The 70,929-nt window shown below is 33.5% G+C and overlaps 2 protein-coding genes across 4 annotated transcripts; one reads left to right on the plus strand and one right to left on the minus strand.

The window, feature by feature from the left end:
- Nucleotides 1–3,105: 3,105 nt before the first annotated feature.
- LOC107957630 (ferric reduction oxidase 8, mitochondrial) lies at nucleotides 3,106–6,276 on the minus strand. Of its 2 annotated transcripts, none has more exons than XM_016893176.2 (8): nucleotides 6,001–6,276; nucleotides 5,793–5,886; nucleotides 5,509–5,697; nucleotides 5,166–5,403; nucleotides 4,748–5,075; nucleotides 4,402–4,660; nucleotides 3,572–4,308; nucleotides 3,106–3,437 (listed from the first exon to the last, which is right to left on the minus strand). In XM_016893176.2, exons 1-8 carry the CDS (start codon nucleotides 6,155–6,157, stop codon nucleotides 3,256–3,258), a joined length of 2,184 nt encoding a protein of 727 aa, XP_016748665.2. In that variant the 5' UTR covers nucleotides 6,158–6,276; the 3' UTR covers nucleotides 3,106–3,255. The 2 variants fall into 2 exon arrangements, with proteins under 2 accessions (XP_016748665.2, XP_016748666.2); XM_016893177.2 differs by having other exon boundaries at nucleotides 5,509–5,694; nucleotides 6,001–6,275.
- Nucleotides 6,277–53,513: 47,237 nt separating this feature from the next.
- Nucleotides 53,514–55,788, plus strand: LOC107957628 (protein LATERAL ORGAN BOUNDARIES). Of its 2 annotated transcripts, none has more exons than XM_016893175.2 (2): nucleotides 53,514–53,804; nucleotides 54,797–55,788. In XM_016893175.2, exon 2 carries the CDS (start codon nucleotides 54,805–54,807, stop codon nucleotides 55,360–55,362), a length of 558 nt encoding a protein of 185 aa, XP_016748664.1. In that variant the 5' UTR covers nucleotides 53,514–53,804; nucleotides 54,797–54,804; the 3' UTR covers nucleotides 55,363–55,788. The 2 variants fall into 2 exon arrangements, with proteins under 2 accessions (XP_016748664.1, XP_016748663.1); XM_016893174.2 differs by having other exon boundaries at nucleotides 53,516–53,804; nucleotides 54,800–55,788.
- Nucleotides 55,789–70,929: the final 15,141 nt, after the last annotated feature.

The following is a 70,929-nucleotide window of genomic DNA, read 5'->3' on the forward strand; positions in this document are numbered from 1 at the left end:
AATGGACAAAAAAAAACAATCTCGATTAGTTGGGTGACCAAATTTAAAAATTGATAGTTGTGTGGCAAAAAAAGGAGACAATAGTTGGGTGACCAAATTAAATAAATTGATAGTTTAGTGATAAAAAATGAGCATTAATTGGATGATAGTTGACTCGAAAGTTTAGGCTTTTTTATAAAACTAACCTAAAAATAATAATTAATTACTTAAATGACTTATTTTTTTTAAAAAATACGAAAATAACTAAAATCTACAGATCCACCAACTTTTACTGTAGATTTTAGGTTATTTTTATATTTTTTCTAAAAAAAAGTCATTTAAGTAATTAATTATTTTTCAGAGGTAAGTTTTATAAAAAAGTCAAGATTGCTTTGCTAGCGTATTGGTTGTCTGGTTGTTTATCTGAAACGTGGCAGGCACCGGAATAGGTAACTTGATGTGCTCTGTGGCTATTTTACCAATCTAACTAAAAAAATTTGATATTTACCAAAATAACCCTAGTTCAAAAATATTTACCAAAATGGCCTGAAATAAACATCAAAGTTGGGTTATAGAAAATAGATGGCCGGCACCACTTTTTTTATATTAAAAAAATATTTTTTAGGGCTTTGGACACTAGATGGCCGGCACCATGTATTTTTTTCAAAAAAAAATTTTGGGTGTTGGCACACTGATGGCCGGCACCCCAGTATTTGATTAAAAAAATTTTTTTTGGGCAAAGTGGTGTTGGCTAACAAAGGGCCAAAATCACCCAACAAAAAAAATTGGAAATATTCCAACATAACCCCTCCTTGTTTTCCATCCTTTTTATTTCACAAGTTTGATTACATATTTTATATTTTAAAACAATGTTAAACTACTAATCATGTTTTATATTTGCAAAAAGGAAAACTCAAAAAAATAGATACAAATTATGAAAAGTCAAAAAAGTATATCAAAAGTTTAAAAAATTCGTTAAACTTTACAAAATTACAAAAGAATTGCAAATATATATATATATATAATTTCTAAAAAAACTTCTTAAAAATTTTAAAAAATCTAAAAAAATTATATTAAAATTCCGTCAACGTCTATCATCATCAGTCAACAGCTTGATCAACCCCAATTAATGATGGTCAATGCCAACTATATATTTTTAAAAATGTATACTTTTTTTAATTTTAAAAAATTAATTTTTATTACATAAACATGAAAATCATGTATAGCAGTGACCCGTGGTACATTTTAATAAGCGTAACATGTCAATTGATTTATAATGTTATTATATAAATTATAAAAATTGAATTCAACCGAATAATAAAACTATAATTTAAATATAAAAATGGTGAAAATTTTAAATAAAAAAATAGAAAAAGCCACAATCAGCATGAAGCCGTTAAAAATATGTTTATGGCGATTCCATATTTCCTTTCCCCCAGTAAATGTAACTAGGGGCAGGCGAGTCTGCACTAATTACATTCCCTACAACAGCTCACAAGTCGAGTCTGCATTAATTACATTCACTACAATAACTCATTTATATTAGAGAGGGTTGGATAAGTTTTTCTTGAATAATTTTATTATAGATTTTAATTATATTTTTTTTTAATATAATATTTAAAATTACTCATCACTTCTCCTTAACTCATATAAAAAAAAATATTTCAGTGCATTTGAACGTTACTTATCTTAACAATAATACTCATATTAATCTATAACTTAAAATCTTAATATCTATACTATTATCAAAATCCTTGCTTCCCTTCTTGAACCCTAACATTTTTATTAAATATCAAATACCCATTGAAAATAATATTTATCAGATAATTAGAAAAATAAAATAAAATTTGTTATAAGAAATCTATGTTTTTTTCCTACGACAAACATAATAGCAATAGCAGATAATTTGTAAGTAAAAGAGTTCAAATTCGATCCTAAACAACCCACTCTCCTCAGGAAAAAAAAGAAAAAAAGAAAAAAAACAGTAATAGTATTAGCAAATCTCTTTTATCCTCAAAAGACTCAAATGAAAAAGCCAAACAAATTATCTTTGCAGCGCACTCAAAGCTTCTTTAACATGTCAGTAATAGTATTAGCAATAAGTGTCATGTTAACTGATATCTGCTTTTCATCACTGAAAACATTTTTAGCTTCCATAGCATTTGATTCAACATGTAAATGCAAGTACCATATACTTAAAAGCTTTATACAAATAGATTGAAAATATGCATAAATGATACAACATATAACAAAATTTCGCACAATATTCTCGAAAATAAATCTCAAAAGAGTTGTGAAAAAGAATAAATGAACCATTTGTGCAAATAGTAAAGTGAGGATACAAAGCTGGTGCAGGGATTCCAATGAGCTCCTGAACCAACTCTGAGAATTTGATGGGTGTCTGCAGTCATAACAGTTGTGAGCGGATGCTTAGAAGCTCTAGATTTCTTCTTGGGTTACACCTATATTGTTCCTATAATTGTTGTTGACGGGTTTGTCTTTTCGCTTGAAATTGAGTTTTTGTTGGAAATTTTCTGGTTCTTAAGGGATCAACAACAAAGGAAAAATAGTGTTCCTCTTTGCTTCTTTTTGTTGTTGATGGCTTGACAACAACTGTTTGGTAGGTGACGATGTGAAAGCCATGAACCCATTAAGATCAATGCACTGGGCTAAGAAATTAGATTTTTGGACGCAAAGATGGAACACATGAGGTCAATTCTACTATTAGTTTTTGTATGTGTAAGTTGTGAATGAAATTCATTTACTCTATCAAAATTTAAAATTTTAGTATTGACCCAAGTATCAAATTTTATAAAAATATTACATTCAGATTAAAAGTCAAATTTGGGTAGTTCATTGTCGCTGTCACAAGCTATTTTTTGGGAAGGTATTGTTGTTATAAGTTACAATAATCTTGATAAAGGATGATCAAAATACGGTAAAGGGTTAGGCGATGAAGAGTGGCTTTGGTATTGTTGTAGCAATGAATTATAAATTTTAGGACACAAAATACAAGTTTATCATTGTATCAACTAACAATTTTATAATTTTAAAAAAGGAGTAAACTGTAAGTGTACCAGCTTTGAAGGCCTAAGGTCCCTGCTGCTACAAGTACTTCTCAATATATACTATCAGCTTCTTTTTTAATTTTATATTTCTAAAATCTCAAAATTCACATAAAGCTAATCAGGAGCTCTACTGAGTCAGACATTACAGACTAATTATTATAAATGTGGAGCTATTGCGACTCCATGACTGTAGTTTTTTACCCTGAAACTAAAGTGTAAAGGTGAGGGCATGGAAACTCAAGTATGGTTTCTTTTCCTTATTTCCAATATGAAAGCATCCAGATTTCTGCTGGCACAATGATGCCACTGCCTCTTTCATTGTTTCTGGTCCGGACACCAACACTCCAATATCAGATCCATTAGTTTCATTCAGGAATTTGGAGAATTCATCTGATGAGATTCCATCATTTCAATGTGTTAGAAAACTAATCACAACAATATCTGATACTAACATAAACACACTTAAGACCAGTGTAGGTTCTATAAGAATGAAGGGCATATTATATGTGTATGTATGAGAGTACCTTCCAAATTAGGCCTTCCTCCAAAATGGACTTCATGTTCCTCCTCTACCACACCTTTCGTCTCAATCGAACTTAGTTGCTGTACTTTTTCTTCCTTTGAGGAGACAAGTGGTACTTCTTCCTTCTTCAGCCGTCTCCATCTCAAAACAATAGCTACCAAGCTGGGGCAGGCTAATGATATGATGAATGAGGATATGATAAGTATGTCAGCAACCCAAGAGGGGCTGTTTTCTTTAGGAGCCTTCATTTTGGAAGAAACGGCCAGTTTTGAAGAGTGATGACCGCTAGTATTCTTTCCAGAGGGAACAAATATGTAGTTGAAACAGATAAGAAAAACCAGGAACGTAATGGAAGCAATTCCAGCCAATGCAGCAGTCCAATACAAGCTTTGTGGTCCATGTATTGAGTAAATTGGACCTTTTAAGCCGAAATGAACCCATTGCACTTGAGATGCCTCATTAAGCATTTCTCCTAGTGTTGCACCACACTGCTTTTCCTGGGTGACAAAAACTTTTAGTTTCAGATGACATTTGTTTGAGGGGTGGTTCTGCAGTAGGGAAGAAACTGATTTTAACAAGCCAATGTATTGTGATTTCTTGACAACGTATATCAACTGGATTCTGGATGGTAATCTATATCTGCTACTGCCATTCCCTTGAGTTGCAGCAATTTCATGCAGTATGCTAAGAAATGGTGTTATCCCAATTCCACCAGCAACCAAAAGTAGGTTGTCATATCTGCAAAGGATTTCAGATTTCAACAAAAATGTGTAGTACAGAATTAAGTTCTAGATATAATGAAATCTCATGCTATACGATTCTTTAGCACACCTCAAAAAGGTCAAAGATGAAGGACCATAGGGGCCTTCTATTGCAACAGGTACGGATTTCATCTTATCAGCATCAGAGTCTAGCTGAGCCCGTATATTGTCATATAAAGAAGTTGTCCACCGTCCATCACATTTAACTAAAACAGACATTGTATGATGATCAATGGTCGAACTAGAAGTTATGCTGAAGGAATGCCACTGAAATCTGGATATACTCGGTATCTTCATAAATATTATACTTGTTGGGGTATATTTCAAGCCTGAAATGAGTACAAAGACCACATCAAAGAAACTTTCTCAAAATGTTTTCACATGGTATATATTTCTATAAAAAAAGAAGAATTTACCTGTGTCTTTTGGCAGGATAAGTTCTACAACTTTACAGGGATATAATCTAGCTGAAAGAATATGAGTTTGTGGCCATGATTGTAGGATGCGAAGTAGTTTGTCAAGACAAAAGAGGAACACTCCAGCGAAGATCATATAGAAGTGTCGATCTCCGGCATGAAGCAAGAAAAATACTAGGAAGATTATGTACAAGTGGTGAATGTAATAGAAGATCTCAAATCTTTTCCTCCTGATCTGAGGAAGTGATGTGATCCACATAACCAAGCCCACAACCAGTGTTATCTCCCCGGCAAGGTATATCCGGCCTGTCCTCTGCCATTTTGTTATCTGTTAGTTGTTCAAACAAGTGTCACTGTAAGATTATGTAGGTGAAACTTAACAAGTAATACGATAAGATTCGCTCATATTCACTATGACCTCATCCTGAATGTAGTGGCTAACACCCCAGATGAACAAAGTGCTGGCACCATGAAAAGTAGCAAAGCATATCATAGCAGTCCCTAGCCATATATGGTATCTCACAGAAGCTTCAAACTGGATACCAAGTATGCGAAATACGGCCAGTTCCCTCAAGATAGGTAGAAGAAGAAAAGCCAAGCAGGCTTCTGCTAGCAAACCAAATCGAGTTGCCACTCTTAGAAACTTGAGTTGCCATCTAAATTCAAAAGAACACACTCACATATAAGTAACGATGATATTCTTTGATTCTCAGCATCTGTCATTATTTTTTGAATCTTAGTAAGAGATTTTAAGAACTCACAAGTCCAACTTCAAAGATTCCATAGGTGTCAACTTAGTAAAATCGTGAGATATGCGCGTATAAAAGGTCCATGCTAGAAAGAGGATAAAGAGAAATACTGAGAGAATCTCAACACCGGATAAAATGCCCACAAGATTACTTGTAACTAGTGGATTTGAGAAAGCAGCTGTTGAACTCCTTATTTGTCTACTGTCGCAAATTAAATAATTAAGAAGCGAAAGTTAAAGCAAGCAAATATGTATATATATCCACTTCACAAGATGAAAATGGCATAACTATATTACCTGTTTCTTTGCCCCCAAGATTGCAAATTCAAGTACACAAGTCCAATCATAGCCACAGCAATTACAGGAAACGTATACACCGTAAAGTCAAGACCTGTAATATATAATTGGCTGTTAATTCTAACTGGTACAATCATGTTAGAGAAGAGGCTTAAAAAAAAATATCTATATAGAAAAAATTGGGTTTCTGAATATCTCAAGTATTTACCATAGTAACCAAACACGGTATTTCGAGCACTGCTTTCAGCTGCTTTCCACTTTCTGGTCCATAAGTTGGTTGGTTTGAGCAGCCAGAGAGATAGCCAGGCAGTGGATATTAAGATCATCAAGACTTTGAGAAGGATAACAACGGCGGCTTTGCCCATCTCTAATTTGTTTCCAAAATGGTTGCAGGAAGGGATTGGTGAGTTGCAGTAAGTGTGAGAATGGATCAGATATAAAGAGGTTTGGAGAAAAGATTTGGCTCCACTTCCACTAGCAGTCGCACTATGTTAGGTGATAAAAAAGATTCTAGTTAGCCCCACTACCTGTAACTATAAGGAAAGAGTGCCCACCATTTACACTTACAAAGTCATTAAAGTCACTTCCTTTGTGGTTGGAAAAAAAAAGAGAGAGGATTCTTTTGCATATCCAAGGGGCTTGATATTCTAAGTCTCCATTATTCCTATGTTTGACACATATATTACCATGAGGAGATGCAACTAACATGGGAAAATCTTGTTGTATACATGTGACATATATAGTCCCAAACATGGATTTTTCGTTTTCAGATTATTGGTATTTATAGGTTTGAATTTTTTTGAAAGCCTACTAAAAAATAATTATTTATGTGTGATTTAAATTACATTTTGGTTATTGAACTTTAATGGTTAAATATTCAAATTGGACTTAATTTTTAGGGGTTGCTCACATAAAAGTCAAATCTTTCAAAATGGTCATATAAAAACTTAATCTTTATAAAATGCTCAAATAAAGGTAAAACATTTCAAAATGGTCAAATAAAGGCCAAATCTTTTTTTAAAGTGCTCAAATAAGGACAAAACTTTTTTAAAAATACTCAAGTAAGGGCTTTTCAAATGCTACATATTAAGTCTCAAATTATGTTTTTATTATTCTCTTTTTTTCAAGCAACATCTAACTCATCTATAGTGCATTTTATTCTAAAAATGATAACATTCACCTAATTTTTACTCAAATTGGGCTAGAGTAAGTGAAGAATTTTTATTTGAACATTTTTGTAAAGGTTAAACCCTTATATGACTAATTTTAAAAATTTGGCCCTAATATGAACAACCACTAAAAGGTTGGGCCTTAATTTAAATATTTAATTAACTTTAACTTGTTACATTTTGATTACTAATGTTATTGATTTGTAATATTTTAATCATTGTGTTGTTACTCGACATTAAAAATGTTATAAAAATCTCACATAGCACAAATTATGACATTAAATGCTAACAAGTAATCCATGTCTATACCATATAAATATAATTAAACAAGTTTTCTGACCTTTTATTTTATTTTTTTTGGTACTTTAATTCTTCTCTCGTCCCTTCTTACCTTGTTCCTAGTCCCTACCAAGCCTTCAACTCCAACTACCATCACCTCCAGCAGTAGCCTCTAGCTCTGGCCATCTTCATCTCATGCACACCGGCACTTACCTCTCAACCATTAACCATTTCAAACCACCATCTTCACCATTCCAGCTCCTCCAACCGAACCAGCAACCCCAAGTTTACACACGACACACTTTCTCCGATCTCACCCTCTGTCATAACTCAATTTTCCCAAGCCTCATAACATTCACTACTACTATCTAAAGGCATTATTGCTCTTTTTTATAATAAAAGTTTAAGTTATAATGGTCACGGTGATAGTGAATAGTGAGCAAAGTTCATTATTTTTCCAAAATAAAAGGGGAGAAAAAATCAAATTTAAGAAAGTGTTAAAGAAAAAACCTAACTACTTTTATATTTTAATTACCAAGTCAAATTCTACGAAACATTTTAAGAGTAAAGATAATTCAAGAACCTTATCATATTTCAGGATTATTTTCACTTTTACTTTGGTAAAATGGTACAATATAAAACATCTTATATGAAATATCTCTTGAAATGCAAAACAAGGATCGTTCTAAACAAGTGTTATTGTAACTTGTTTCGAATATGAATTGTTCTCTATAGCTAATATGTGGTATTTTTTTTTTGAAAAAATTTATTCTAAATAATGTTCTTAAAAAAATATAGTTATTCTAAATAGAAGTTATCCTTGAAACACAATAACTTCAAACAAGAGTTATTTCGAACAATAAATTTTCTCAATAGGAACTATTCTCAAATGACATCTATTCCAGAATGATAATTGTTCTAAACTATTGTAACATAATTATTCTCAAAAAGCGATTATTTTGAACAAAAATTATTCAGAAGAGATATTAAGCGCAACAATACTTTTACTTGTTCTGAGTTAGGTAGCACAGTTTCTTACTAAATATCTATATCTACCGAGCATAGATTTTTCATTTTCAGATTATTTTATGAATATCAGTTGTCTGGTTAATTGGCAGTTATTGGTTCAATTTTTGTTTTTTTGTTTTTGGTAATTAGTAAAATCAATGGGGGTTGTTGTAGGCACAGACAGTTTAAAGCTGGTATTTAGCTTAAAAAATGAATTAAAAACGTATTCAAAAAATTCTTAGAAATTAGTAAATCCCTAGGAGAAAGTAATATCGTTATGAATTTGTAATTTCTTAATTTGAATTTTGTAAAACTCTAAAGAGAAAATCACTTTCAATAATATTATGGATCGACCCTGCTTCCATGGTACGAGTTTCAAAAAATAAAGCTACAATCAAGCTGTAAAAATTGATGTGGAGTATGTTTTACTTTTTTAGAGAGCATATTATAATAGTTTTTTTTCCAATAGATTCATCAAATAAATTCAGATAAAAAAACATCATACGGGTATGTGTTTTTATTATTAAAAACTATTGAATCAAAACACATTCTTTAACCTTTTGTTTTCCCTTTCCAAATGATAAATCCCCACAAATTCAGTTCTTTTTCTTCTTCTTTTGTCTTTTTATTTTCACTCCTCCATTTCTTACCGTTTTCGCAAACTCTGAACTTTATTTCAATCCAAAACGACCACGATGGTGACCAGATTCCCCACCACGAAACTGGACACAAGATTTCATATTTAATAATTCCATGAAGTTTTGTTGCATTCCAAGGGTTTTGATTTTTGAAGTGCCTACTGTTGAGATGAAGAGTCAAAGCAAAATCTCTTTTTTTTTACTGTAGTCAACAGGTAATAAAATCATGTTTCGGGCGATACTCAACTTTTCGCAAATCCAGCGGAACCAGCCAATGTTGCTGGTATGGACCGAGAAATTTACCGATACGGAAAATACAACTTGAGGTTCCGATCGGAACATTTTTTGATATACTTGATGTGGGATTGAGTTTTTATTGATTTATAAGACTTTCATAATAATATAATAGAAAATTATAATTTAACTCTATAACTAACTGTTTTAAGTTATATTTTAAAAAAAAAATTGAAACCACAACCTCACTTCTGGAATTAAACATTTCCACTGTCATATAACTCACTTTCTACGTAAATGAATATTTTAATAATTTTCAATTAAATTTATATTTAATTAACTTATGACATTAATTTAACCATGAAATAACTAAAAAAAGGGTTATGACATTAGGTATATATGGTTGACCTCCTTTGATTAATCTCCTCCACTTGCTAACCCACAGCACACAAAGTTACAATCATTTGCAAGAACAAGTTTAACCATTTAGATAACGTACACGTGGTTGCTGTGACATCTCCCCACAAATGATGATTCTCACTACTAATTCCATTTGCTTCCTCCTCAAATCTTGTCATATTCTTCAAGCTTAAACATTTGCCATTCAAGTTTAGCTTTCCAATCCAACTGGACCCCTCCCCTTTGTTCATGCATAAACAGTAAGTGTAATACCTAATTAATGGCGTTAGTGATAATTACCTGTTCAAGTAAGGGCTTACAACCTACAAGGACATATACAACAAGTGTTGAGTACACATGCAATAACAAAGCTACAATGTTTGAACTGTTTTTGACAACAACAAAAAGGGCCCAAAATTGTAGCTTCTCATAGCCCATCCTTGCCTTGTTGATCACAAAAGAAAGAGGCCCAACAACATTGTATTTTGATTCTTCTAACGGAGAGGGCTGGCTATATACAAGATGACAATAAATAATTTAACTATTCCAAACTTCGGCTAAGCCAATACTTGCTTTGCTGAACTTGCAGCAATAAAGTCAGCTATTCAGATGCAGCAGGGCTGAATGACTGTATTATGATCATCCAACACGCTTCAATAGATGCTGATTGATTGCGTGGATCTTAGATTGAGAGAATCGATCAACTTTGTTTCTGTCAGAAAAGAGAGGAACCCATCTTTTCAGAGTCGTTAACTAACATATGGGTGTTAATAGGACTAATATGTTTTATGCTTGGTTTGTGACAAACTATGTTTTGCCTTTACTGTGATTTTCATCCTTCCAATCTAATCATGTATGTGCTTCTGATGTACAAGGTTTCAGTAAGGTCATAAGATTCAAGGATAAAGGATCTTTTGACCAACAACATTACAATTTTCATATTTTTTGACAGTCCAAAACATGATTAATTTTCTTGTTTTAGCTAGTAACCCCATATAATATAAGGTTCTGCAATCATGAAAGTTAGACAATGAAATTAATATGCATGCTTGCTTTGATAATTATCCACCAAGAAAAGGGTTTTTTTTCTTTTTTTTTTTCAAGATAGACATTAGTGCTGTTTAAGTAAAATTCCCACCACTAGCTACCATCATAGCGACATAGCCTTCACTAGCTTGCAATATAATTATATAAATTAACACTATCTAGAAGGAACCTTAATCTTAGGTAGTCTAAGAGCCCAAATTCATTGCCACTATACATGCCACCACTACATTGTTATCTCCACACCCTATAATTTGCGGATTGTTGCAGACATTGGACAGATTACTGGCATCAAATCCCAGTCATTTCACGACAGAAACGTTAATCCATGAAATTACATCTCACTATATCTCCCACAGTCAATGTACACAATATTTTGAGCTAACAAGTTGTTAACATTTTCAAAAAATGCAAAAAATATTTTCGAAAAAGAATTTGTGCATTTATCTTGTGAATGATATTGGGCGGGCCTACCCGACAACAGCTAGTTGATGAACCGAAAAAAAAAAAAACTAAATGTGAATTGCAGGAGTCATGTCAGAATTTATGACACGTGGTCCGTTGGAGGGTAAATACATAGGTCTAATTCACATGTAGCAAGGAATGCAAAGACATGTAATGCTGAGCCTAACAGTCGTACACACATTATTTACTAATGAAATGTGTATAGAATAGGAATAGGAATAGGCTTTGTCCAACATGCTTAGTCTGGCATTTGATAGTAGGTTTTGGGTGGGAGGGTTCTTGGGTCTTTTTATCATATCTACTGAAAAAGATTCATCTATTGTGAGTTTAATATGAAAAACCTAAGCTAAAGAGGTGCTAGAGTAGACTGAAACTGATAATAGATGAACTTTGTCGTGCTTTTTAATATCAAAATTTCCTTTTTATCAACTGTGTGATCTGTCAATTCACATAAAAGAATTAATTGTCATTGTATTGACCAGTTAGAGAAGAGGATACTGATAAAGACTAGCGGGTCTAATACAGTGGAATTCATGCCTAAATTTCATTCAATATGCTTTGACCTACCTTATTAGAGCTACAAACCGAGTTTAATGTAATTAGCATAATTAAAATTATTAATGCAGCAGCCTTTTTTGTTTAGGCCAACATAATGCAATACAGGTACAAATTAGCATAGTTTCCTTTACATTTTTATTTTACTCATTTAATTAACTAATTCGCCTTTTCTTTTAATTGAATAATTTAAACTTTAAAGCGTGCAGGTTGCCAAATTTTAATTAATTTCATATAAGTAATATTATAGAAACTGAAACTCTGTTTAGAACTCTTGAATGGAGTTTTATTGAAGCATATGTTGAGCTATTCTTTAGGTAGATGTTGTAGCTATGGGTTCATTTTTGTTTGGGGAAAGAGGCTTTGTAATTCTTTTGGTGTTTTGTTTTTATTTTGTAGCCATATATTTGAAATTAAGAAATTATACCTTGAATTAGCCCAAAAAAACATACTGTACCAAACTGGTTGGTATAAGTTGGTATTCATTGGACGAAACACAGAAATTTTGACTAAAGCAAAGGGTGTGAATGTTTTATAAAAATTAGCTTACAAAAAAAATTATTTGGTATAAATTTAGTCAATAAAAAATAATTTACTCGTTAATGAAAAATAAGAGTGTGTTTGGTTTCAGAAAACATTCTCTTTTATTTTCAAAAAAATAATTTTCATTTTCTATTTTTTAAAAATTAAAAAACATGTTTAATAAATGAAGATAGAATTTTTTTTAATAATGAAAATAGTGAAAATGCCTTTAATATGTAACTTTCAAAAAAAAAAGGAATGAAAAAATAATTAAATTAAAGTATAATTTATTTAAAATGTATTATTATAGTTAAATAAAATGCAACTAAATAAAAAAAGGTTTAAAGACTATAAAAATAAAAAGTTGCTTCTAAAAAGATTCAAACCAAGGTAAATTTAATGCATAAATTGAAATTTAAAAAATTCCATATTTTTAATTTTTTCCAAAACATTTTTATTAAAAATAGTGAAAACATATTTTTTTATTCTTTAATTTTCACATATTTTTATTTTCATTTTCTGAAATTTATTTTCAAAATTCTTAATCAAACATGGCTTTCTTCACTATTTTTCATTTTCCTGATGAAAACGATCATTATTTTCTAAAACCAAATGCACCGTTGGTCTTTTGTTTTCTGCAAATTCCTTTTATCTTTTGAAAACTGAAGTTATTTCTGTTACGAGTAATTTGAATTTTATATTAATATTAAATTTAATCAAAACAAATATTATTATATTAAAAATAAAGTTTTAATTTTATTTCTTAAAAATACTTTAAAATATTAAAATATTCACCTCAATAAATTTTTTATATTTGCATACCTATTTATATTTAATAAAATAATAAATTTTAATATAATTAATTATTTCAATAAAATTATTATTTTAATAATAAATTTTAACAGTAATAATAATATTAAAATTTTAATAATATTTTTAATATTTTATAATAATATTTAAATAATAAATATATATTATAATTTATAAATATTTAGTAATAAATGGTTTATAGTTAAAAATATTAATATTTTAATAATATAAATATGAACTTAAACAAAAACTCATATATATAATATTATTAAAATATTAATATTTCACTATTCACTTTTATATATATAACTTCAAATTAAAATTTAATTATGCATCAATTATTATTAAATCTTATAAAATAAATTTCAACTATTAAAATGAAACACTTATGTGATATTTTGTGGAAAAACATATGTTCCTTGTTTGAAAACAGTTTTAAAAAAAATCAAATAATAAAAAAAACTGTACATAAAATCATTTAAACATTGAAAAATATATACTTTTTTAAAACATCAATCTGTTTTTCTAAAATTACTTTAACAGAAGAAATACAACCAAAATATAGCCCAAATTTAAACTGCGTAGTAGTAATTTTAGTTCAAAGCATTACATTTCGAGCTGCTGATACAACGAGTTGGCCCTAAGTAGAATCTAATCTCTAGTAGTGCACTGCTGAATGAGTGACTATGTTGAAGATTCAAGAAGTAGTTTTCTCTTTGAAAGCTATGGTTTGAAGTGAAGAATTCTTGATCCAACGTGTGAGTTTGTTGTTGTTGTTTTTTTTTTTAACATGAGTTTTCTATTTTCTTGTTATTTTTTTGAATTATTTATGTTGATACAATGTACAATAAGGAGGAGAACAAAGAGGAAGATGAAGTGGTGCTGACGACGCCAGTTCACTTTAAGAGGTGAAGAGCCGAAAAAGACAAGAGGACAAGGAAAAAGCTGAGAGGGAGACTAAAGAGGATAAGTGCTCTAGGATTGCTTGAGGGCTCCAAAAAGTCCACTTCTCATTATTTGGGAGGGCATTCATAAGAGAGGTCCTCTTGTCTACTAGTGTGACGTGGTAGGCCGTTGTAGAGAAGTTGTTGTCAGGGAGTATGTGAAGGACGTGCATAGTGGAGACTATTTTGTTATAGTTGTACGAACTTGTATTCTCAAGTGGGGTCCAAAGACATTTAGGGGAGTGTCCACACCTGAAAAGTGATTATACATAACAAGTGGGTCTTATTCTCTTAAAGACTTTCAATCGCTAACAACTTCATGCAAAACCTTGTACTTAAAGTTTTACTATTCATATAATTCTTATAGTCTTATTCTTTCAGAACTTAACATGCAGAGTTGAAATACTTACCCAGGAATGGAATAACCACTTATTAGACCCAGAATCACAGTTTCCCAGCTTAATGAGGAAGACATACATTCAAACTTAAGGAGAAAGAAGAGGAGAAAAAGAACCTCTTTCAAAACCTATCACTCATACATATGACCCCACCTGCTTAGTGGATCTTAACAAGTGTCACACGTTTCAAAATTTGCCTTCTTAATGGTCTACAGTTTCCGAGAGAAACATAAATAAGTACCCTACCTTCATAATTATCTGGCTAAGCTGTCTAGTTGATTTCTAGCCAGCTTACTCATAATTTAACTAGTATAGTACTCTAGACAAACAAGGCGTATAATACCTATGGTGATAACTCAATCTATACTTGCTCATTATCACTTAACACAAATATCTCTTTAACATAGCAGAATATCATGAAGTAAAATCCTTACATGCTTATGTGGCGGTTACTATACGCCTATATGTATACAGCACAATAAGCCATTAGGCGGATTACACTTCGCCAAACAAACTATTCTACTACTATACGCCAAAACCTTAAACCTACTAGACCTGGGGTGCTACACTTCACTTTGAGTCTTTACCTACCCATTAAAAGTAATGCGTTAAGCTTGTGAAATCTTAGTAAGTACAACAAGATTTAACCTTACCTATTCTCAAAATAAGTACAAATAATGTAAATTAATATTATGTGACATAAGTTTAGAATTTAATAACATTAGAACTTCTTATTATATCTTATTCAATATAACTTAATCCATTATCATTTCCTTCACTTGCACATAACTTGTCATATTGATCATTGCTTTATTTTATCTTTTAATATTTAACAGATGCCCAATGCAGGCTTAACATAACATGAAAGATATACATAAATAATATAGAGATGCATCGAAGTGCAAAATAGAACAGAGTAGGACCGAAGTGCAATATCATAATAAAATGGCGCCAAAGGGCTTTAGCATAACAGAGGCACCAAAAATGCATTAACAAAACAAAGAGCGTGTTGAATGTTTCCTAATGGTATGTCATATATATCCCACTAGTTCACATCTTGTCAACTCGGGCAAATATATCAAAATTAGCTTCACTTTTACATTTCAGAATAAAACTTATATACTTTTGAATTTCTTTCAATTTAGTCATTATAAAAATTCAATAAGCACTATAATACTTCCTTCAGACATAAAATATATAATGCACTATCTCATAATAATTCATTTCCCACATCAGAACAAAAATTTATCTTAATTCTAAATTTTTGCATATTGTGCAATTTAGTCCCTTTTCAATAATCATTATATTCTCACTTTGAAATTCACTTCACTTCAATATATCACTACACTTAAATATGTTATTTCAAAGTTTTAGTACACTTATTACTTTTGAATACTTTACAAATTAGTCATTAATCTCATGTGATTCAATAATCACTATGATGTCTTACCAATATCACTTTATATCAAACTTACTAGCACTTAACTCTTCATTTAAGTAATTTATCGTGTTATTTCATTTCACACATAAAATTTTGTACATTTTACAATCTAGTCCTTTTACTTTAATTTTCACTTCACTTAATCTATTTACTTCATTGCTAAAAGAAAACTCACATATCCACTTATTTCTAATTAATTTTATAATAAACTTAAACATTTTCACATATATAATTAAATCTTAATAATTTTAGTATAACAATTTAAACAAAAATCACACACTTTAATTGAGTAAGGTAAGGTCTTGATGTACTTACCTCTCTTTTGTTAGGAATTCACCATTTTTGCTTTAATTCTCTTCCTTCCTCACTTTAGTCACCACCTTCATCTTGTTTCCGATGCTTTTATTAATTTTTTTCTCTTTTTCTACTTCATAAACACATCAAATACATAATCAATACTCATAGTTATGTCTCTACTTCAATTAAACATGAATTTTATAAAAATACTTGAATTTCTTACATTGTCTTTTTAGTCTCTTCAGTTTCTTCTCAACTCTCTCCACTTCTACTTCCAATTTCTTTCTTCCAAGATGATAATCTAACTCTTAGGATTTCTACTTCACTTTTCCATTTTGGTCGATATGGAAATTCTTATGAATTTTTGGTAAAAATGGTGAAATTCATGGAAAAGAACTAATTTGTAAGGAAAGCAGGGTTTCTCTCCTCTCCCTTTCTTATTAACGTAGAAAGCATGGAAAAATGAAGAATTCATTTTATATTCACTTAAAATAAATAAAATATCTTAATAAAATATTATTAAAATAATTCCACCTAATCAAAATTTAACACCACACCCATAATTATCATGATATTTCATGATAATTACCCTATTTGGGTAATGACTATTTTAACTCGCAACATTCTCTACATTCCTCCCTTGAATAACCATTTTATTTGGTAAAATTGTAATTTAGTCTCTTATATTTCTATACTTATTTAATTTAATCTCTGCCTACTAATTTTGTGTTACAAGTACTTTAGGGTATTTGTAAATTAGCTCCTTCATTTTTTGAATTTACACTTTACCCTTCAAATTTTGAATATTCACACTTTGACCCCACCACTTTTCACTTCTTTACAATTTAATCAAAACCTCAGATTTATTTCTCTCAATACACAAGTCTTTTCAATTTCTTCTTGTATGCAATTCTCTTCTTTACTAACACCAACAATTCCTATTTAATTTCCTTCACAAAATTCTAACATGTATCATCTTGTATTAGCATTATTCCTGACTCAGGGGGTTTTGAGTATGTTACAAATCACATATACACAACCAATATAAAGGTTGTCTGTTGGTTTATTTGTGTATGAGTTTAAGAGTTTTAAGAGTTTTATTCAATTCACTTTTGGAACATTTTGAAGGTAGATTTATCTATCGTATTGTAGGCTTTATTGGAGAGTTATTTCACTTGTACGTCAGGTCAATTGAGGAGAGTAAGTGCAAAAAATTGTACACCATGAGACTACTTTTACCATACGTTTTTGGGTAGTTTAAAGCTTTAATCATTGACTGTACTATGATAATTTTTTAATAAATTTATTCTTTGATCTAGGCTCTGCAGAGGTAGGATTATTATCTGAATTGTTCTAGTCAAATAGTGTGCTCTTTCAACCATTAATACCTAGCTTCCCATATTACCTATGTAACACTTTTCCATCCATTCAAATAATCCCATCAAGTTTCATTTCTAAGGTTTTCATGAAAAACTTAGCCTTTACCCTATTATTATTCACACAAACATCTTGCACCATTTCCAAATCTACTTTATTCCCATCTCTAAATTTGGCATACCATCTTCCTTAGACTATGAATACTCCCTAACATTCCCCTTCCCTTTTCAATACAAACAGCACATTTAAGTCTCGCAATATTCACCCTAATCTTTTTATCAACCAAACAAGCCATGTTCATATTATGGGAAGCTACCATTGCTTCTATCCTTAACCTAAATCTCACAAAATTGAATCAAAGCCCATGGTTTCATTAATTTACAACAATATGTTTAAGCTAAAACAACATTGGCAATCTTTTATCACCTAAAAAACTTGTGGGGTGTGCCTTAAATTTATCGGACATGTTGTAGGCACTTTAGACGAGAATTGACGAGCAACCGAAGAAAGGCCAAAATAGGCCCGACGTCGAGACGAAGAGCACCGACTCGTTGGATGACATCGTGACGAGACGAATAGGATGTTGTGATGCCACGATGTGTTCTTTTATTTAACAATCGTGGTTTATACTTCAAGCATGACTTCTTCTCCTAATTAGACTTTGATTGTTCCAGGTATATTTTAATATGATTAGAACTCTAATCTTAGCCTATTTAAAGGGTCATTTATCCCTGTTTTGTTAAGCCAATCAAGATCTAGTCGTTGGCTTTTCTTTGAGGGTGACAAGATGTAGTCGTATATAAGTTTTGGTGAGAGTTTCGTAGTAATTATGGAGAGTATTTTATACTCATTTTGTGAGTGCCTTATGAGATTTATGGTTTTGTTTACCAATTTACTCTTTAGGATTTTAAGCTTTGTATTCAAGGTTTTGGGTAATGTACAGTGTAACATGTAGATGTCTAGACCAAGTTGGAGAGTTACATTACCCGTACTAAAATCCATACTATCATAGCACAGTCAAATTGAACCATTCGTCACGTAATATTCATTACAATTATAATTTAATTCATATAACCTTCATAAATTTGATAATGTCATAAAACATAGATCCCTAATAATAATGCTTAAAAGGAAAGATAAAATTTTGACCGAGCTTCTGTGACACTGACCTGATCAAGACTGCATACCAATTGAAATCTATTCAATAAATGGGTGAGTTGTGAACTCAGTGTGTAAAAGAAATGTAATTCAACAATGGTTGCTTAATAAGAAATTCCAGTTTAGATATTCGGTTTGACATAGAAGCATGTTCAACCCAGATTCAGAGCAGAGGTGTTACATGTATGTACATATATACAATTCCAGTTCAGATATGGTTCAGATCCAATTTAGATGCAATATTCCTATTTTCGTCTGCTACACAGCATTTTCTGCCATCCCAACACACCATTATGGACATTTAATGCCCATACATCCCTGCACACCTTTAGAGTGTTCAATGACACTTTCACAGAAACGCAGCTTACTAGATTAATATGCGACAAGTGCCAGAACCAGAGTAATACTCATTGTGGCATAGCCACAATTTCAGTACAAACTCCTCCCTCGTTACAGCCTCCCACCACATGCTAATGCAGATTACAAATACCTGTATCACATGTTCATTCATTCTAATACATTATACAATTAACTAAGATAATTCCAAAATAGAGTAGATACCACAGTGCACATATAATATTGTTACTTACGAATTAGTCCCAATGTATCAGACAGTTCTCATATAATCAATTTCGATTACTCTTATATTGAGAAAACCAATACCAAGATTAAGTAACATTTTCGACCTCAAAAGATAATTTTCGGCCCGTGTACCCTGGCCATGCGATTTTCAAGCATAAACAATGATTTATACGGCCTAGAAACACACATGTGTCCTTGCCCGTGTGATTCTTACGGCCTGGGTACACACCCATGTCCCTGCCCGTGTGGCTTTTATACCCCAACAGTAAGTTACACGGCTTGGGTACATGCCCGTGTGGTCTCAATCAACACACAGTGATTACACGACCCAGACACAGGCTCGTGTCTGTTGCCCGTGTGAACCCTGCACCAATATGGCCACACACGGCTTAGACACACGCTTGTGTGTCCGCTCGTGTGGCCCTAAATTGGAAAACAGTGAGTTACACGGTCGATCACATGGCCTGCCACACGCCCGTGTGGCATCGACAGCCACCATTTTCAGCGGCTGAAACTTGCAAAACTAAGGTTTTCGATACGCACCTGCTTTCGTTTTGATAAGGATACAATACAGAGACTACCCAGAACCTAATTAATCATTCCACGATCAATTACACTATCAATTTCAACATTTTGCAAAATCAACCTATCGCTAAAAACATGTTGAAAGATTCGACGCAATTCTATTCTTATTCACACACTCACCTCGTACGAAATAGGAGAAATCAAACTAATACAGCGGATTAACGTCTTCTACAATATCCTTGCCTAAACAAAGTAACCAATCGAGTCTTTAACAAAATGTCAATTAAACGAGCAAAGTCCTGTTTTGACAAAAAAAATGATAATAGAATGAAGATCACAAACGAAATGAAGTAGTAACGAAACTTACGTAAAATCGACCTCACAGGCAACAAGACTTCTAACTTTACCAAAAAAAATCAATTGCCAAAAGAGAAAAATACAAGAGGGAATAACGAAGAAACAAATAACTAAAATTCAATAATAAATAAAAAAATAAAAGAACAATAGAATGTTTTAAGTTAACCACCACCCATTTCGGCATTTGCAAAAAATATTTCCCAATGCATACGATGGAACTCAAACTCGGAACCAGACAGAATACAGACAGATGCTTAACCAGCGAACCAGTAGGCTAATTCTTGACACCGATTTACCCAAAATTGCACTTAACAACCTAATACATGGATAATGGTTGTTTTAAAATAACAAAACTTTTAGCAACGCAATTCGAACTTCAGACATTAAACACAAAAGTAGAGCGCAGAACCAAAGATACAAAAATTTAATTACTGCAGATTCTCACAATTAGACTCTTAAATATTTGGGGCATTACAACTCTCTCCTCCTAAAAGAAAATCGGTCTCAAAATTTTACCTAAGTCGAACAGATAGGGATATAGCCGTCGAATTGATTCTTCTAGTTCTCACATGGCTTCCTTAGTACTCTGGTTCCGTCAAAGGACTTTCACTAGAGGAATAGTTTTATTCCTTAGCACCCTAATATCCCGTTCCAAGATCTAGACAAGCTCCTCCTCAAAAGTTAAGTCCAATCGCAATTCAATCTTGTCGACAGTAACAACATGTGACGGATCTTGTAACACCCCTAATCCGTATCCGTCGACAAAATAGGGTTTCAAAGCATTACTAGAACTTTTAGAACATTTTATAAATAAATTATGTAAATTACTATTCATTTATCGAGATCATTCATAACGTCTCTTGATTGGGCCCTCGTGGCCCAATACGAGCATTAGAATCAAGTCGGTGCTTAATCGCGAACTTTAAGAATTTTTCGCGACTTATTAAAATTTTTCCAAGATGCAGGGCTCACATGCCCGTGTGGTCCGAGGGACACACCTATGTGACCCTGGGACACGCCCATGCTGGAGGCCGTGTTTGACCCCATGTAACTCTTTGACTTGCACACAAAGTCATGCCACATGTCCGTGTGGTTAATTAATTCAATTCGAAATTAGGTGCAGGTTTTACATGGCTGAGACACACGCCCGTGTCTCTGCCCGTGTGCTCAATTCTGAGCATTCTGTTTCTCAAAATTAAGGTGTAGGGAACACACGGCCTAACCACATGCCCATTTTACCAGGCCGTGTGTCACACATGGTCTAGACACACGCCCGTGTGTTTACCCATGTGGACAAAATGAAGCCCTTTCTAGCTTCATTTCTCACCCAAAATTTCACCCATAACCTACACTTGAAACACACATCCAATACCAACCAATCCAAGCATTCAACTTAAGTAAATTTCATCATTCACAAGGCATATCATTACAAGCGTACATGATCACAACCTTACCTTAGTTTAACTTAGGCATTCACAACAGTGATCACATACTTTTAACATATCACATATGTATATATATCATAATAATCTACTTAGTCATACCAAAATGAACCATCACTAGCCATTACAATGGCTAGGTTACAAAATAACATTTCAAGCCACTATTGGTCAAGTTGTTCTATACATGCCATTATACTAAAATGATTTTACTAAGTATGCCCAAAATGACTAGTTGATAGTGTGGCGGTACTCCAGTGATCTCTAACCATCGCGAGCTTCCGAGCACTATAAAACAGGGAAAAATAAAATGGAGTAAGCATTACATGCTTAGTAAGTTTGTATAACGGAAACTAAACTTACCAATCTCGTTTATTAAATCTAAGCATACAATAACAAGTTTTCCATCCATTTGGTTAAATTGCCTAAATACATGCATCCAATCAAACATGTTAATCATAAAGTTTACATATACATCAAGTAAGAATAGATGAGCTCATCATGCAACACTCTTTTAAAACATTATCATCTCATCTCAAAATCCTCATGCCATGTTAAGGGTTGTATGTCTGTTGAATCATTAAAATTTTGATGGATGCTTACGTAGTACACTCGAGGTGTACAATTTAATAATCCGTCAATTCTTATTCAATGGTACCTCTTAGGGCACTTAACTTAGGAACACACATTGAGTCACATATCGTATAGCAGGATTACCAGTCCAGGCTAAATCCTTTATATAACGTCGCACAAAAGAGCTCAATTAGGATTACCAGTCCAGGCTAAACCCTAATCATAACGTATATTCGAGAGGTATTATATCAATATTACCCGTTCAGGCAAAATCCTTTCTTTAAAAAGGTCAATGGGATTACTCGTCTGAGCTAAAACCCGTCTGCAACAGATGCAGGACCTCATTCGTTTCAGGAAAGCACATATATTTGTTGGAATTCAATATTCAATCAAGACTTAACCTTTTTTCATCATTTCAAGCATGTATTTAATTTTTCTCTATAGCAATCAAATAATTCACATCAAATGATAATCACATTTTATACAATCCTAATATTCAATTAAACATATTTACATGCCCGATTAAGTTACATGAACTTACCTCGGCACTTGTTCGCATTAGAAATCTACTAATCCGAAACATTTTCTTTTCCTCGATCTAACCTCGAATTAGAGTTTTCCGGTTCTATATAAATGAATTTAACCATAAATTTCAATATTTCATATTTAAATGGACTCAATTTACGTCTTAGGCAAAATTACCATTTTGCTCTTAACTTTTCCATAAATTTCAATTTCATCCCTAGGCTCGAAAAATGAAACTTATGCATATTACTCCCTATTACAAGCCTAACCAAAGCCCTATTACAAAATTTACAGCACATGTACTCATAAAAATTTAGAATTTTTCATCAAATTTTACAACTTTACATTTTAGTCCCTAAATCATATTTTCATCGAAAAATCACTTTGTAATAGCTGTTTATCTATCAATAATCTTTCATTTTCTACCATAAATTTCTAATGTCCAGCATATACACCCATGAATTAATCCCTCAAATAGAGAGATTAAGCTATCCTGGTTTCAAAAATATCAAAATTACTAAAAACTAGATAAAGAAACTTACCTAATTAGGCCTTAAAGTTTCTTTTCTCTCACCTCGGGATTCCATGTGTTTTTAGGTTGAAGATGATGATAATAAGATGATATATTTTCTTTTCATCTTTTAATTAATTAAGTATTTTGCTATTTTCAATTTAGTCCTTACCTTTTTCTATATTTTCATGGATAAGTCACCAAGAAAAATCTACATACTTTTCTTAATGGTCTAATTACCATATAAGGACTCTAGTTTTGATATCCATAGCTATTTGATCCTTATAGCTACTAGAATTCAATTTTTGCATTTTATGCGATTTAGTCCTTTTCGTAATTAAACACTTAATCGATAAAATTTTTGTATCAACATTTTCAAACGACATGCCTATTATAATACGAATCATATAATGAAATAAAAATAAACCTTATTTTCAAATCGAATTTGTGGTCCCGAAACCACTGTTCCGATTTCACTAAAAAATGGGCTGTTACAACTCTCCCCCCTTAAGGATTTTCGTCCTAAAAAATCTTATCAGTAAAAAGATTCAGGTATTGCTTCCTCACAGTATCCTCCAATTTCCAGGTGGCTTCTTCAATACCATGTCGTTGTCAAAGAACTTTTACTAAAGCTACCTTTTTTTTTGTTTTTTAACTCTTTTACTTCACGGGCTATGATTTTGATTGGTTCTTCACATTTGTCATATCAGGCTGAATCTCTACCTCTGTTAAAGAGATAACATGTAAAGGATCAGACCGATACCGCCGTAGCATAGACACATGAAAAACATTATGAATCCGATCAAGCTCTGGTGGTAAAGCTAGCCGATAAGCAACCGATCTAATTCTTTCTGTAATCTCATACGGTCCAATGAACCGTGGACTCAATTTTCCTTTACGTCCAAACCGGAGAACTTTCTTCCAAGGTGATACTTTCAAGAATACTTTGTCACCGACTTGAAATTTTATTTCTTTTCGTTTCCAATCAGTATAGGACTTTTGACAATCAGAGGCTACTTTCAAATTGTCTCGGATTACTTTCACTTTTCTTCGGTCTCTCGGACCAAGTCAATTCCATGTAACTTTTTCTCACTGAGTTCTGTCTAATACAATGGAGTTCTACATTTGCAACCATACAAGGCTTCATATGGTGCCATTTTGATACTAGACTGATAACTGTTATTATAAGCAAATTCAATCAAAGGCAAATACTTTTCCCAGTTACATTCAAACTCAAGTATACAACATCGAAGCATATCTTCCAATATCTATATTACCCTTTCAGACTGACCATCTATCTGGGGATGAAAAGGAGTACTAAAATGTAACGAGTACTCAAAGATTCTTGCAATTTGCTCCAGGATCGATATGTAAACTAAGGATCTCTATATGAAATTATGGAGATGGCCAGTCCATGCAATCTGGCAATCTCAAAAGCATATAATTCAGTCAATCTATCCAAGGAATAATCTATACGTATCGGAATAAAGTGTGCAGACTTTGTCCACCGATCAACAATGACCCAAATGTCATATTTCTTCCTTGGAGACAAGGGTAATCCTGTTCAAAGTCTATAGTAATTCTTTCCCAATTCCATTCTGGTATAGTAACTAGCATATCAAACACTTAGATACGAACTCAGAAATATCTCGTTTCATTTTCGGCCACCAGTACATCTTTTTCAAATCATTATACATTTTATTTCCACTGGTATGTACAGATATGTTACCATTGTGAGTTTCATTCAAAATCTTCTGTACCAATTCTAAACTTTTTGATGCACATACTTTGCCTCTGAATAACAAACAACCATCAGTCCCGATCTGAAATTCTGAGTCAGGAGTCAATTCACTTTGTACCCATTTTGTTTGCAACTCACTATCATTTTTCTGAGCATTAGAGATCTGTTGCAAAAACATTGGTCTATCTTTTAAATCAACTATGATTGAACCATCATCAGACAATGACAATCGGGTGTTTATTGCTTTACAAAGTATACAAATATTTTCTGCTCAAAGCATCTGCCACTACATTGGCTTTTCCCAGATGGTAGTCAATAACAAGATTATAATCTTTCAATAACTCAAGCCATCTGTGCTGTATCAAATTGAAATTTTTCTATGACATGAAGTATTTCAAACTTTTATGATCGGTGAATATGTGACATTTTTCACCAAATAAGTAATGCCGCCAAATTTTTAATGCAAACACAATGGTTGCTAATTCAAGATCGTGTGTCGAGTAGATCTTTTCATGTGGCTTTAGTTGCCGTGAAGCATAGGCTACTACCTTACCATCTTGCATCAAAACACAGCCTAAACCATTTAATAATGCATTACTGTAAACTATAAATTCCTTACCCGATTCAGGCTGGACTAACACAGGTGCTTTTGTCAATAAAGCTTTTAATTTATCAAAGCTCTGCTGACATTTATCAGTGCACTCAAACTTTACATCTTTCTGTAGTAAACGAGTCATTGGAGAAGCTAGCATTGAAAAACTTTTTACAAACCTTCAATAATAACCAGTTAGTCCTAAAAAAATTTGGACTTCAGACATATTCTTCGGTTGCTTCCAATTAACAATAGCTGGAATTTTATTCGGGTCTACTCTGACACCTTCAGCAGATACTATATACCCAAGAAAACTAACTTCCCTATCCAAAATTCACATTTACAGAATTTGACGTATAGTTGTTCCTCTAACAGAGTTTGCAACATTATTCTCAAATGCTCAGCATGTTCATTTTCATCTCGGGAATAAACCAAAATATCGTCTATAAATACCACCACAAATCTGTCTAAATATGGGCTGAAAATTCTGTTCATCAAATCCATAAACACTGCAGGTGCATTTTTCAAACCGAATGGCATCAAAAGAAACTCATAGTGTCCATACCTAGTTTTTAAGGCTGTCTTTGATTATCCGATCCTTTTACCTGTAGTTGATAGTAACCAGAACGGAGATCAATCTTCGAAAATATAGTGGCATATTTTAATTGGTCAAACAAGTCATCAATACGAGGCAATGGATACTTGTTCTTTACCATAACTTTGTTGAGCTGTCTGTAATTAATATACAGCCTCAACGTTCTATCCTTCTTTACAAATAGGACTGGAGCACCCCAATGTGAGAAACTAGGTCGAACAAAACCTCTGTCAATCAATTCTTGGAACTGTATCTTCAGCTCTTTCAATTCAATAGGAGCCATTCTATAAGGGGCTATAGATATAGGTGTTGTTCACATAACAAGATCTATAGAGAATTCCACTTCTCTAGCCGGTGGTAAACCAGGTAATTCTTCTAGGAATACATCAGAAAATTCACATAGAACCGGCACTGATTGAATCTTTGACTCAAACACTTTAGTATCCAGCACATACGAAAGATAAGCATCATACCCTTTTTTGACATATTTCTGTGCTGATATTGCTGAAATCACATTAGGTAATTCATCCAGTTTACTAGATTCAACATGAAGTAATTCACCATTCTCACATTTCAATTCAATATATTTCTGTTTACAGTGCACCATTGCATCATATTAAGTTAACCAATCTATCTCCAAGATCACATCGAATTCATCAAATGACAATAACATCAAGTCAGCCGAAAAGCAAGAACCTTTTACCATCAACGGACAGTTTTTACAGACTTTATCCACCATAACACACTTGCCTAGGGGGTCGAAACTTTAACCATAAATTCAGTGAATTTAACAGGTAAATTTTAACAGACATTAGGTTTGTGCATATGTAAGAATGTGTGGAACCAGGATTAATCAATGTAGTAATATCAGTATCAATTAAAGAAAATGTACCAGTAATGATGTCCAGCGCAGAGGCATATTCTCTAGCACGAATAGCATATGTCCTTGCAATTGCTCGTGCCTCAGATCTAACTGTTGTATCCTTGGTAGTACCTCGACTACCACCAATATTGTCGGGATGGCGGGGTGGTCTGCCCCTCGAGACAGGATTACTCGGCTTTGGAGCTGGTTCTATCTCCTTTTCAACTCCTTCTGGACAATCTCTGAGAAAATGCTCAAGTGAACCACATCCAAAACAAGCTCCACTTCTAGACTGACATTTCCCCATGATGAAATTTGTTACAATTTTTACATTTCAATTTTGGGTTACTAACACTACCCACATTGGTTACAGATGGAGATGGAGACTTCGGGGTAGAAGTTAAGAGCGCCGCTCTCTTCCAGAATATCCCGTAGGGGTGGTAACGCGATCATAATACTTCTTTAATTTCTTAGAAGTAAATTACTGTGACTTACTCATAGTTCTTTTTCTAGAAACCCGAGCCTCTCTTTCGACTTGTTTCTTTTCTTTTCTCAATTCCTCAGCTTTGTGTGCTCGATTAACTAACACTGTAGATTTCTTTATTTCGTGAATTCCAATCAATAATTTGAGATACTCATTTAAACCCTATTCAAATTGATTACATATCTCAATCTCGATTAGAACCCATTCTATGGCATACTTACTCAGGTGAACAAATTATCGTTCATATTCAGACACAGCCATATTTCCTTGTTTGAGCTCTAGAAATTCCTTCTTTTTCTGATCCATAAATCTCTGACCCATATACTTCTTCCTGAATTCAGCTTGGAAGAATTCCCATGTAACATTCTCTCTCGGTACTACTGAAGTTATGGTATTCCACCAATGATAAGATGTATCTTTCAGTAGAGATACTGCACATTTTAGACATTCGACAGGTGTACAGGATAATTCATCAAAAACCTGGATAGTATTTTCTAGCCAAAACTCAGCCCTTTCCGGATCATCATCTGCGGTAACTCTAAATTTTTCCACCCCATGTTTGCAGATGTTATCTATCAGAGGCTTACCAATTCTAATAGGTTCAGTACCCTGTGGCACCTCAGGAATTGGTTAGGGAGCAGGTGGGGGAGGTCGTTGTACAACAAGGTTTGTTATCAAATACTGGGTAAACCATTCATTTATCATTTGAAAGAAGGCTTGTTTCGTCTCCTCACTTCGGCCCTCAGACATAGGCCTTTCACTACCAGACGCAAACATAACTCTTTGAACTGAAGCTGAAGCATTGCTCTCATCTTCCTCGGATTCAACTCTAGCTCGATTGGATGACATTACTATATGAAAAAGACATTTAAAATGATCAGGAGTCATAAGACAATCACAATTTAAATAATGGCATGTATAGCTAAACTCGTGTTTGCTACGTCAAATCCGAGAATCGGCTAAACTGTAGCTCTAAGACCACTAAATGTAACACTCCTAACCCGTATCCATTGATAAAACAGGGTTTTAGAGCATTACCAGAACTTTCAGTACATTTTACAAATAACTTATGTAAATTACTATTCATTTACCAAGATCATTCATAACGTCCCTTAATTGGGCCCTCGAGGCCTAATACGAGTAGTAGAATTAAGTCGGGGCTTAATTGGGAACTTTAAGAATTTTTCGCGACTTTTCAAATTTTTCCAAGATGCAGGGCTCACATGCCCTTGTGGTCCAAGGGATAATCCCGTGTGACCCTAGGACACGCCAGTGCTGGAGACCGTGTTCGACCCCGTGTAACTCTCTGACTTGCATACACGGCCATGCCACATGCCTGTGTGCTAGGTCGTGCGATCAATTAATTTAATTCAAAATTAGGTGCAGGTTTCACACGGCTAAGACACATGCTCGTGTGGCACACACAGCTGAGACACACGCCCGTGTCTCTGCCCATATGCTCAATTCTAGGCATTCTATTTCGCTAAATTAAGGTGCAGGGGATACACGGCCTAACCACATACCCATGTTACCAGGCAGCGCATCACACACGGTTTAGACACACGCTTGTGTGTCTACCCGTGTTGACAAAATGAAGCCATTTCTAGCTTCATTTCTCACCCAAAATTTCACCCATGGCCTGCATTTGAAACACATATCCAATACCAACCAATCCAAGCATTCAAGTTAAGCAGATTTCATTATTCACAAGGCATATCACTACAAGCATACATGATCTCAATCTTACCTTAGTTTAACTTAGGCATTCATAACATTGATCACATACTCTTAACATAACACATTTGTGTATATATATATCATAATAATCTTCTTAGTCATACCAAAATGAACCATCACTAGCCATTCTAATGACTAGGTTACAAAATAACATTTCAAGCTACTATTGGTCAAGTTGTCCAATACATGCCATTATACCAAAATGATTTTACTAAGTATACCTAAAATGAGTAGTTGATAGTGTGGTGATGCTCCAGTAAAATAGGTGAGTTTCCGAACACTATAAAATAGGGGAAAATTAAAACGGAGTAAGCATTACATGCTTAGTAAGTTCATATAACGGAAACTAAATTTACCAATCCCGTTTATTAAATTTAAGCATACAATAACAAATTTTCCGTCCATTTGGTTAAATTGCCTAAACACATACATCCAATCAAACATGTTAGTCACAAAGTTTACATATACATCAAGTAAGAATAGATGAGCTCATCATGCAACACTCTTTCAAGGCATTATCATCTCATCTAAAAATCCTCATGCCATGTTAAGGGTTCTATGTCCGTTGAATCATTGAAATTTTGATGGATGCTCCGTAGTACACTCGAGGTGTACAATTCAATAATTCGTCAATTCTTATTCAAGGGTACCTCTTAGGGCATTTAACCCAGGATCACACTATCGACTCACATATCATATAACAGGATTACCAGTTCAGGCTAAATCCTTTATATATTGTCTGTTCAAAAGAGCTCAATTAGGATTACCAGTGCAGGCTAAACCCTAATCATAATGTATACTCGAAAGGTATTATATCAGGATTACCCGTCCGGGCTAAATCCTTTCTTTAACAAGGTCAATAGGACTACTCGTCTAAGCTAAATCCCATCCGCAATAGATGCAGGACCTCATTTGTTTAGGGAAAGTGCATATATTCATCGGAATTCAATATTCAATCGGGACTAAACCCTTTTTCATCATTTCAAGCATGTATTCAAATTTTCTCTATTGGAATCAAATAATTTACAGCAAATGATAATAACATTTCATACAATCACAATATTCAATTAAACATATTTACATGCTCGATTATGTTACACGAACTTACCTCGACACTTGTTCGCGTTAGAAATCTACTAATTCGAAACATTTTCTTTTCCTCGATCTAACCTCGAATTAGTGTTGTCTGGATCTATATAAATGAATTTAACCATCAATTTCACACATTTCATATTTAAATGAACTCAATTTATCAATTTACGTTCTTGGCAAAATTTCTATTTTGCCCCTAACTTTTCCATAAATTCTAATTTCGTCCCTAGGCTCGTATAATAAAACTTGTGCAAATTACTCCCTATTCCAAGCTTAACCAAAGCCCCATTACAAAATTTACAGCACATGTACTCATAAAAATTCAGAATTTTTCATCAAATTTTACAACTTTACATTTTAGTCCCTAATCATGTTTTCATCAAAAAATCACTTTGTAAAAGTTGTTTATCTATCAGTAATCTTTTATTTTCTACCATAAATTTCTAATTTTCAGTATATACATCCATGACCCATTTTTAATACCTTGATAACATTTCAAAGTAATCCCTCAAATAGAGAGATTAAGCTATCCCGATTTCAAAAAAATCAAAATTACTAAAAATGGGACAAGGGAACTTACCCAGTTAGGCCTTGAAAGTTTCTTTTCTCTCACCTAGGGTTTCTATGTGTTTTTAGGTTGAAAATGATGAAAATAAGATGATATATTTTCTTTTCATCTTTTAATTAATTAAGTATTTTACTATTTCCAATTTAGTCATTGCACTTTTTCTATATTTCTATGGATGAGTCACCAAGAAAAATCTACATACTTTTCTTAATGGTCTAATTACCATATAAGGACCTTTAGTTTTGATTTCCATAGCTATTTGAGTCTTATAGCTACTAGAATTCAACTTTTATATTTTATGCGATTTAGTCCTTCTTGTAATTAAACACTTAATCAATAAAATTTTTGTATCAACCTTTTCACACGACATGTCTATTATAATACGAACCATATAATGAAATAAAAATAAACCTTATTTTCGAATCGAATTTGTGGTCCCGAAATCACTGTTCCAATTTCACTGAAAAATGGGCTGTTACAAATCTGAACTATCCCTTCTCAGCATCGAGACATGAAATACATCATGAATTCATTCTAGTTCTGACGGTAACTTCAACTGATACACAATAGATCCAACCCGCTTCAAAATACGGTAATGTCCAATGAACCTCGGGCTTAGCCTACCCTTGTGCCCAAATTGGAGAACCTTTTTCCAAGGCAATACTTTCAGAAACACTTGGTCACCTACCGAAAACTCAATATCCTTTCTTTTCAAGTCCGCATAAGACTTCTATCTATCGGAGGTTGTTTTCAGACAATCATGAATCACTTTCACTGTGTTCTCAGTCTAAAAAACCAGTTTAGCACACAATACCCGATGTTCACTTAATTTAGTCTAACATAACGGAGTACAACACCTAGGACCCTATAAGTCCTCGTAGGGTGCCATCTGAATACTAGAATGGAAGTTGTTATTGTATACAAACTCAGCCAACGGTAGGTACTTCTCCCAACTACCCTCGAAGTCTATCACACAACCTCGGAGCATATCTTCTAAGATATGAATAACTCGTTCCGACTGTCCATTGGTCTAGGGGTGGTATGCCATGCTAAAATTAAGTTGGGTGCCTAAGGCCTCATAGAGTTTTTTCCAGAATCAAGATGTGAATCATGGATCCCTGTCAGAGATGATCGAGATCGGAATCTCGTGTAGTATCACAATTTCCGCAATATACAGTTTAGCTAACTTCTGTAAGGAGTAATCTATTCGGATAGGAATGAAGTAAGCCAATTTGGTCAAACAATCAACTATGACCCAAACTAAATCCTTTTTAGCACGAGTGGAGGGCAACCCCGTAACAAAATCAAGTATTACCCGCTCTTATTTCCATTGTGGGATCTTGACGGGCTGAAGTAGTCCGGTGACCAACTAATGTTCGGCCTTGACTTTTTGACACATCAAACAGTAAGACACAAAGGCGACTTATTATACCCCTAACCCATAACAGTCGCCAGAATAGGTTAAGAGGCTTTACCAAACTTATAACTTAGTTCAGAACAATCATTTATCAATTATCATCTCATTTTAGTAACTATCATTCATTCACATTCAATATGTACTTAAATCGAGCATACGAAGCTTAAAACATGCATTCGAGACTAAATCGGTAACATATTAAAATTTTGGAAACTTAGGAAAAATTTCAACATTTCAAATATCACACGCCCGTGTGAATAAGCCGTGTGCCTCACAAGGCTAGTAGACATGCCCGTATCTTAGACCGTGTGAAAACAAAACATACATACTGACTTGTGTCACACGGCTGAGGACACGCCCGTGTGCCATGGCCGTGGGAAAACTAGAGAGGCTACTGATTTGGGTCACACGGCCAACCACACGCCTATGTGTCAGCCTTTGTGTCACACATGGCCAGTAGACATGCCTGTGTGTTTAGGCCTTGCTAAACCTGTAGGTTATACTGACTTAATTCAAAAGGGTACCTCAGGGGACACACGGCCGTGCAGTATGACCATGTGTCGCACACGGTTGAGACACACGCCCATGTCTCTTCCCGTGTGGACAAAAATAGGCCATCTGTAAAGTTATTTTGCCACGTTATAAACACAAACATTCACAAGAATAAATGACCATATTTTTACAACTTAATAGGTAGCCAAGATAACCATTTCAATACACATTATTTGCCATATCAAAGCCTAATAATTACATACCCAAATACTTATTTAACATCATGCATAATCCATTCATTTAACAACTACATATCAAGTCTTCACTTGCATAATTTCATTCCATCATTACCTTACCAAAACATACTATAATTGAACACTTAATTCAACCAAAACATAGTACCAAAATAAGCCAAATCACATGGCTTAACTTATACACAAAAACATACCAAAATCATGATATCAATTAAAGTACCAATCGGAAATTGGATAGTGTGATGTGCAACTCTGGCTTGTCTGAAACGAGCGAGCTATGAGCCTCTATAATAAATAGAAAAAGAAATAGAGTAAGCTTTATAGCTTAGTAAGCCCGTATAAATTAGAATTAAACTTATCATTTATACATAGTCAAAACAATAATTAAAGTGCAACCAGTACAATTTACAAACATCTAATCACAAGTTATCATCACATGTTAGTCATTGTAAAAATACATAAAACCATCCTTTAATACAATGCTTTGCATCATTCCAAATTCATATATCATATATAACATTAACAACATTTATAAACTGTAATTCATCCGTGTAACATTATTTGTACCCATTGAACCTATTGGAAATTCAAAGGATACTCGGGTGAATAACATCAGTAATCCGTCAATTCATTATCATTTATGCTCTTTCGAGCCATATTGGTAAGCTCCTCTTGAGCTGATGAACAGTAAGCTCTATTAAGCTGAAACGGTAAGCTCTATCGAGCTGACCAGTAAGCTCTATCGAGCTGACCAGTAAGCTCATACGAGCTGAAACGATAAGGTCTAATGAACTGAAAACAGTAAGCTCATACGAGCTGAAACGGTAAGCTCCAATGAGTTGAAAACAATAATCTCATACGAGTTGAAATATCGGTAAGCTCATATGAGCTGTGGTGAGTTCGCAACAGATGTAGGAGCTCGACCAAAACGGTAACCCTAGTGACATGTCACTCTTATCCTATGAATTCATATAGTTCAAACGGGGCTCGGTAACCAATAAACTATATCAATAAGCATGTATAATTCAAGTATATCAATTACTAATCATAAACATTCATTTCAAATATTTACAATTATATAAGTTCAATTCTAATTATACGAACTTACCTTGTATCCTCAGATAAAACTATCGGCTATTCGTCCACTTTTCGTTTTCCCCGATCTAGTTCTGATATTTGCTTATCTTGATCTATATAATATCAAATTAACTCATTCAAACTTTCATTCAATTCAATTTAGCCTAAAACATTTATTTTGGCTAATTTACAATTTTACCCCTAGACTTTTGACTACTTTGCAATTTAGTTCTTAATACATAAAAATGCAAAATTGCACAATTAGTGATGCGATCGTTGAAAGCACCAAAAATATCCTATTCCCTGTAAAATAGTAAAAATAACAGTAAAGGGGAAGTAGGGTCGAATCCTCAGGGACCGGATTGTACGAATTCTCGTTTCTTGAAATCCTAGACAATTTCTTGGTCAAGAAAACCTGCGTTCCTGAAAAATAAAAAAATAAAATTAAGAATCTGGAAAAATAAAAACAGAATTTAAAGTGAATTGAAATTGCGAAATTAAATAAATTGCAGAAATTAAAATGAGGAAAAATAAATAGTTGGGAAAAGTGAAAGTTTCTTATGTGGCGAGATTCCAGCCTCCGGTTGTCTCGTTCCGCCTTGGGTTCAATCCTTGGCTTTTAAGTAATCCTTCTCGAGCAGGATAAACCAGTTATAGTGGAAAAGGAAGCCTACGACCACCAGCTCCAAAGATTTAGACTTAAGATTTGGCGGAACCTAACTCTAGCCAATAGTCGCTTTTGTGAGACTATCTTCTGCTAGATCACCACTTCCCAACGGCGAATACCACACTATTTTGTCTCTTGGATTGGCCAACCTCTGACGCAGAAAGCCAACGAATTGACTGTGCAATCTTCCCAAAACGTACAAAGTAGCCGTTCCTTACACAATTTGAAAAGATTACCTATTAAGGGACATGGATGGAAGCGTCAGCCCTGTAGTGCGAAGAAGCGATCAATACCCTGTTGAGAAGGCTAAGCGCGGATTCTAAGCCTCATGAACCTTTTTGGGGAATTTTGACAACCTTCGGCTAGATTGGTTTAGTGGCTCATGATTTTTGGGGAAGAAATAAATAAAATAGATATGGGATTTTTATTGAAGAAAATATGGGGAGAACAAAAAGACAGAGTTTTTGGGAGAGGGAGTGTTTACAGGAAAAAGAGATGTCAAATATGTGCCACTCCATCCCCTATTTATAGTACTAGAAAACCTAGTCTATTCCTAATGAAATTCTAAAAGATAAATACAAATAAATAAAGATAAATGAAAATAAATCCTAAAATTAAATCTAAATAAAAATCCTTAATAATTATCCTAATATAATTGAAATTAAAATAGAGTCTTGCGCTATAAAATCTCTTCTTTTGCATTTTAGTCATTGGGTCTTCCATGTTTGTATTTTTGGCACCACTTCTCTCTTGTTTTGCATGGTGGCCCATTATATCTTCAAATTCATACTTTTTGCCTTTAAATTTCCTCTCGCCTCCAATGAGTTGAAAACAATAATCTCATACGAGTTGAAATATCGGTAAGCTCATATGAGCTGTGGTGAGTTCGCAACAGATGTAGGAGCTCGACCAAAACGGTAACCCTAGTGACATGTCACTCTTATCCTATGAATTCATATAGTTCAAACGGGGCTCGGTAACCAATAAACTATATCAATAAGCATGTATAATTCAAGTATATCAATTACTAATCATAAACATTCATTTCAAATATTTACAATTATATAAGTTCAATTCTAATTATACGAACTTACCTTGTATCCTCAGATAAAACTATCGGCTATTCGTCCACTTTTCGTTTTCCCCGATCTAGTTCTGATATTTGCTTATCTTGATCTATATAATATCAAATTAACTCATTCAAACTTTCATTCAATTCAATTTAGCCTAAAACATTTATTTTGGCTAATTTACAATTTTACCCCTAGACTTTTGACTACTTTGCAATTTAGTTCTTAATACATAAAAATGCAAAATTGCACAATTAGTGATGCGATCGTTGAAAGCACCAAAAATATCCTATTCCCTGTAAAATAGTAAAAATAACAGTAAAGGGGAAGTAGGGTCGAATCCTCAGGGACCGGATTGTACGAATTCTCGTTTCTTGAAATCCTAGACAATTTCTTGGTCAAGAAAACCTGCGTTCCTGAAAAATAAAAAAATAAAATTAAGAATCTGGAAAAATAAAAACAGAATTTAAAGTGAATTGAAATTGCGAAATTAAATAAATTGCAGAAATTAAAATGAGGAAAAATAAATAGAGTTGGGAAAAGTGAAAGTTTCTTATGTGGCGAGATTCCAGCCTCCGGTTGTCTCGTTCCGCCTTGGGTTCAATCCTTGGCTTTTAAGTAACCCTTCTCGAGCAGGATAAACCAGTTATAGTGGAAAAGGAAGCCTACGACCACCAGCTCCAAAGATTTAGACTTAAGATTTGGCGGAACCTAACTCTAGCCAATAGTCGCTTTTGTGAGACTATCTTCTGCTAGATCACCACTTCCCAACGGCGAATACCACACTATTTTGTCTCTTGGATTGGCCAACCTCTGACGCAGAAAGCCAACGAATTGACTGTGCAATCTTCCCAAAACGTACAAAGTAGCCGTTCCTTACACAATTTGAAAAGATTACCTATTAAGGGACATGGATGGAAGCGTCAGCCCTGTAGTGCGAAGAAGCGATCAATACCCTGTTGAGAAGGCTAAGCGCGGATTCTAAGCCTCATGAACCTTTTTGGGGAATTTTGACAACCTTCGGCTAGATTGGTTTAGTGGCTCATGATTTTTGGGGAAGAAATAAATAAAATAGATATGGGATTTTTATTGAAGAAAATATGGGGAGAACAAAAAGACAGAGTTTTTGGGAGAGGGAGTGTTTACAGGAAAAAGAGATGTCAAATATGTGCCACTTCATCCCCTATTTATAGTACTAGAAAACCTAGCCTATTCCTAATGAAATTCTAAAAGATAAATACAAATAATAAAGATAAATGAAAATAAATCCTAAAATTAAATCTAAATAAAATCCTTAATAATTATCCTAATATAATTGAAATTAAAATAGAGTCTTGCGCTATAAAATCTCTTCTTTTGCATTTTAGTCATTGGGTCTTCCATGTTTGTATTTTTGGCACCACTTCTCTCTTGTTTTGCATGGTGGCCCATTATATCTTCAAATTCATACTTTTTGCCTTTAAATTTCCTCTCGCCTCCAATTTAGTCCCTAAAAGATAAAAGACCATAAAATAATCTAAATTAGTAGGATCATACTCAAAATAATCATGCAATTAGCACATAAAATATGACGTTTTAGGGTATTATCAAATCCCCCCTACTTAGCCCATGCTTGCCCTCAAGTATGGTTCGTGTCCACTGTGAAAATTAAATCCTGTTATGAAAGAAATACTATTCCAAAGTTTTATAAAAATTAGTCAAAAATGCATATGAAAAATAAAGAGAACCCTTAGCTTGCTTTAAGTAAAATTGAAAAAAAAAAGTATTTCAATTAACACACACAAAAATTAAGATCGACTTGGATTATTTCATGAAAATTAGGTAATTTACCAAACCTATCAAGACACCCTATTCGTTTCTACCTTTAGTCCTCACACTTTATTAATATGTCTTTTTTTTCTCTTTTTTAACAGAATTTTAATTTTATTTTATTTATTTTTATTTAGGAATATATTGAACCTTTTGACGCCAAGAGAGATGACAGCCAAGGACCCCACCCCGGTTACTCAACCCAACATACTCCTAATTTTTATTTTTTTTAAGAACATATCGAACCTTTTGACGCGAAGAGAGATGACAGCAAAGCACCTCAACCCTGTTACTCAGCCCAACACATTCTTAAAAATTAATTCTGGTTAGCGGAGTTTTACCTAACACGTCACACAACCTTTTGACGCGAAATAGGATGACAACCCAAGCACCCTACCTCGGTTACTCAGCTAGTCACGTCTTAAGCTGCACTCATAACCACAGAAACATTATTATTATTAAACGAAATTTTAATTTTGGAGAACTTAGGAAAAACAATCAAGTGTCACAAATAAGTTTCAGTAACCACCTTAATAGTCATGAACATATTTTAAGCATGCAATTGTATTAAGTGTCCTCTTAAATTTAGACTTAATCAAATTTACCAAAATCAAGATAATGTTAACTCCATTAATTATAATCTTTTAAACTAAAAGAAATAAAACAGTGGAGATAAAATCTATCAAGCAAAATCATAATTAACTCAGTAGATAAGAATCATGCATCTGGGTCAAACAGTGGGCAAGCCGTGGTCAAATTCTTAGGCATGAAAAGAAGCAGAATATTCTTTAAAAAAAATTATATGCCAGCAACAACCAAATCAGCATCTAAAACGACAGAAATAATGAGGAATGACTCCCCCTACTTAAAACACATAGTCCTCGATGTGAAATAAATAAATAAATAGGTAGAAGAAAAGTTTAGAATAACTCCCCATGTAGTTATTGTCGTTCGTGTATTATGGTAATGAGTTCTTCCTATTGTTGCTTCAGTTTACCTAGACAAAAGAAGAGAATTTTATTAATATCTGAAAATAATAAATAATAAAATAATAAGAAAAAATAAATAAAAATAAAATAAACTAAAATAAAATAAAAATAAAAATTGGGTCGCCTCCCAATAAGCGCTTGTTTAACGTCGCTAGCTTGACACCCCAACTAGTATTGGAGCTGTTCCAGCTGAATTCTTTCGTTCGTATGAGCTTGGAAATTCTCATTTTTTAACACGTCCACTGTATTTGGGTTTAATCGTCCTTGCGCCTCTTTCTTTGGTTTCGTATTTTCCTCCAAGGGGTTGATCCCTTTTAAGTCGACAATAGTCTCATCATTCTCTAAAAATGTGCATTTGAGATGTTCGGGAAGTGGTTTTAATTTCAGATCTGGTGCCTGCATAACAGAAGGTAGAAGTTTAGTATTCATGGGAGCCAATAATTTATTAACAGAATCAAAATCATCAAACATCATTTTAGATTTATCTCCATAAGATGACTCAAAAGTTTTTTCTACTGATGAGTCAATTATGTCGACACGGTTTACGTCCAAGACTTCACTTGGGTGACTAATAGTGCCATAAACGTTAAACTTCACGATCTCCCCGTCAAACTCCATCGTGAGGGTTTCGCTTCGTACATCAATCTTAGTATTTGCAGTACTAAGGAAAGGTCACCCCAACAAGATGTCTGAAGACCCAACAGCGTTATCCTCCTCCATTTTTATCAAATAGAAATCTGCAGGGAAGATAAGCCCATTGACTTTGACTAATACTTCCTCGAGGACTCCTTCGGGGTGCACAATAGACCTATCTGCCAACTGAATTATAACACCTGTTTTCGTTAAAAAACCCGCATTAAGTGATTCATAAATAGAATAAGGCATAACATTTATGGAGGCCTCTAAATCACACATGGCCTTTTTGATCCCCAAATGGCCTATTTTGCATGGTATAGCAAACATACCTCTATCTTTGCATTTTACCGGCATTTTCCGCTGTAGCACTGCGGATACATTCTCACCAACACTTACCTTTTCATTACCTGTTAGTTTTCGTTTATTGGTGCAAAGCTCTTTGAGGAACTTGGCGTACCGCGAAATCTGTCTGATGGCATCCAACAGTGATAGATTGATCTCGACTTTCCTGAATGTTTCGAGGATCTCTTTGTCTTTCTTACTTTTTCGACACTGGTTTAATCGTCCTGGGAATAGAGGTTGGATTTTCAGAAATGGGGGTTTTGCTCGGACCTGTTCGTCGTTTTCGGGTTTTTCTTTGGCGGTTTCTTAACCAAGATTTTTGCCAGGAATTGGTTCCAGTACCTTTCCACTTTGCAGCGTCATTGTATTTGCGTTTTGCCTCGGGTTTGGTTCTGTTTGTGATCACAGCTTCCCTTGAGAGTTCAATATCTCAATTGATATGGTCAACTCCCTTATGGATGCCTCAGTTTTCTGTTGGAAATCCTTCATCTCTATTTGGAAATTGAGAGTTTACTATTGAAAATTAAGGACAGTAGCTGCTAATTTATTGACCATGGTTTCTAGAGAATTACTTGAATCTTGTGGCTGTTGTGGAACCCAATTTCGGTATGGCTAGTTATATTGTGGATTAGCCCCATAACTCAAGTTAGGGTGGTCTCTCCATCTTGGGTTGTAGGTATTAGCGTGAGGGTCGTATCGCCTTTGTGGTGGGCTAGGGAAATTTCCTACAGCATCTAAATGAGCTATAGTATCATCATACAAACTGGGACATGCATCAGTTGTATCTTCAGGTGTGGCACATATTCCGCATACTCAGGCTGGTTTGGCTTTTTCTGCAACAAGAAAGCTCACAATATTAGTAAGTCTATTATCTTCTAAGGTTGAATTACTTAGTTGATGAACTCTGCTAAGGGGTTCAGGATTGGCTCAGAATTGCTGAGTATTTGCAGCCATTGTGGAGATCAAGTCTCTTGCTTGTTGGGTAGTCATGTTAACTAACGTTCCTCCACTAGTGGCATCTACCATATTCATCTCCATGGGTTTCAGGCCTTCATAAAAATATTAGAGAAGAGACTGTTCTGTTATACCGTGTTGTGGGCAGCTTGCACACAATTTCTTAAACCGCTCCCAATAGTCATAAAGAGACTCTGCTTCTTTTTGCCTTATTCCAACGATCTCCCTTCTTAACTCAGCTGGTCGTGATGCTGGAAGAAATCTGTTGAGAAATAAACGAGAAAGATCAGCCCAAGTTGTAATAGATCTAGGAGGTAAGTAAAATAACCATTCCCTAGCTGAATCTACTAGGGAAAAAAAGGAAAGCACGCAGTTTAAATTGATCCTCAGTTACCCCCTGAGGTTTCATACTAAGACAAACCATATGGAACTCTTTCAAATACTTGTGGGGATTTTCGTTTTGCAACCCACGAAAAGTTGGCAGTAGCTGGATTAAGCCTGACTTTAATTCAAAATCAGTATCCATAGTAGGACGCGATGCACAGTGGCAGTTGTTCTGCCTACGCTTCGACCAGTTGCCAAATTGTCTGAGCCATAGGTTGAGGTGCTAGATTAGGGTTTTCGTTAACCCTAACGTTAAGCACTTCTTCTAAGGAATCGACTTTTACTTTTTCACTTTCAAAAGTTTGAGTAGGTTTTTCGTTAACCCTAGACTCTGCTTCGTAGTCGATTCTGATTTCTGGCGGTGGATTACTTTGAGTCCCAACCATCGCTGACTGCTTTTTCTTTAGTTTTGTTTCCTTGCGATTAGCTTTCGCAGTCTTTTCAATCTCCGAATCAAACACAGGAGTTCCTGGAGCAGATCTGGTCATAAGAAACAAAAAACAAGATTAGTACGTTACTGGTCCCCGGCAACGGCGCCAAAATTTGATGCGGTCGTTGTAAGCACCAAAAATATCCTATTCCCTGTAAAATAGTAAAAATAACAGTAAAAGGGAAGTGGGGTCGAATCCTCAGGGACCAGATTGTACGAATTCTCGTTTATTGAAATCCTAGACAATTTCTTGGCCAAGAAAACCTACGTTCTTGAAAAATAAAAAAAATTAAGAATCTGGAAAAATCAAAACAGAATTTAAAGTTAATTGAAATTGCAAAATTAAATAAATTGCAGAAATTAAAATGAGGAAAAATAAATAGAGTTGGGAAAAGAGAAAGTTTCTTATGTGGTGAGATTCCAGCCTCCGGTTGTCTCGTTCCGCCTTGGGTTCAATCCTTGGCTTTTAAGTAACCCTTCTCGAGCAGGATAAGCCAGTTATAGTGGAAAAGGAAGCCTACGACCACCAGCTCCAAAGATTTAGACTTAAGATTTGGCGGAACCTGACTCTAGCCAATAATCGCTTTTATGGGACTATCTGCTAGATCACCACTTCCCAACGACGAATACCACACTGTTTTGTCTCTTGGATTCGCCAACCTCTGACACAGAAAGCCAACGAATCGACTGTGTAATTTTCCTAAAATGTACAAAGCGGCCATTCCTTGCACAAGTTGAAAAGATTACCTATTAAGGGACATGGACGAAAACGTCAGCCCTGTAGTGTGGAGGAGTGATGAATACCCTGTTGAGAAGGCTAAGCGTGGATTCTAAGCCTTATGAACCTTTTTGGGGAATTTTGACAACGTTCGGCTAGATTGGTTTAGTGGCTTATGATTTTTTGGGAAGAAATAAATAAAATAGATATGGGATTTTTATTGAAGAAAATATGGAGAGAACAAAAAGACAGAGTTTTTGGAAGAAAGAGTGTTTACAGGAAAAAGAGATGTCAAATATGTGTCACTCCATCCCCTATTTATAGTACTAGAAAACCTAGTCTATTTCTAATGAAATTCTAAAAGATAAAAAAAATAAAGATAAATAAAGATAAATGAAAATAAATCCTAAAATTAAATCTAAATAAAAATCCTTAATAAATATCCTAATATAATTGAAATTAAAATAGAGTCTTGCGCTATAAAATCACTTCTTTTGCATTTTAGTCCTTGGGTCTTCCATGTTTGCATTTTTGGCACTACTTCTCTCTTTCTTTGCATGTTGTCCCATTATATCTTCAAATTCACACTTTTTGCCTTTAAATTTCCTCTCGCCTCCAATTTAGTCCCTAAAAGATAAAAGACCACAAAATAATCTAAATTAGTAGGATCATACTCAAAATAACCATGCAATTAGCACATAAAATATGTCGTTCTAGAGTATTATCAATTAGGCTATAACCCATGATAGCTGAATTCCATAAGGATTCCTATCAGCCCATATCTTTCATTATTGCATACTTTTAACCATATAATTTTACATTTTCTTAATCAAATCCCTATTTGAATTTTTTGTCAAAAATCACATTACAAAACATGTAAAATTATCATCAAACTTCCATAATCTATCATTAAACATCAAAGAAATCAATTATTCAACAATGGCACTTTACAAAATCATGAACAGATTCAAAAATTAAGGTACGGGCTAGCTAGAATAAGCTGCAACGAGCTCAAAAACATAGAAATCATTAAAAACCGATTAAAAATCGTACCTTAATTGACAATTGAAGCTTGGCCAAACGAAAACCTAAGTTTTCTATTCTTTCTTCTCAATTTTCGGCAAGATAATGAATGAAATAACATGATTTTGGTTTTGTTTTATTATTATTATTAACTTAATACATAAATTACTATATTAACCTTATAATTATAGCTTATAAATCACGTAAATCATGGACATAAATGTCCACTAACCTTAATCTTGGTATAATAACATTATAAGGACCTTTAATTTACTAAACCATAGCTACTAGGCACATTAAATTAATAGCACACAAGTTTTACGCTGTAATATCCCGAATTAGGGCCTAATCGGAATAGTAGTTTCGTGACCACAAATTCGAGGTAAAAAAATTTATTTTATTATCATTTTAAGGTCTATAGCATGATTGCATGATTGTGTGAAAATTTCGTTTAGAAATTTTATAGATAGAGGGTCCAATTTGATATTTAGGACTAAATTGCAAAAGTTGTAAAATGTGTGTTCTAGTTCACAAAGGTATTAAGTACTTGTGAGTAATGAGTTTTTAAAGTGGAGGTGCTTGGATAGAATTAGACCATTATACTAGTTTGGACAAAAATACCTAAAGGAAGATAAAACACCATAGTTTTTAATTAAGGGCATTTTGGTCATTTAGTTATTAAAATGAATTAAAAACAAAATTAAAAGCCAATTTTTGTCCATCTTCTTCATTAGGCCGAAATTTTAAGGGTTCTCCATAGCTAGGGTTTGTTTCAAGCTTCCAAGCTCCATAGTAAGTGATTCCAAGCCCCGTTTTTAATGTTCTTTACGTTTTTGGAATCCTTGTAGCTTGAATTAATTTATGCTAGCAATAATTCAACCTAGGGCTCATATTTGGAAAAATACCCATAGGTGAAATTTGTGTATTTTGGTCTTTTATGATAGAATATGAGGTTTTAAATTATGTTAGACAACTTGTGCTACTCGGTTTTAAGTGAAAACGAGTAAAATGGCTTAATCGGTAAAAATACCTAATAGTCATAAGTACATGTTAGAGTGTGAATTTGATGTTGCCATAGAAGGGAAAAATGATCATCATATCATAAAACATAAGAAAATAGGATGAGGTTTAATTTACGAGCCTTGGGGTAAAAGTGCAAATATGTGAAAGTTTAGGGGCAAAATGGTAATTTTGCCAAAGTTCGTATTAGGGGCTGTTTTGATGAATGTATGTATTAAATAAAATTAATTTGGCATTATAGATCAAGAGAAACGAGATTCAAGTCGTGATCGAGGGAAAAACAAAGTTTATGAGGAATAGACTCGATTGCTAATATTTTGTATAGAGGTAAGTTCATGTGTAAATAAGGTAACATAATTTTTATTTTAAGTGATTTAATGTTATTTATATGACATGATACTTATTATCATGAAATATGATGTTTTGTAAATTATTATTTGGTGATATGCAAATTATGTGAACAACTTGATAAGTATGAGATGTTAGCAAGTATCGATTTCTATATTCCGAAGAAGGCGATAGAAATGTGTAATTGAAAAGAATCCTGTTTGAACCTTGGGAATAGATTAGGGTACAAGTGACATGTCACTAGGATGGTTGAGTTCCGAACTTGTTGAGTTGAGTCCGAGTTCGTGAGATGTAACTAGGCATCCGAGCTCGTTGAGTTGAGTCCGAGTTCACTTATGGATGCGAACGCCCAAGCTCATTGAGTTGAGTCCGAGTTCATTTATGGGCGGGTTACATAGTAGCTTGGCTACATAGATTCAAAAGCTATTGAGCTTGTTCAGTTATGAGTATAGCACTTACGTGCACACTATCCGCGTATTCGAAATTATATTCCTACGTGTTCAACGGGAGAATCCTAAGAGAATATTGAGGATGCTTAAAACGAAAGTGATTTAATGATGAATGTGTTGAAGAAGTGAAAATGGACAGGTATGAGTTTAATTCTTGGTTGAGAACTTGGTGAGACAAAATTGTGGTAAGATAGTAAGTTTTTTTATGTTATGAGTGTTTTAATGATGTTTATGTTGGATTGCATAATCATGTTACTTATTATTTACATGTGAACTTACTAAGCATTTATGCTTACTCCCTCCTTTTTCTTCATTGTATTTTTGACAAGCCGGCTTGAGAATCGGGATAGGTCGAAGGCTCGTTCACACTATCCAAAGACCTAAATTGGTAAAATGGCTTGTATATTTTGAGTGTGGCATGTATAGCAATATACTCACTTTGTATAAATGATCATATGATATGGTTATGGTTTGGTAAGAAAAGGGTTTGTAAATGATTAGCTATTGGAATGGCTAATCAAGTTTATATATGATAACATGTATGCTTTATGTCTTAACTAAACCATGAAAATCCTTGGAATGGTAAAATTGGCCATAAAACAAAGTCATACAGCAGTAGTGATGTGAATTTGAAAAATCACTAAAAATAGTAAAAATGAAATTAAATGATGAATAAGTTATTAAATTGAAGCTATGATGAGTCTATTTTCATATGGATGGAACAAAACAGGTAAATGAGTTATATTTTATGAGATATTTAAGTTTTGGTGGAACAGCATCATAGTGGTCTTTGAATCCCCTATTCTAAATTTAAAAATTCACCAAAAATTGTAAAAAAATAATTGGAAGTTTTACTTTATATGTACAGATTTCTTATTGAGTCTAGTTTTATGAGAAACAAACAGCATAATCATTGAAACTCTATACAGAGAGATATCTGATTCGTAATACACAGGGGTCAGAGTAGTCAAACCCTGAAATAGGGGAGACTTTAAATAATAAACTGTACTAATTGGCTCGACCAAAAATTCTAGAAAAAAATTAGTAGATAGATATATGAGTCTAGTTTAGGAAAAAATTCCGGATCTTAATTTTGAGTTTTGAAACTCGAGATATGAATTTTTAAGCGACTATGACGCAGTTGGCCAGCTTGTCTGGAAATTTTAAAAATAAATTATTTGAGCTTCTTAATTAATGAATTAAGTTCGTTAACACCTCATAATCGACTCTAGTGATGTTCTCAGGAACGGGGGCGTTACATACGCTTTACATGATTTCGTTATTTTTACCAAATTAAGCATTTAAACGGTGAAATTTCTTTACGAAATTAAGCATTTAAACGGTAAAATTTCTTTACGAAACTTTCACATAATTAAAGTATCTTGCTGTAGACCTTATTAAAATAATAAAATAAATATTTTGAATTTGGATTTGTGGTCCCAAAACCACTATTCTGATTTGACCTAAAAACGGGCTGTTACACGACTACCTCCCATTTCAGTCCGTGCCACCAATAAAGTTCCCGGAGATCCCGGTACATTCTATTCCCACTAGGGTGCATAGCATAAGGACTATGATGCACCTCTTGTAGGATCGAATGCCTTATTTCGTTATCATCGGGTACACAAATCTGACCTTTGAAGCATAAAACATTATCGCCATTCAAGGTAAAATCAGAATTCCCGTTTGAACCAACACATTGGAATCGTTGCACTAAAGATTCGTCGTTCTGTTTTTAGCTCAAATCTGCTCTATCCAAATTAGTTTAACCTGTAATTCTGCCAACAATCCTCAATTCTCCACTAGACTTAGACGAGCAAACATTACTCTCAAATTAGTCATTCCTCTACGGCTAAGGGTGTCAGCTACCACATTAGCCTTACCCATATTAGCTCTACAACTAAGGTTGTACATTTAGCTTATTTACTCTATATTGTGCTCTCGTTTGTTTACTCATTTAGTGAAAAGTCGAAGCCTTCTTTGCTTGTGATTTTTTTCCCTCTTTGAAGGTTTTTCACGTAAAATATTTGTGTTCGTTCTTCTCTACTTTTACTACTTTGTTGTTCATATAGGTCGATTCCTTAAAAACTGATATCAGAGTTACAATTTAGCTTCAATAGATCGACTCATTCAGTGAAACAACAATGGTTTTGGATATGAAGAAGTTTAACAGATCAAAAAATTCAATTTCTGGCAGTTTTGTATAATTACGGAAGTAGCTGATGTGGCCGAGAATGAGGATGATAAATCGTTGCTCTCCACATCCACATAATTCGGTTGAAGGTGGAGTCATGTAAGATGTCAAGCGTATGCCTGATTTAGAGAAGAATCTCATCTCCTTTTGGTCTTTAGGACTCGAATGGTTTGTAGAGTGTTTGAAGCAAGGTTGGTCGATAAGGTTACAATCAAGTGGAGAGAGTTGGTGTTTTCTCTTCTGTTCAGGTTTTACTAGCCCTTTTTGCATTATACAAAATTGATATGAAAACTAAAAGTCTTTTAGTTTCCAAGTTCGGGCATGATTTAGACTTGGTTAACATTCAACAAAATTTGAGCTACGCCCGTGATGGGACATGAAAAATGAGGTTTGATAAATACGATTCAAGGTGAAGATTTGTGGGTTGTGTATCGTATTTATTGGACACATTGTAGGCACCTTAGATGAGAATCAAAGAGCAACCGAAAAATGGCCAAAACAAGCCTGACATCGGGACGAGGAGAGTTGGCTCATGGGGATAATGTCATGACGAGGCGAATGGGACGTTGCGACGTCACGATGTGTTCTCCTATTTGGCAACTGCGTTTTGGACTTCAAGTAGGATTTCTTTTCCCAGTTAGACTCTGATTATTCTAGGGATATTTTGGTATGATTAGAATTCTAATATTAGCCTATTTAAAGAGACCATTGTATCCTTGTTTTGTTAAGCCAATCAAGATGTAGTCGCATATGAATTTTGGTAAAAGTTTCGTGGTAATTATGCAGAGTATTTTATACCTTTTTTGTGAGTGTCTCATGAGATTTAGGGTTTTATTTACCGATTTACTCTTGGGGGTTTTAAGCTTTGTATTCAGGGTTTTGGGTAATGTACAGGTTGTACATTTAAGCTATTTACTCCATATTGTACTCTCATTTGTTTATTCATTTAGTGAAAAGCCGAAGCCTTCTTTGCCCGTGGTTTTTTTTCCTCTTTGAAGGTTTTCTATGTAAAATATATGTGTTTGTTCTTCTCTACTTTTACTACTTTGTTGTTCATACGAGTCGATTCCCAACAAAAACTAATTCAAGGAGGCTTGATTCACATTATAGAAACAAATAATAAAATACTTCAAAGTAATTGACACACTCAAGATTAAGATGATACACTGCTACAGTTGGTACTTTTTTTTATGTTTTCTATATTTCTTATACAACAAAGTTTTGGTGTTTATTTGTGACACCCCTTACCCGTATTCAACGCCAGAATAGGACACAAGGCATTACCGAATTTACATTGCAAGCAAACATACAAATCAAGTCATAAATTTGCATCTAAATTTAAATCATTTGTATTCAATAATAAAGTCCCTAATACGAGCCTACGAGGCCCAAAACATGCTTTGAAAGTGGTTTGGGACTAAACCGACAACTTGCAAAATTTTTAGAAAACTTAAAATTTTTTTGCTATGAACAGGGGTCACACGCCCATGTGGTTTGGGACATACCTGTGTGGGTAGGCCGTGTGGTCATACATGCTCGTGTGCCTAACCAGTGTAACTCTCTATTTTGTAATGCATGAACAAATTGAGATTACACAACCAAGTCACACGCCCATGTGCTAGGCTGTGTGGTTAATTTAATTTTCATGAAATAGGTGCAGACTTCACATGGTCGGGACACACGCCTGTGCCTGAGGCAGTGTCCCTCACACGGCTAAGACACATGCCTGTGTCTCTGCCCGTGTGCTCAATTCTGAGCATTATGTTTATCAAAATTAAGGTGCAGAGGACACATGGCCAAAACACATGCCCATGGGGCAAACCGAGTGTCACACACACCTAGACACATGTCCTTGTGTCTACCCATGTGGACAAAATAAAGGCTATTTACCAAGCCATTTGTCACCCTCATTTACCTCTACTCACACACAAGCTCAATGGCACAAATCATGGTATACTTAGGCAACCAAAAACATCTATGATCAAGATTAGAACATATCATTTTATTATCACACATAACATACTTCCAACATTATATTCTGCCAAACCAAATCAAACCAAGCTTACCTCCACAAGTACCAACACAAATACTTTTATCATGCATGATTCTCCATAAATTTCTTAGCATACCAATTAGCCAATTTCAACCACTCAACAATTAAACCATTCAATCACATTAAATCATTCTCCAAGCATTTATAAACCACATCACACAAGAGATAATTGCACAGGCATGCATATATAAATATATATAAGCTTACAACCAATTCAACCAAAATGAGCCAAGTTACATGGCCAAATACCACATCAAGCCCTTAATAATTACAAGCCAATACATTTGGTCAAATCATATTGACACATATAATAAAATGACCAAGTCCCTATACATGCCATACTCTCAAAATGTTAAGATCATCAATACCAAAAATGACAGTTGATAATGTGATACGAACTCCGATGATCTCCAATCCGAGCTAGCTTGGTGACATTATAAAACATGGAAATTAAAATAGAGTAAACTATATAGCTTAGTAAGCTCGTATGAAAGAAATAAGCAAAACTTACCATACATCGACATGCAAGTAATATAATATAAGGCAATGTAGTTTTCCATAATCTCATAATCAAAAATCACTACCATCACAAACTTACCTTAAAATCGCCATATCACGAATTAATAATCATAAACTTTAAGTACATACCTGTACCATCTCGAGATAATTTCAAACACATTCTCATCCTTTTCATAGCCAATAAACCACTTGGAAAAATAAATTCAGATACTCGAGAAACCTTGCACACAAGGTGCCACATATGTAGCCATTGCTACCTCTATCTCATATCACATATATGTTTGCTCTTGAGCCAACAACGGGCCTACTCACACAAGCTGTCAGTTAAAACGTAACTACTCGGTGCTGCTCACTCAAGCTGTCAAGTAACCTCAACATATGCCGGTATACTTAGCCATCAGTAGGACGTAGAGGACCAACGCCCGAATCACATAACGTAAAACCCTAGTGACATGTCACTTGTATCCTATTCTATTCCTAAGGTTCGATTGGGATTTCTCACTTGTCAAATCGTCATCAAATGTGTCTGTAAGGTCAATTACATGATTCATGCATAAATTAAAGCATTTAAACACATTCAAAGTAAAGCTTATTTAACATACGAACTTACCTCGGTTACCAAAATAGCCAAAAGGACCTATTCGTCAAATACTTTATTTTTCCTTTGATCTACACCCGAACTTCATTTTTCTTGATCTATAATACCACATTTAACTTATTTAGTCATCGCATTATTCAATTTCAGACCAAAAACACATTAGGGAAAATTTTACATTTTTGCCCCTAACTTTTCAACATTTTACGATTTAGTCTTTAGGCTCGTAAAATGAATTTTATTCAATTTCATCACAATCCAAGCCTAGATAATTTTTATTTATACTCATAACAGCCCACATTTTTCATTTATTCACACTTTACTACACATTCTATAGACTTTTACAAATAAGTCCTTATTTAACGTTTTTATCGAAAGTCACTCTGCAAACGTTGTTTAACTAACAACGGACATGCATTTTCTACCGTCAAACATCAAAATACAAGCATATTCAACATAGGTAAAATTTTAGACATAAATTTTCTTTAAAATTAGTCTTTGAAATAGCTAAATCAAGTTACAACAATCTCAAAAATATAAAAATCATTAAAGACGGGAAAAGAACGGACTTACAATCGAACTTGAAAGTGGCCAAAACCCTAGCTATGTCTTCCTCTTCAAATTCGGCTATTAGGAACTAATTTGAGAAGATGGACACTTTTATTTTTACTTATTTTGTCTTTATTTACTAGATTACCAAAATGCCCTTCACTTAAACTTTGAAATTTTACCTACTCCATGTCCATTTTTTTCTATACTAGTATAATAGTCTAATTACCATTTAAGGACCTCTAATTTAGAATTTCATAACAATTTACTACCTTTAGCCTATAGAAATCAAATTTTGCACCTATTGCAATTTCTAGTCAAATTGAGTACTCAATCGATAAAATTTCTTAACAAAATTTTCACACATTTATTGTATCATGCTGTAGACCTTAAAGAAATAGTAAAATAAATGTTTCTACTTCGAATTCGTTGTCCCGAAACCACTGTTCCTATTTGACCCTAAAACAGGCTGTTACATTATTAGTGTTTTAACTGTTGCTATTATGTGTGAAGTCATATTTTACATTCATATTTTAGTATATGATCTAAGTTAAACTCTGTGTGTGGGGGGGAGATGTTTTTTAACTCTCTTGAAACCGCCATGCTATATAAGTGGTACTAAATTAAGAATCTACATAGTGGATTTCTTGGTTAAATGAAATAAAATATATTAGTGATAGTAGAGAAAGTTGATGGATGCCGAACGAAGTTGAAACAAGTAGTATGTTTTGAGATAATAATTCGAGGTATGGACTAAATTATAAAAAGTAAAAGTGAAAATATAGAAAATATGGAAAACTTGAAGGACTAAACTGGTAATTATACCAAGTGAGATGGCTCAAATTTAAATATTAAAAACTATTAGGGCAAAATGGTCATGTTGCAAGTGAGATATTATGTGAAATTACCAAAATTCCCTTAGATATTAATTTACTTGTGGTAAAAATCTGAAAATATTTGTGGTGGAAGGTCAGAAAGTCTAGTTTCTAAAACATCGAACGAATCCTGATTTTGAATTTCTTGGATTGAGAATTAAATAATTCAGTGGCTACTACTCAAGTAGATATCCATGTTATGTGAATATGTGAAAACATTTGTTATGCCTACATGAGGAGATCGTGAAAGATTATAAATAGTATAAGTAGACTAAGTGATAAGTGATGTGAATTTAAAGAAATGCTTATAAGTGAATGTGAATTTGTGTTATTGAATTGCTTATGTAGAGGAGACTTGAACTTGTTGGATATAGGTGGCATATTATAGGAATATTCAAGCGCTCCTATGTTACTCGCACTCCAGTACCCCTATTATTTGCACTTTAGTGCCCCTATATGCACTCTGGTGCCACTAACATAACACTTATGTGCCCATGTTTATTTTGAGTATCCATCTTGTTCATTCAAGTTTTCTATGGGCTAAGCAAATGTGGAATGAAATATGTGATGAATGATCTTGTTTAAGTAGTGATATCAATTAAATGTATATTTAATTTCTTGTTATTTATGTTATTAATTATTCAACTAAAACTAAAGGTAAGATTTGAATTCTATGAGTACTTATTAAGCTATCCACGTAGCTTAACGTGCTCATTGTCTTAAATGCGTAAATTGAATATTGAGTTCCAGAGGATCATTTTAAAGTAGGTTGACTCGGTTCACCTCTCATTACCAAAGGAACGCTTGAAGAGTATGAAATTTATACTTTGGTACTTAGAATGGTACGTCCATAGGTTTAGTACAATGTGAATTTATATAGTAATCTAGTTTGATGGTACAAAACTATACCTTGCATATTTGTTGGTATTTTAGACTTTGTAATGCTTAAATTTGATGGAGTAAAATTGAATTATATGAAGTTTGGATGACAATTGTAGTGAATTTAGCGTCTAAATGTGATATCCTTTACTTGAGTTATTGATTAATATCGATAAGGGATATTAAATGTTTCAGGTGTATTGTAACAATGCTTTTGATTTTCATGTTTTCCTAATCTTTAAAAAGTCAATTCTCCCTCTCCTTTTAAGTAGGAACACATCCACCACCCTGCCAAGATACCGTGAACGACATGTTATTGACCAACATGGTCCAAACGCCTCTCTTTTTATACTTTTTTTTTAATCAATGATTGAGGGAAGGGGTTGTGCAAAGTTTAAATCTAAGACCTGATGTTAACAAAACCCTAAACAATGCAAGTCATTTGTCACTACACCAAGCAAATTCATCAATTTTGTATTTGATGGAACCCAATTAATTTAAATATAGTAATAGTTTTTTTTTAACTTTAATGTTTTTAGAATTATTTATTATTTAATGGTGAAGGGGTATTAAATATACATCTTCGCATTATATTTAATTGTTTATGCCAAGTTTAAGTTTGAGTTTAAGTTTGAATTTTAGATGGAGTGAAAAAAACATTTAAGTTTAAGTTTTCAATTGATATTAATTCTAAGTTTTATCCTCGTACAACCTTTACCCTTTGAAAAAAAAAACTAATAGTTAACATTATAGTCTTAGTAATATTTAAAATTATAGTCTCAATGCATTATGCATTCTCAACTTCATATTTGTTGCTAAATTTGCATCTAGCAAGCAATCATCTCTTTTTTGTCTTTGCTTTTCCTTTTCCTTTGGCCTCCCAATTATTAATACGTATAATTCTCCATTAGTTTGCTTTAACTATTGTTTTCTTTGGATTAGGGAATATATGGTAAGTCGGAATGCATGAGAAGGAGAAAGAGAGAGAGATGATGCAGAATGAGAAATGGGAGACATCCCCACATCCCTCATATTATTATTAGATGCAAGGTCATAGTCATTCTTTTAGTGTACCTCCCATTTTATTACCTTTGTCTTTTGCCTCCATTCCATCCCCATCCACTAAATGCTCTTTGCCTTCTCTTCTCTCCTCTCCTCTCCATTACTCTTTTTCTCACTCAACTTTGCAGCTCCCTTTCTCCTTCTCCAATTAGGGTTTTCCTCTTTGTAGCGAATAATCTGTGAGGTTAGGTTTATCATCACTTCACTGCCCAAGGCTGCCTTATCTTGGTAGGAGCAAACAACTTCCTCCTCAAACACAGCTAGCTCATTCCTATAAGGGGAAAAGGTACTTCCCTTTTTATTCTTCTCATATCAATAAACACAGATCCAAAACAGGATATTATATATGTGTAGCTGCTTTCTTCTTTTCTTTGCCATTAACATATCTTTTCTTTTTTTCTTCTTTGTTGGCAAGCTAAGCTAAGCTAAGTTAAAGGCTCTAGTTTAGGGCTTTCTTATGTTCGAATACCTCAAATATACCTATGAAAAGATAAACTTGTCTTGGTGATTTTGCACTTCTCAGATCAGATCCCATCTTCATTCGATTGCAGAAAGGATCCTATGACTTTTCAGCTGCTCATACAACTAAATTTGCACCGCAAGTTAATTAAGGAATAAATTATTTTATATATAAAAAAGAGACAAACTTCGGAACCAAAATTGATGGTGTGGCAGGCACAAATCCTTGTGTGAATCATGAAGGTCCAGTTCAAGAATTGAACTTCTTTTCTTTCTCTCTAAACGTACAAGATATTAGTACAAGATATTAGTAACTAAAGAAGGAAAAGAAAGAAAGAAAGAAATTAAGAAAAAAGAAGGCAGCTATATATGCATAAAATAAATCAGTGCCCAGATTTATGAGGTTGTGTTTAATTGTCTATGCAAGGATGTATGTTCCAAAAGTTCTCCCTGTTGTTTGTCTCTGAGAGTGTCACAAAGGTGGCCATCGGATTTATTTTTCTCTTTAACTTCGAAACTTTTGGATTTATTTCCTTTGGTAAAGCAGCTGCTTAGATCGCTAGATACTGATCATATAGAAGATACGTTCAGGAAAACCCTAGTAAATATAAATCATAGATTCTTCAAGAGTGAACCCCTGCGCTAGTTAATTATGAAAATGAAAGGGAAGGAAAAACTGAAAAATATGCAGAAGAGGTTAAATAGGAATATAGTTTTCCAAAACAAATTTAAAATCCCATCATTAAAGAACTAAAATATCTCTGCTTATGCTCCAAACTTGGAGCTGATAACAAATGGTTGTTGTAATTGTGTGCATAGCAGTGAAGATGGCTTCCTCCAGCTCTTACAATTCACCCTGTGCTGCTTGCAAACTGTTGAGGAGGAAATGCATGCCGGGTTGCATCTTTGCACCTTACTTCCCACCTGAGGAACCCCAAAAATTTGTGAATGTTCACAAGATCTTTGGAGCAAGCAATGTGACTAAGCTCCTGAACGAGCTCCTTCCTCACCAAAGAGAGGATGCAGTGAATTCCCTTGCCTATGAAGCTGAGGCAAGAGTAAGAGATCCTGTCTATGGGTGCGTTGGTGCCATCACTTTCCTGCAGAGACAAGTTCAAAGGCTCCAGAAAGAACTGGATGCAGCTAATGCTGATTTGATCCGCTATGCCTGCAACGACATTCCCACAGGCTTGCCTCAAGTGACGGGGACGAGTTCGGTTCAACCTCCTCTAACTCCCCGTAACAGGCTAGCTGAGTTTAATAGAAGGGTTGGTAATGAAGGAGGAGGATTCTATCAACTCCCTGGTGCCCTTCCTTATTCTTTCCCTTGGAATGATGCCTCTTCAGGTGATATGAACGATGGAGGTGGAGAAGGCGGTATGTGAACCAACTTCAATTTCAGGTAATATGCTCCGTTTAGGGTTTCCCTATATGGTGCATATGATCTTGTTGGGATGGGTGTTACTTTGTCTGGTTTATGGCTAGCCTGTGCGTTCTCGAGCTAGAGATATTGTCACTTAAGTACTTGTAGTAATATTGTTTGCCTTACTATCAAAATTTGGTGGGTGCAGTAAAACTCTTATGGTTGTCCTGCTAATACCAGGGGCTTAAAATGTGTCATCGGCATTGTACTATATATGTTGTGGGGATTTGGACCTAAAATAAGGGGGTAATAGAGCCATATCTATTATGGCAACTAAACCTTTTGTTGCGTCATTAGTGCAGCAGCAGCTCCGGGCGTGGGTGCATGTGGAGTTGCTCTTCCCTTCTGTCATTTGTTTTATGCTTTAAAGAATAAGTGAGATGAAATAGTTGCGGTGTTAAGGTCGAACTTTAAAAAGGATTCTCCAAGCCTAAGTAGTCTATGCCCTAGTCCTCCTTTACGCTATTTATTCTACCTTTCTACTTTGTTCTTGAGGACCACCCGGTTTAATTTTATTCATAGCCACAGATTTCAAATGCCCAAAAATTCAACCCCAAGTTGCTCCTGAATAATTAATCACTATTTGTGTATATTTATATAATATAATATGCAGCAAGTTAAATTCTTAAATATATATAGGATCCGCCGGCTGACCTTCCAGCGATAGCATGTTCTACTAATATTATATTAGTGTTTTACTAATTTAAAACCCCTATACGTATGAAACAAATTTAAACAAAATTGAACAGTCGGTGTCACTACTTTTTTTTCTGCTTTTTGATTAATCTTATTCAAACCTCATTGAACTTTAAGTAGGTTGTGCAGAAAAATAAAAAAGAAGGAAAAGGGAGGGTGTGAGTTTGAGCAGTAGTTTCGTAGGTGGTGAGACCCAGCTGGCTAGGGCTAGCTTGCACCACCTCCCATTTCCATGGTAACAGGTATTTCAAACAGTGAGTCACAGTTACTGTCGTCATTGGATCCGATATGTAAAACCATTGGTTTACTCCTTGTTGCATGGAAGGGTTGTTTCAGCTTTTCCTTCCCTAGCCATTTCACTATTAGCAATTAGGATCCCCCCACATCACATTAACCTACACTACAACAGTAGAACCTCATTCACAAAAAGTCTCGACACACTCTCTCTCTCATAATTTTGCACCCTTCCTGTTTGTTTTTCTATTGGTTTATATTTACTTTTTGAACGTTGTGATATTTTTTTTTGTTTAATATATGATAGGTATAGCCTAGCTAATAATATGAATGGAAGCCACAGGGAAGAAAGCCAGAAACTTAGGAAGCTTAGGGTTTTTACATTACAACACATCACCCTACACTTATAGTTTTTTTTTTTGAAAGGTCAGAAGAGGCAGTTGAAGCATCATATGTCGTTATCAAACAAATTAAACTCAGTTATGTCCTTAAAAAGGAAAAGGGGGTCTCACTCACTTTTGTTTTTCCTCCAAATTAACTAAGCTGTCGTTTTCAAAAATTAAACCAACGTCAACAAAGATTTTTGAAGACAATAATTATTAATTTAGGGTTTGAAAGGGGGGGGTTGTTTTAAATTTTGATATCCTTGACTTTGGAATTTCCTTAATTTCTTCGACTGTCTAATTCATTTCATTTCATTGCCAGCCAGCCACACGCTTGCATTCATGTGTCGTTGTGGAAAGCACGACGACCATCTTCTGGTACTCCCACTTTTTGTCAGCGCATACTATTGATCTAAATCTACCGGCCCACAGGAATGCTCAATATATCTCTCCTCCTCTTCCATCAAACTTTCAAAAACACACACATATATATTATTGCTACTATATGTATCTGTATTTCTACAGAGACATAAGTACATGATAAGATACTATACTAATAGAGAAAAAGTTAAGACTGTCCTCTCCTCTCCTCTTTCCCGTCTCTATCATTCATGGCCTCTGGGTCTGCCAGTTGCAGTGAGAGTCACGTCTTTTGTCCTCCAATTCATCGCCTCCTCATTCATCCCAGTACTGCCCACTATTTTAGTCCGTTATGATTTGGCCTCATTTCACCATTACCTTATACTAATAAATTTTGACATCAATAAAAAGTAATCATTATTATTAATTAAATTAAAAGAATGAGTTTGATAGTTGTAGCTATGGTACTGTTAGGTTTCAGAAGGTACTCTGAGATCAGAGGGCAAGTAGGGCTTTTCTGAAGTTTAAGTTTATTGGAGTAAAGCTTTCTGTTCCACTTCTGCTGCTGCTGCTGTTTTTTAATTTCCCCTTCATATACCTGAAGAATGAAAAAGTCATTACTGAATTGAGAATCCATCAAACCTTACCCCATCAATCTTTCACTGCAAAACGTGAAAAAGAAGCAAAGAGCAGGTTAAAATTGACAGTGGGATTTCTTTTCTTAAAAAAAAGAAAAGAAAAAAAAGGGGAAATTGTAGCAAGGGAAAGGACAAATAAATACCGGGTGTGCGGGTCCTATTTAATTAAACCAACAGCCTATGCCCCCCCCCATCCACACAAGAAAAACTCTTACAAATGGTTGTGTCCGGACGGGGAGGGACTCATCATTTGTATCTTTTAGGTTGGATGTTTTTGATGTTCCAAGACACTGAAAAATGTTGGGATTTGGGAATGTGGGTTCTTGCTTTTTCTATTTTACTTACTGCATTCATTCGCCATCGAGATCATATATGATACACCAGAAGAATTTTTTAAAAATTAAAATTGAATAAGTGTTATCATCTCATATTATATAACATATATATTTTCAACTAATAAAAATACTTCCGCCAATGCATGGTACACTACTTACATAGCTTCAGCAAAGTTTCAGTGAAGCTCACTACTTCAGCTACTGGTATTTTGTCGGCTCCTACAGAAGATAAGTATGTGTGAATGACTAGCATTTATCCTATTAAGAAAATTTTAATCTAACTTCATTTCAAATGTAAAATCAAGGTTAGATCGGAAAAACGTTTCACTTTTATTTTTGATTTTATAAGCATAGATGGAAAATAACAAAACCGTGACATCACCACTAATTCTTTGACAGCAGGTAAAAGACAACACATATTCTTTCCAATAAATCTATTTGGAACAAATCATCGAAGAATAAAGAGATATTTTTCGGCGGCAGTTTGTAAGAGATTTACTTTCTGAATTTCTTTTTCTTCTTTCCTTCATAATTAATTCATGAATGCAATTAATAAAAAGGAATACACTTTATTAATTTATTACTTTATGGATTGCTTCCGATTTCCAAAAGACCCTAACGTGTATTCAGATGCTCATCATAAATTCATAATGCAATTTACGTAAATTAGACTAAGGAAAAAAGAAATATACCTAAACACTTGTCTTAACAAATCATATATAATCAAAAAAAATTTTTAAAAATGTGGGTCGTGATGGTGAAACTAAACTTTGAATCTACCCTAAAAAATGTGGAAAACCATTAACAAATAAACTATGGGTCATGATCGTTGTTAATATTAACCATGTTACTCTTTTGTTCGCAACCGCCATTAGATATGATGCTGCAAATGCATCATTACCCAAATCTAATGGGCGTGCTTTTTTAAGTTTTTATCTTATTATATTTTTTAATGATAAATAAAGGATAGGGATTGTCCAGAAATTTAATCCGAGATCAGTCTACCATTTTTTTTTCTTAATTGAGTTAATGTATATTTTTATACTCCTTTAATGAATTAGAGGATGATTCATCATCTAAAATTTCTAAAAGTAATTCTATTGATTATATTACATTAGCTAATTCATTTTTCGTGCCTAGCATTACAAATTGTTAGTACATTAAATATAAATATTTTTTTACCTAGAAGAATTATGAACTCAACAGCCTACCAATATTTTTTTAAATAAATATTTTGCTTAATTAAAAAATTTTCTCTTAAGGATTTATTTATTAAATAAATTTTAAATAAAAGGACTTTGCCTTATTAATTAATTACCTTATGTAATCATGTGATTAATAAATATAATTTATTTTTTACTTTAAGTTACAAGTATAACCACAATTACAATAATAAATATTGCATCTAAAATTATAAAAATAATAATTTATTATAAAGTATTATTAAACTTACAAGTAAATATCTCTAAACCTAAACTAGAATAAATATATAATATTCATATATTGTCATACAGACCAAAAATTCATACATAATTTATGTAAAGTAAAACTCAAGCTTAACGTCCTAAAATTCTCAAGAGTCTGTACAATAATAAATAAACTAAATAAAAAATAAGAAGAGAGTATAATATTTATTTTTATTTACAATTTAGTCGTAAATAAATATTAAAGGGTTTTTATGAAACTTGAAAGCAATAAATGTATTTTATATTAAATTTGAAGGAGGTATAGAATAGGTGTCTTTTACGTTAAGCATGCATCTAAGCAACCTAAAAATGGCAGGGCATTGAGATACGGGGCGCATACAAAAGATACGTTGCGAAAGAGAAAGGATAAACATATGTGGTTAACTTTTTTTGTAGATTTCTTTTTTATTTTACGATTAATTCTTTGTAATATTATAAAAATGACAAAGCTGAAAGTGCTTCTTTTGTCAGATTGCCAATGATGATAGTCATCATGGGTGTTATTACAACTAATACAGGGAGATTATGGGTTCAAAGAATTGCGCTTTTGTCGGATACATAACATATATATATAGTTTTTCTGTCGTCCAAATATTCTTTAGGCAAGCGAAGAAGAAAAGGGAGATCACAGCCGAATTGCAGTTCAGAATTCGGAGAGTACCATTTCTTGTATTGTTATGTGAACATATTATATATAAAAGAAAAGCAAAAATAATCTGGATATGAAAGATTGCAAGAATATGTTGCAGCGGCGCTAGCTGAGTATTAATTATTCTTGGGGAAAATGCTGTTTGGAAGTGTGAATAAATAATATTTAAGGAATGTATTTAATATTTCTCTAATCATATGAGCATAAAGTGTTAATATCTCGTCTCCTTCGATCGAATATGTGCAGGTTTTGACTTGGGGAAAGTGGCCTGCCCAGTGCGCATCAACCATAAAGTTGGCACCACTTCTTTTCTTCTTTTACATTTACATTTGTGTTGTATATTATATTCAGTATAATTATAGTTATAATTTATTTTAATTTAATTTTGATACGTTATCTTATTGGTTTTATATCCATTCTAACTATATTCCACTTGATTTTCCATTTGAAGAGAATACAAGTCAAATTCATCATTGAAGCAAAGCATATTCTCTTCAACTTGTGAATTCTAATATGTTAGTTTTGTTTGATTTTAGCATTTTCCTAGGGCACATTGCATTTCACAAGCCCTCTGTGACCTGAAATTTTTAAGATATAATCTATCATTCTTATTAATTAATCGTTATTTGTTGACCGAGTTTTAACTCAGTTAATCACCATTGTTGTAATATCAAAAAGGACATGAGTTTAATTATGCTTAAGCATATTACCATCTGATTTAAAGAATAGAAAGTTAAAGATAATTTAGGGATTGTATCAAAAATAATAATCAATAGTTATTTACACAGAAGGTTAAATTTCTCCTCCTTAAAACTCTAAAGCAGAAGAATCATTCCTATATTGATTTCAAAACAACAATGACAACCAATGCCACTCATTCACATCATATCATATCCTAGCATAGCACGTTTGAGACCAACATGACACATTTCTTGAACTATCTAGAACTATACCTCAATCTATTTACAAAGGGGTGTAGGCAATCCATCCTTATTTACAATGCATACCAGGGAAGATAGAGGTTGTATCACCCAGCCTTCAATACTTGTCTTCTCTCTGTATTGAGTGCAACCAATCAACAACCTTATTTGCATTACATCTGATCAGGTTGAAATCAAAACATCAATCATTGTTCATCGGCTTATTAATTAATTTCCTAGAAAATTATCTTAGCCTTTATCTTTGCCTCACTTCATTCTTATTTTGTTGAAGTTTATCTAAGAATCAATTTCCAAGATCATCTTATCATAGTTATTTTGGTTAGCCAAATCTATCCATGTTTTAGCCAATGCCTCTACCATGTTGGAGAATCACCCATCAAATTCATTCCTATTACAACTAAAAATCTTCCATTAGCATCTTTTCCAGTCATTCTTACCCTTGCTTGCTTCAATTTAGAATTGAATACATCATCATAGTTTATTTTAACCCATCATTCACTTGTATTTTGCCATTGTATAATAGAAATATCTACCTTATTTCTGTTAGAATTAAATGACCCGAATCATTATTTAAATAAAATACAGTGGTAAAATAAAATAAAAGTAAAATCCATATAGAACTACACTTCTTTTATTTTATTTTAAAATAAGGTTTTTTAAACATTATTAAACTCCATCTATTTTATATTGATTAGAATAAAATGTTTCAATCTTATTAGAATATGGCTTTACAAGCCTATAAATAGACATAGTCAATTCCTCTAGTATTTCATTCGAATTCGACATAGTGAAATTTCTTCTCCTCTACCCGTGGTTTTTTTCCCGAAAGGGTTTCTATGTAAAATCTGTGTGTTCTTTATTTTATTTATTTTATTTTATTTTATTTTATTTTATTTTATTTTCATAAATTGGTATCAGAGATTCTGGATAGTTCATCTCGATCACGGTAATGGCGTCTTTGAAGTATGAAATTTCGCTGTTGGATCGCAACACCAGATTTGCATTGTGGAAGATTAAGATGCAAGTAGTTCTTGCACAGATGGATCTGGAGGATGCCCTACTAGGGATAGATAAGATGCCTTCGACATTAATAGATGAAAAGAAGAAACGTAAGGATCGAAAGGCGTTAACACAATTACATCTGCATTTGTCCAACGAAATTTTACAGGATGTGATGAAGGAGAAGACCGCCACTGTATTATCGAAGAGGCTGGAACAAATATGTATGTCGAAAACTCTAACAAGCAAGTTGCATATGAAGCAGCGTCTTTATGCTCATCGTTTGGAGAAAGGTGCGTCTGTACACAAACACTTAACAGTGTTTAAAGAAATTCTCTCAAACTTGAAAGCCATGGAGGTTCAGTATGATAAGGAAGATCTAGGTTTGATTCTATTTTGCTCGTTGCCCCCGTCTTATTCAACCTTTAGAGGCACAATTTTGTATAGCTGCGAGTCTCTCACAGTTGATAAGGTTTATGATTTTTTAACCTCGTATGATAAGATGAAGTATTTTATGGTTAAACACGACTCTCAGAGAGAGGGTCTCATTTTTCGTGGAAGACAAGATCAGAATGCTGATGATAATCGTGGAAGGACACAGAAAAGGAATCCTCGCGGTAAATCTAAGGGTAGATCGAAGTCTTCAAATAGAGGTAAAACTTGTAACTTCTACTAGAAGAAATGGCACATTAAATCTGAGTACAATAAGCTACAAAACACGATTAAAAGAGAGGCTGCGAATCAAAAGGGAAAACAACCAAAAAAATTTGGTGAAGCTGATGTTGTAGTAGACTACAGCGATGGTGAATTTCTAGTCGCTTCTGTCAACAATTCTAAAGTGAGCGAGGAGTGGATACTTGATTCAGGCTGTACCTTCCACATGAGTCCCAATCGGGATTGGTTTACAACTTACAAAACAGTATCTGAAGGTGTTGTTTTGTTGGGAAATAATGCTTCATGTAAAATCGCAGGTGTTGGAACAATTAAAGTTAAGATGTTTAATGGAGTGGTCAGAACACTGAGTGACATACGACATGTTCTAAAATTGAAAAAAAAATTAATTTCGTTGAGTACTCTTGATTCAAAAGGGTACAGATACACAGCTAAAAGTGGAGTTTTAAAGATTTCCAAAGGTTCCCTTATTGTGATGAAAAGGCAGAGAAAGACTACCAAGTTATATGTTTTGCAAGGTTCTACCGTTACTGGTGATGCAGCTGTTGCTTCCTCTTCTTTGTCAAATGATGATATTACTAAACTTTGGCATATGCGCTTAGGGCATATGGGTGAAAATGGCATGGCAGAATTGAGCAAAAGAAGACTTCTTGATGGGCAAAGAATTTGCAAACTGAAGTTCTGTAAGCACTGTGTTTTTGGGAAGCAAAAGAGAGTTCGATTCACTAGAGGAATCCATAACACGAAGGGAACATTAGAGTATATTCATTCTGATCTGTGGGGACTATCCAGAGTGCCTTTGAGAGGTGGAGCTAATTATATGCTAACTTTTATTGATGAATTTTCGAGAAAAGTTTGGGCGTTCTTTTTGAAGCACAAAAGCAATGTGTTTTTCGTATTTAAGTCTTGAAAAATTATGATTGAAAAACAGACGGGAAAACAAATAAAATACCTTCGCACAGAAAATGGCTTAGAGTTCAGTTTTGATGAGTTTAATAGACTATGCAAGTCAGAAGGGATCATGAGATACTTGACAGTTCGTCATACTCTACAGCAAAACGGTGTTGCAAAACGAATGAACAAAACGATCATGGAGAAGGTTCAATGTATGTTGTCAAATGCTAACTTACCAAAGTCGTTTTGGGCAGAAGCAGCCTCTACTGCATGTTTTTTGATCAACCGATCTCCATCCGTTGCCATTGAGAAAAAGGCTCTATAAGAGGTATGGTCTGGTAATCCTGCTAATTATTCTAACTTAAAGATCTTTGGGTGTTCTACGTATGCTCATGTTGATAATGGAAAATTGGAACCGAGATCCATTAAATGTGTTTTTCTTGGTTATAAAGTCGGTGCAAAAGGGTATAAGTTATGGTGTCCTGAAAATAGAAAAGTTGTGATTTGCAGTGTAATAGCTCAAATTTCAGCAATGTCGAAAATAGTGGTTCAAGACCATCAAATTCGACAAATGAACTCGTAGATTATATTATTTAATATTTACGAGCCAAATGTAGTTTTTAAAAGATTTTGAAATAGTAAATTGTGTTTTATAAAGATTTATTTGATTAAGAAATTGAGTAAAAAAGGTATCGAGATCTCGGTGTTATAAACCGAGCCATAAATATTTTTATCAATATTTACGGAGTTTCAATAAGGTAGTATTGAAATTTCGTTAGAAAATTTTGACGTTTGGATGGTTAATTAAATAAAAAGGACTAAATTAAAAAATGTGTAAAAGTTGCTAAAAGGATTAAATAGCTCAATTGTCAAATGAAGAAGAACCTAAAGTAAAAATAAGCCCAAAGGAGATATTTTGGGCGGCAATAGCTGAGAAAAATCAAGAAATGGGTGAAATAAGGGCAAAATTAAAAAATTGTCAAAATTAGCTAAATAAAAATGGGACTAAATTGGAATATCTAGATTTCTCTTCAATTCTCTTCATTTTCATCAACTGAAAAATAGCCATGGAAGAGGCTTCAAGCTGGTTTTCATACTCTAGCTTCATGTAAGTTTAATTCTTGCTTTCTCCTTGAAATTTCTATGTTTTTGTACTTTTACAATTGGGTCCAACTTACTATTTTATTAGTTTTTGATTTCATGGCTAATTTTTTAAAGTTTTTATGGATGAGTGCTGGAATAAAATTATGAATAAACATAGAATTTAAGCTTTAGTTTTGATATATGATAATTTTATCAAGTAAAATTGATGGAAGTTGATTTGAGGACCTAATTGTGAAAATGTTTGGAATTAAAGTCTAGTGCTGAAATTATGATTTCCAAGGGTTGTAAAGTAGTTTAAAATGATAGAATAAAGTGTTAATTGAGAAAAATCAGCTCAATTGAGAGGCTAATTGAGTAGGGACGAAATCATTAATTATTAAAAGCTTAGGGGAAAAATGGTAATAAACAGCTTGCACTAAAACAAGTTTGGACAGCAGCAGTAGACTAACTTTGAAAAATCACCATAAATTTTATAAATCGAATTAGAAGATGAAAAAATATGAAATTAAAGCTTATTGAGTCTAGTTTCTCATAAAAGAAACAGTGTAAGCAATGGATTTGTAAATCATGAGATATAATAAATTTTGTGAGACAAGGTCAGAATGAATTCGGGTTCCCCTGTTCTGAATTTTAAAAATAATAAAAAATTGAATAAAAATAATTAAGGGCTTAAATTTATATTTCTATAACCCTGAATGAGTCTATATTCAAGAGAAACAAACGAGAACATCATTCGAATCCTGTATGAAGAGATAATTAATTTTTAGTGAAGAAGGGTCAGAACTGTCAGACAACAGAATAGAGGTGACTTTAAAGAATAAACTGTACTTATTCGCTAAACCAAAAATTCTGAAAATTTTATGGTAAGAAGATATGTGAGTCTAGTTTCAGGAAAAATTAGAGGATATTAATTTTGAGTTCCATAGCTCCAGATATAAATAATTTAGTGACTATGACACGGGTGAATAGCTTGAATATTCACATAAGTAATTAGTGAAAATTATGGATAAGGTTACTTACAAGTGTGTTATTTATACCAAGGATGTGGATAGAGAGGAGGAGGAGGAAAAATATATGAATGAATCGTGTATAAATTGATCATATGCCCGTTTATAATCGATAAATGTTGAATTAGAAATGATATAATGTTTTATTTGGAATATTTATTATGAAATTATGATTATCACTCTAATACAAAAATTGAAGTTGTGAGTTTATATGGCTAAGTTTTAGTGATTATTTGTTAATTTTATGAATTTCATGATGTGTTATTTCATATGTATTGATGATAAAATCGTGAATAATGTAAAAGCATGAAAATTGAATAAATGATCAAATTGAGCACTTCAGTTCAGTGACAAGGTGAATTGACGGAAAAGAACATGGTTGGACTATGGCAACCAGTGATAAGTGATAGCTTCGGCTACACTTATCTGATCAAGGATAAGTGAAAGTGATAAGCAATAGCTTCAGCTACACTTATCTGATCAAAGATAAGTGAAAGTGATAAGTGATAGCTTCGGCTACGCTTATCAGATCAAGGACAAATGACAAGTGAAAAGTGGTAGCTTCGGCTACCTGATCAGTGAAAAGTGGTAGCTTCGGCTACCTGATCAGTGAAAAGTGGTAGCTTCGACTACCTGATTAGTGAAAAATGGTAGTTCTGGGTACCTGATCAGTGAATAGTGGTAGCTTCGACTACAAGTGACAAGTGATTTTCGTATAAGACTATATTTGGGATATGGCATCGGTGTGATATATGCTACTATATAAGACCATATCTGGGATATGGCATCAGTGAGATAGGTGATTCGAGTAAGACCATAGTTGGGCTATGGCATCGATATGTGATCCGTGTAAGACCATAGCTGGGCTATGACATCGATATGTGATATGTGATTACGTGTAAGACTATAGCTGGGCTATGGCATCGATATATGAATATGTGTAAGACCATAGCTGGGCTATGGCATCATTATGTGAAGATGTGTAAGACCATAGTTGAACTATGGCATCGAGAAAACGAAGTACTCAATTCCGTAAGACGTTCACTAATTTGACAAAGTTTGTTAAGTGTTACATGGAATTATGTGATACAAGGAAGTACGAGTTGATAAGATATGAGTATAGAACTTGGTTGATAAATGAATTCATTTATGATTATATAATTGTTCATCTTGAATGTACTGTCCATATGTATTGATAATTCAAATGTTTTAATGAATAAAGTTCCGACATGGAATAAATTGAACACGAGACAAATAATTATAAAATTGAACTCAGAATTCATGAAAATGCCAGTTATTGATATATGGAGACATGAGACATTGATATATGAATATGGAAAATGTTTGATAAATGTGTTCATTCATAATTATGGAATTATATACCTCATGTGTACTATTTGCATAAATATGATATTTCAAATATTTTGGTTATTTAAGCTTAAATATGAAATAGTATGAAATCAAGATAAGTTGTTATAAAAATATATTTAGATTACAGAGATATGGCTGATATATGTTGTATGATTACATAACGTGAAATTGTGTATATATATGAGAAATTTAATGAGAATTGAGCCCATACATGTTTCTTGTTATTTATATGAAGTGTACGACTGACAAGGGTGATGAAGTTATAAACAGAGAGTTACACGGGTTGAAAACATGGGCGTGTGACTCGCCAAAGTGTGAAAAATTTCTAAGTCTTGCAAAAGTTTCATATCTTTACGGTTTGGTCCTGAACCACCCTGAATGTGTGTTTTGCGCCCCGTAGGCCCATATAAGGGACGTTAAACATATGTATGAAAGTTTTTAATTTAGAAGAAATTTTATGGATGATTTTTACATGATTGAACATATTAAGTTTGGTAATGCCTCGTACCCTATTCTAGGCTCGGAATACGGGTAGGGGGTGTTACAAGCAGAGATGTCGTTTTTTATGAAACTGCTATGCTACCTAACTTATCTCTTAAAGACTCTTCTAGTAAAGAAAATCAAAAGCAGGTGGAGCATCAGATTAATACAGAGTCGACTCCTCAAGCCAGTACAGAAATTGAGAATAGAGTTTCTTCTTCACCACAATACTTTATTGCCAAAAATAGAACTAGAAGAGAAATTAAACCTCCAAAGAAGTATGCCGAGGTTGATCTAGTTGCTTATGCTTTAAATGTGGCTAAAGATATAGATACAAACTGAGAGCCATCTAATTATTCTGAGACAGTTAGCTATGAAGACTCAGAAAAGTGGATTTTTGCTATGCAAGAGGAGATGGAATCACTCCACAAAAACAGAACATAGAATCTTGTGAAACTTCCTAAAGGTAAAAAGGTTGTTCGTTGTAAATGGGTGTTTAAAAAGAAAGAATGGACTCCAGGAGTTGAAGAACCCAGATATAAAGCAAAGCTTGTTGTAAAGGGTTACAGTCAAATTCCAAGAGTGGACTTCACAGATGTGTTCTCCCTAGTTGTGAAGCATAGTTCGATTCGAGCTTTGCTTGGTATTGTGGCCATGCATGATTTGGAGCTTGAGCAGTTAGATGTAAAAACTGTATTTTTGCATGGAGAACTTGAGGAGGACAGTTACATGCAACAACTAGAGGGTTTTACAGTCTTAGAAAAAGAGGACTATGTTTGCTTGCTGAAAAAATCCATTTACGATTTGAAACAGTCACCAAGACAGTGGTACAAGAGGTTTGATTCCTTTATGACTTCTCATGATTTCAAAAGAAGTAGTTTTGACAGTTGTGTTTACTTTAAGAAAAACAGTGATGGTTCTTTTGTGTATCTACTTCTTTATGTTGATGACATGTTGGTAGTAGCAAAAGATAAAGGAAAGATAAGAAAGGTCAAAGCCCAACTAAGTGAAGAATTTGAGATGAAAGATTTGGAACCAGCAAAGAAGATACTTGGTATGGAGATTCTTAGAGATAGAAAAGCAAGTAAATTGTACCTAAGAAAGGGTACATTGAGAAAGTTCTTTGCAGGTTCAATATGTAGAGTGCTAAGCTTGTTAGTACTCCTTTAGCAGCCCATTTCAGACTTTCATTGGCTTTGTCTCCACAATCAGATGATGAGATTGAGTACATGTCATGTAATGACTTAAATTTTACCGATGTCGAAAAAGTGTATTTTCGGGTCTTTATTTCTGAAAAGTGGATTCGTAAATATTTATTTAAAAATATTTACGAAGTAAAATGAGTGGTTAATTAAAGTTTAATTAAGTGAATTTAATTTAATTAAGAATAATTGGATAAAAGGATTAAATTGAATGAAGTGTGAAAGTTTAATTAAGAATAAAGAAAATTAAAAGGACTAAATAAGTAAATAAACCAAAAAGAGTGCCAAGTGTATGGCAAAAATAAAATACAAGTATAGTAAATATAATACACACATTTGTAATACATATATGTATTTGCTTATTATTTAAGTAAATATTAATGTATTTATTATTATTAAATTAATATTTTATGATAAATAAATAAAAAGTTGACAAATGTATGGTATGTATAGTGACATGTGTGATACTAATATACATATATTTGTAAAATACATGTATATTTACTTATTATATAAGTATATTATTAAATTATATATTATTAAGTAAAAGATATTTATATAATAAATAGATTAGTGAAAGACAAATGTGATATTGTAATGGATACAAATATTAAAAGAATATTTGTTATTAAATAGATTTTTATAATGGATAATTATTAAGTTATTATATTATATATATAATGGTTTAATGAAAAAAAGAAAGAAAAAGAATAGAAATAGAAACAGAATAGGCAAAACGAAAAGCAGGGAAAGAAAGAAAGAAAGGAGAAAAGAAAGAAGAAAGGGAAAATTAAAGGTTTGAAGCTTGAGGTTTAAATAGCTAACGTTCTCTTGGGAAATCTTGACTAAGCAAGGAAAAATGGCAAAGACAACGGGAGTTAGCTCGAGAAAATACGGTTTGTATTTCTATAATCCGAACCTAGTTATTATTTGTTATATTTTTTTATTTAATACAATTAATAAATGTTGAAGTGAGAATTATTGTGTTTATAATGGAAATGGATTAATTTAGCGTGTGATAAATTTATATTGAATTGATTTATGAATATATATAAATGTTTGAATTGAAATGAATATTGATGTGGAAATTGAATAATAAATATTTGTTATATTGGAAAATATATGTAGTTGGAAGTGTGATAAAATTGATAGAAAATTGTGATTATTATGAAATTGAATATTTATTAGTGAAAAGTGAATGGAATTATATTGAATTAAAAATATATAATTAATTAATTAAAATATGAATTAATTGAAAACTGAAAAATGAATTAAATACCCTATTAACTAGTCGGACTAGTCGATATAGTTGACATGCCATAGGATATGGAAGAGTACGGGTTTTGCCGGCTTACTGATCAGGCATTTATGTGCCAACTACTATTACTGTTACCGTTACTATTACCGATTCGGCACTTTGTGTGTCGGATATTGTTACTGTTACCGTTACTGTTACTGTTTCAGATTTGTTCTGATGAGGTACTCTGTGTACCGTAATGTTAATGTTACTGTTTCGGATTTGTTCCGATGAGGTACTCTGTGTACCGTACTACTACTGTTACTGTTACTGTTCCGGCTTCGGCCGACGAGGCACTATGTGCCGTACTGATGTGTTGGTTGGATCCGTGTATCCGTCTAGGTCCGAGTCATGTTAATAGAGGTAAATAAAGGTATAAAATAACTGATTATTACTGAATAATTGACTGTTACCGGATAATTGACTGTTACTGGATATTAGACTGTTACTGAATAACTGAATATTACTGAATAACTGATTGTCACTGAATGAATAACTGTTACTGAATAACCTAATTGTTAATGAATATCTGATTTTACTGAATAATTGACTGTTACTGGATAACCAATCAATTGATCGATACTGAATAACTGGTTATTATTGAATAATTGATTGTTACCGAATAACTGACTGTTACTGAATAAATAATTGTTCTGAGTGTTAATGAACATTACTGATTGATTAATTGTTATTGAAAAATAATAAATGATATGAAATTTAAAGTAGACCAAAACATTGGTTGGAAAGTGAATGTTTGAATTCTCATTGAGTTTGAATAGTTCAATATATATAAATTAATAT

Source organism: Gossypium hirsutum, chromosome A05, assembly GCF_007990345.1.
Source record: "Gossypium hirsutum isolate 1008001.06 chromosome A05, Gossypium_hirsutum_v2.1, whole genome shotgun sequence".
Taxonomy (NCBI): Eukaryota; Viridiplantae; Streptophyta; class Magnoliopsida; order Malvales; family Malvaceae; genus Gossypium; species Gossypium hirsutum.

Excerpts from the sequence above, each read along its gene's own strand:
- LOC107957630 (XM_016893176.2), bottom strand. The coding sequence starts at position 6,157 with ATGGGCAAAGCCGCCGTTGTTATCCTTCTCAAAGTCTTGATGATCTTA. Across the intron at positions 5,887-6,000 it reads TACCGTGTTTGGTTACTATG|GTCTTGACTTTACGGTGTAT; the intron begins GTAAATACTTGA and ends TATATATTACAG. Across the intron at positions 5,698-5,792 it reads TCTTGGGGGCAAAGAAACAG|TAGACAAATAAGGAGTTCAA; the intron begins GTAATATAGTTA and ends AATTTGCGACAG.
- LOC107957628 (XM_016893175.2), top strand. The coding sequence starts at position 54,805 with ATGGCTTCCTCCAGCTCTTACAATTCACCCTGTGCTGCTTGCAAACTG.